Here is a 52,338-nt window from a genome sequence, read left to right as displayed (position 1 = left end):
CAAGACCTAGAGTCTCACATTCAAATACAAGGGGTAGAGGAGGCATTTCTAATCATAGCCCCAAAGATGTCGACAACCAGGAAAATGTCTACTTGCATTCTGAGTAGGGAAATAAACCCATTCATTTTATATGCTCCATAGGAGTTTTTATTGTTTATAAATAATTACAGCTCTCTTTCATGTTGCAGCATTCTGGGTGGAAGAAGAGAAGGGAATTGGGCCTGTTAACCTTCGCATGTAACCAAGGAGCCGTTTATGACTGGCCAGGTGCAAATGCCATATCTAATCTTTCCCTGTGTCTGCTGTGCAGCAGCTGCAGCAGTTGGAGGGAGTTGGGGAGTTATTAAATATCAAGGAAATGTTTGTGCCAGGACTGTCCTACTTCTGGGTGGTAAGAGAAATGTACAAACTGTTTTCCATTTAGAAAGAGTGGCAAATGTTAACAGGGAAAAAGTTATTCTTAGTGAGATCCCAACAATGGGGTTGAGGGCAAAGTGACCCATCTGAGTCCAGAGGAAAATTTGGGCCCCTTTTCCAGTCTGTTGCCCCTATAGTTGCAAAAGCTTTTAAGTATATTTTCTTTACTCCCTCTGGATCTCTGATTATGAGCAGGGCACTCAGATACTCAAAGCCAAAGTATATTCCCCTGAGAAGCAAAAAACTTTCTTTAATTCCTATTAATGCCCAAGGACATTTGAAAGGTTAATAATATAATTTGGGTAAAGTAAAATGAGATCTTGAAGAGAAGGTATCATATAAAAGGGAGGTTTGTATGAGTTATTCTAATGATATGGCGTACTACAATTAACACTGGCTGTGAGAATATGAGTGTGAGCCTCAGCTCTAGGACTTTTTTTTTTTTTTTCTGAGACAGAGTCTCCCTCTGTCACTGTCACCCAGGCTGGAGCACAGTGGCACAATCTCGCCTCACTGCAAACTCCACCTCCCAGGTTCAAGCGATTCTTCTGCCTCAGCCTCCTGAGTATCTGGGACTACAGGCGTGCGCCACCACGCCTGGCTAATTTTTGTATTTTTAGTACAGATGGCTTTTCGCCATGTTGGCCAGGCTGGCCTTGAACTCCTGACCTCAGGTGATCCACCCACCTCGGCCTCTCAAAGTGCTGGGATTATAGGCATGAGCCCATGGATATATTATGTAGTGGTGAAGACTAGGCTTTTAGTGTATCTGTCATCTGAATAGTGTGCACTGTACCTAGTAGGTAGTATTTCATCCCTCACCCCCACCCCGCCATATATTTTGATAAGACTGTAGATGGCATCTGCAACAGGTGGTAATTGCATTAGCTAAATGTGACAGAAACCTAGTGACAGAGGCTTCATCAAATAGGAGTTGTTGTTGTCACATCTCCAGGAGTTATGTGACTGGAGGTGCACAACACAGGGCTGACGCTACAGCCCCACAGTGGCATCGTGCCCTGGACTACTTGTTTTTCCCTCTCCATCATTCTTTGAATTTGGTTTTCATTCTCATGGGTCTGGCCTCTTCAATAAACTGATCTGGAAGCCTACCCAATGACTCTGCTTTCATCTCATTGGCCAGAACTGTATCACATGACCACCACTAGCCGCAAGGGATGCTGGGAGTTAAAGCACCTAAACTGGGTCCATTGCTACAATCCAACTAAGTCAGGGATGTGTAAGGAAGAAAGTGAAAATGGATATCAGATATGCGATTAGCAGTGTCTGCCACAGGGCTCTTAACAGATTCACAGATTACACAGGCTGGAGAGGACAAGTACGTGGAATGATAGAGTCAGCACTCTAAATGATCTTAGGAGAGTGAAATAATAAAATGAATTTAACATGCAGAATTCAATAGGGTTAAATTAAAGTCTTATCCCAAGTCTAAAATGGTAACTGGACACACACAGAATGGGGGAAATGTTTCTCAACAGCACCCTATAAAGATACTTATTCATTTTAATTTGCCACAAGAGTAATATCAACAAAGTAACATTTAACATTTCTTGCCTGGCGTGGTGGCTCACGCCTGTAATCCCAGCACTCTGGGAGGCCAAGGAGTGTGGATCACTTGAGGTTAGGAGTTCAAGACCAGCCTGGCCAACATAGTGAAATCCCATCTTTACTAAAAATACAAAAATTAGCTGGGCGCAGTGGCGTTCGCCTGTAGTCCCAGTTACTTGGGAGGCTGAGGTGGGAGAATTGCTTGAACCCAGGAGGCAGAGGTTGCAGTGAGCCAAGACTGTGCCACTGCACTTTAGCCTGGGCAACACAGCGAGACTGTCTCAAAAAAAATTTTCCTGAATGTTTACTGTTAGTTATTTCATGTAATTCTCCCAGCAATTCTCTGAGGTAGATATATTATTATTATCCCCATTTTTTTAGAAAACTGAAAATTATAAGTAGCTTGATCAAAGTCCTCCAGCTAGAAAGCGGTTTGAACCTAATGGCAGAGTCCTTGCTATTTACCTCTATACTATGTTGTTTCCCAAGGAAAGGTGATCTATTGTCTAAAAAAGCTAAGTAAATCTTGGACTGCACTAATAGTATTATGACATCAATGTCCAGAAAGATGGTAGTCTCTCTTTTCTAGTCAGAATATCTGTGCAACATTGCTCTTTACTCTGGAGCCCACACTCAGACAGGAACCACTGTCTTCTTCCTACATCCACACGTCCTTTGCCTTAGTCTCAGAGGATAAGAAGGACGCTCAAAGCCAACTCTCTCAACCTGCTCTTGGCCCCATCTCATGTTTCCTCAGGAACTCCATCAACTGACCCTTCAAGCTCCCATATCTTCAACTTATCACATTCTGCCTATTCTTTTTTCCTCAGCAATTAATTTTTTTTTTTTTTTTTTTTTTTTTGAGACAGACTTTGGCTCTGTCGCCCAGACTGGAGTGCAGTGGTGTGATCTCGGCTCACTGCAAGCTCCGCCTCCCAGGTTCATGCCATTCTTCTGCCTCAGCCTCCTGAGTAGCTGGGACTACAGGCGTCCGCCACTACGCCTGGCTAAGTTTTTGTATTTTTAGTAGAGACGGGGGTTTCACCGTGTTAGCCAGGATGGTCTCGATCTCCTGACCTCGTGATCCACCCGCCTCGGCCTCCCAAAGTGCTGGGATTACAGGCGTGAGCCACCGCACCCAGCCAGCAATTAAATTTATTCAGAAAGTTTCCACCCCAATAAATAACCCCCACAAAACTTCATTTGTGGAAATCTGCACTTTGTAAACTACTGCTTCTAATGAGTCCTTGTTAATCACACTTCTTAAAAGAATATTTAACCTAGGCTGTCTCCACCTCCTTACTTCCCATCCACACCTTCAGCTTCCAGGACAGGTGGCCTTGGGCTCTTTCCTGCCCCTTTACTTACGTGATGCTGTAGCATGACTCAACCATTTTGAGCTTCAATTTCCTTCCTCAACTGCAAAACAAGAAAGTTGAAAGAATCAATTGTTTTCATTTACTTTTTTTTTCAAGACACCTGAGGAACGGTTTATGTTATGTGAATTAATCAGGGAAAGCTTACGTAGTATTTTTTTTTTTTTTTTTTTGAGACAGAGACTCGCTCTGTCGCCCAGGCTGGAGTACAGTAGCGCAATCTCGCTCGCTGCAACCTCTGCCTCCCAGGTTCAAGCGATTCTCTTGCCTCAGCTTCCCGAGTAGCTGGGATATAGATGTGCGCCACCACGCCCGGCTAATTTTTGTATTTTTAGTAGAGATGGGGTTTCACTATGTTGGCCAGCTGTTCACGAACTCCTGACCTCCTGTATTTCCCAGCATCTGCAAAATACAAGCCCCTCCTCAGTGGCAGCTATCTTTAAAAGTCAAAGAAGTTTACAGATTGTATTATTGTATTTTAAGGGCTGCTCATTTATCTGACATGGATCTAGAAAGCATTCATAAATCTGTTAAGTCTAGTTTTCACAAATGTGCTCTCCTACTACTAAATCAAGATAACTTTTAATTCCCAATGACACTGCGAACCTAAACTCTGTATAGTTTTATTGGCTTTCTACTGGTTTTCTCATTACATTAGTCTTAACACAAGAAGGCTGACTGCTTCTGCTTTTTGATACTTAGGAAACAATTTTGGTGGCTATAACAGTATTTAACTTATCATGGAAACAGTGGTGTGTTGAGTGATAAAATGAATGAAAAGTGGCTGGTTCCATTTTGAATTATCAGCATATTCAAGTCCAACAGAGCTTAAAGGAAAAAAAAATTATCAGCATAGTAAGCACTACTGACAGGAAGGATCCAAGGAAAGAAATTCCACTGTCAGTCTGCATCTACCCTGGGATTGTCATTCTCCAGCACCACATCCTCTGAGAACGGGAAAAAAATCTGACTCACTTTGGCAAAACACTTTAGAAGCAAATAATTTCACAAAGGCATGGAAAGCCTTAAGCATCTATTGCAAATGTAATATAATTATATTTCTAAACTTCATCATCTAGAAGATATTAAGAACACTGGTGGTGTTGGAAAGTTCTGATACTTGGTAATTTTAACTCTTAGGCCACTTCTGTATGCAGTCATTGAAGCAAGCAATATTCTTCAAGGAAAAATCCTCAACTTTCTTAAAGGTAGAAGCGAAACAGTAATTAACTTAGTATCATGTTATGGCACAAAGGATAATTTCTTCACCAGATACTTATTTGACTTTTTGCAGCTTTTGGCTCCTGACCATTTACAGAACATGATTAGAATAAAAAATCACTAAAGAGAGGAGAGGAATGGAATGAGAGGTGGGGTCCAGGAGCCGTGGGGATGGAGAGTGAGTAGCACTATGCAACTACATCATTTTAGATCAATAGAATTACTCCAAATGTTAGAGAATTCAATTACATTTGTGGGTGTATTTTTAAATAGCACTTCAAACTTTTAAAAGCACATTCACATGCATTATGCCTTTGTGTGCAGTACTCACAAAATGTTTACATTCCCAGCTTAAAACTATAAGATAGGAAAGGTAACTGCTTTGCCCAATGTCTACTAATTCCTAGCGCAAAGATCTCTTCCCCATGCCACATACACACACTTACTTAGTTTTATCTCTGACCTACATTAGTTTCTATTCCTGAAGTGAGAAGAGAGAGAGAGTGCAAGAATGGGAGAGAGAAAAAGAAAGACATGCAATTGAACTTGCTATTAAAATTAAATGGAATAGGCCAGATGCGGTGACTCACACCTGTAATCCCAGCACTTTGGGAGGCCGAGGAGGGTGAATCACTTGAGGTCAGGAGTTCGAGACCAGCCTGGCCAACACGGCAAAACCCTGTTTCTACTAAAAATACAAAAATTAGCTGGACGTGGTGGTGCGTGCTTGTAATCCCAGCTGCTTGGGAGGCTGAGGCAGGAGAATTGCTTGAACCTGGGAGGCAGAGGTTGCAGTGAGTTAAGATCATGCCACTATACTCCAGCCTGGGCAACAGAGTGAGGCTCTGTCTCAAAAATAAAAATAAAAATAAATAAATAAAATAACATGGAATAAGAAGTTAGCAACACTTGGACTTGGAAAACACTTTGGAAGCACATCCAGATGCTAGAAAGAGCCCTATGTTAAGCAAATAAAAACCCTGCATCACTGTGTTTTTCCAAAAATAGACTGCATTTGATATCAACTTCGAAAAGCTTATAGTGTTTACATAATGTAGAAAAAAATCCAAGCTTCATACTTAGCTTTTTAATGTACACGTAGAGCCTACACTTTTTGTATTTTACCAAATATTCTTCAAAGGAGTTATAGCTTAGGATTAAACAGAATTTTTTTTTTTTTTTTTTGGAAGAACAACCTTAAAGTGTGCCATAGGTAAAAGAACCACTTTAGGGGAATATTCTATTAAACATGTTTTCATGGAGGGATCATATAGCATGCAATTATTTTGCAGTTACCTTTCAGCCCCTTGCTATGTAATTATTCATTTAGTTATGTGTGCTTTACAAATTCGCAGCCCCAAAGAGCTAAAAAAAAAAAAAATTACACAGAAAATGGTGATTATCCTTAGAGTTACATGGTTTCTCAAAGCATTTAATTTGCCATTTAATTTGTTAGGTCTGAATTCATATCACGACCTCATGGTAATCATGTGCTTACAGAGGGACTTCCATGGATGTTGGGGCCTCAAAATATTGTGGGAAAGCACTTAGGAACAGGTGCAAATCCAAAATGGTGAGTGCTATGTGTTCATACACACTCCTGGCTTATACAGGGATAGCAGTAAATATTGTTGGATGCATGCATGTGTATTCACATGCACACATAAACATACACCTGCAGGTGCCTTAGGTCTCCTAAAGACTGGTCCACTTCCCAAGGGTGAGGAAACCTTTTACCCAGTCAATCAAAGGCCGCTCCACTTACAAAGCCACCCACATGTGTTAGATTTATTTGATGGTCAAGGGAAGAGAAACATAAACATCTCAACTTCCTTTTAAAATCAAGAACAACAAACTAAAAATATTGCCATTAAATACAAGAAGTAAAAGCACCCAGTTTGGGAGGGACAGCAGGAAGCACACAGAGGACTACCTCAGATCTTTAAACACCAGAGGACTCCGCCTTTAATCTGCCTTGAATGTATAGGTATTATAAAAGGATACGGACGGCTTCTAGAGCAGGGCAGAATAATCTGCTACTTGAGTCCAAATTGTGGTGTCTTGAAGCCAGCTCCTACTGGCTTATGAGAGCTAATTGTTAAATACCCAGCAATTTTGCAAACAGGTTGTTAAGCTGTTGCAATCTTGAAATCAGCCATGATGGGAGTGTTTACACCACAGATACTGGCAAACACTACAAGTCAGGTCTCCCTCCAACCCCCACCCCAGAGAGCCAATTTACCAGCACACCAACAAATTCAAATATTATTAAGGAACACTTTAATGAAAAAGCCCAATTTTCTGATAATTCTTATGGGACAGAGTCTCTCTACTCACCAACTCTTAGACTTTAAACCTTCCCCTGAGTGATTCCAAGTCTAATTTCTATTTTTTCCTTCTTTCTGTAAGATCTTCCAATCCCCTTGGAGCCTATCACAACTAAACACTAATTTGAAAGATGCCCATATTTGAATATTAATGGTTAAGAGGGCAAGATTTGAATTTGAATCTAGATTAGACACGTCTGGGTTTGAATCCAGCAGCCTGCATTCACCAGATGTGTAATTTAAACAGCATGCACTCCACATGCTTTTTTTTTTTTTTTTTTTTTTTTTTTTCTGAAAAGGGCATCATAATACTACCTACTGGAGTTCTTGTGGGAATAATAGTAATATTTCCTTTACAGGGTTGTTGTAGGGATTAGATGAGTTATTACATGTAATGCACTTGGAACTCTGGCTACAGAAAGCTATATGAATGGTAACTATGTGATGTGATAGATATGTTAATTAGCTTGATTGTGGCAATCATTTTACAATGTATATGTATATAAAAACATCATGGACTGGGTGCGGTGGCTCATGCCTGTAATCCTAGCACTTTGGGAGGCTGAGGCCGGTGGATCACCTGAGATAAGGAGTTCAAGACCAGCCTAGCCAACATGGTGAAACCCCATCTCTACTAAAAATACAAAACTTAGCTGGGAGTGGTGGCGGGCACCCGTAATCCCAGCTACTTGGGAAGCTGAGGCAGGAGAATCGCTTGAACCCAGGAAGCGGAAGTTGCGGTGATCCAAGATCGCACCATTGCACTCCAGCCTGAACGACAAGAGTGAAACTCCATCTCAAAAAGCCAAAACAAAACAAAACATCATGTCATATACCTTAAATATACAAAAGTTTTATTTGTCAATTATATCTTATTAACTTTGGGAAAAAGGAGAAAGTCCTATCCATGTACTTATAATTGAATGTATTAATATGATTGGCAAGATTAAGATACCATGTGTACCTAGGACATTGTAGACACTCAGCAAATGGTAATTGTTTCTATTCCTCTTCTTGCAGTTCTCTGTTATACAGAATTCATATTTGGGCTCAAACACATTTTCTGCAGGAGCTGGAAGGCTGATGTCTCCTGGGCCATAGCCCAGCCATTTGTCACACCTGATGCCATTTTTGGAAGTAGACCTTTCGCTCTGAAAATGAACAAGCCCAAAGTGGCTGGGCCAGGAGACCCACACTGCAGAAGGAGACAGGGCAAGGAGAGCAGCATGCTCTTCCCTTTCTTTGAACTTACAGAACTTATTGCCTGGAACTCTGGGTCTGTAATAACTGTTTCTGACTTTACTCTGTATTCTCTTTTACAGGGGATTGTATTTGAACCTTGGGTACCACGGTGATAACGTTATTCTCTTTTTGTGCTTTTGTGGCTGGGCCGGGATGGGTGGAAGTTAGAGGGCTTCTGCACCACCTCTCCTCAGCTGCTTCACTTCCCTCTCCCTGGGGTAGTGATCTTGCTTTCCATAACACTCTGGCGGCAGAGAATCTGTGGGACCCATTCCATGGGCAAGCCAAGGCCAACAGCAAAAGCAAAGGGGAGATGTCTCCCTGGCTCGTGGCCCACTGACAGGGCCGATATGACATTCCAACTCCTTGGCCTTTGTGGACTGAGTCCTCTGGGGACTTTAGGCAAAGCCTCTTCCCCCAAAGCTTAATCTCATTAACAGAGGAGCGCTTAGCTCTGAAAAAGACAGTATGTCTCAGCAGGTGTACAGATTGACGTTAGGTTCTGCAAGTAAAAACATAGTCAAGAATAAAGCTATGTTACCTGTAAGGGTAAGAGGCTTGATTGTACATTTTGGATACAGCGACCCTTAATACAGTACATGGTTTTAATCTGGTTTCTCTAAAATCTTTAAAATCATGCTGAAACTATGCCTATCGATAATAACCCTGTTGAATTGTAATGCTATGATTACAGAATTTATACAGAAATAGCACTAGCCCTTTAAATATCCATGCACCATAAGAGGCAGGAACAACAGGATAAATCTCCATTCTCTAGAATCCCACGTTGGTTGTATATGGTGTTTTTGTGTGTTTGTTTGTTTGTTGTTAATAATCTCTTTAAAATGCCTTTTTTCAATATCAGTCCAAATAATGTCAACCTACCGTGATGAACAATTGAAAAGGAGAAAGAAGAAGGAGGAGAAACAAGAGGAAAATAACCATAGCTAAAGGCCAGGGGAGGCGTGCCTGTGTGAGGATCCATGCTATTAAGTGGTTTAAATGCGCCACTTCGTGTAGTGTACATAACTATCTAAGAAGGACACATTATCAGCCCTGTGTGACACAAGAGGAAGATGAGTCCCAGAGAAGGGGATCAACTTGTCCAAGGTCACACAGATAATTAGTGGTATAGGCAGGACTCAAACATAGGCCAACTGACCCAAGAGCTTTAGGCTTAACCATTGGGATTTTTATTTTTAAGCATTTTGGATTTGGGGATTGAAATAAATGAACACATGAAACAAACTGGCATAATTAAATATATTAGAACATATAAACCAATTTTCTTTTCTTTTTGCTTTTTGTTTTTTTGTTTTGTTTTAGAGACAAGGTCTTGCTCTGTCATCCAGGATGAAGTGCAGTAGGTGCCATCATGGCTCATTGCAGCCTGCAGCTTCTAACTGCTGGATCAAGAGATACAGCTTCAGCCTCCCAAGTAGCTGTGACTACAGACACACGCCACCATACATTGCTAATTAAAAAAAAATTTTAATATCTTTGTATATTTTTCTGTTCACTTTTTTTTTTTTTTGAGACTGAGTCTCACTCTGTTGCCCAGGCTGCAGTGCAGTGGCGGAATCTCAGCTCATTGCCACCTCGGCCCCCCGGGTTTAAGTGATTCTCCTGCCTCAGCCTCCCAGGTAGCTGGGACTACAGGCGTACACCACCATGCCTGGCTAATTTTTGTATTTTTAGTAGAGACGGGGTCTCACCATGTTGGCCAGGCTACTCTTGAACTCCTGACCTCGGGTGATCCACTTGCCTTGGCCTCCCAAAGTGCTGGGATTACAGGCGTGAACCACTGCACCCAGCCTACTTTGGATATCTTTCTATACAGTCTCACTAGGTTGCCCAGGCTGGTCTTGAATCCCTGGCCTCAAGTGATCCTCCTGCCTTGGCCACTCAAAAGTGCTAGAATTACAGGCATGAACCACTGCTCCTGGCCCAGCTGTTTTAAAAAGCAACAATCTTGAATTGTAATGTTTGCCAATTTTTGTGGTGCAAATACTCCCTCTATGGTTGATTTCAAGCTGCCAATGGTTTAGTACCCAGGTTGCAAAATTCCTGAATATTTAAAAATTGTCTCTCTCACCACCTGGCTCCAGCACACCCCTGTCTGTTAATATGTAATGGAGAGAGTCTGATGTAGGTTTAGGACACAGAGCCTTGGGCTCTTCTGCCTCTTATATGATGCTGTAGCATGACTCAACTATTTTGAGCTTCAGTTTCCTTCCTCAACTGCAAAACAAGAAAGTTGAAAGAATCAATTGCTTTTACTTAATTTTTTTTTCAAGGCACCTGAGGAAGGGTTTATTCCATGTGAATTAATCAGGGAAAGCCAACATAGTATTTTTTTTTTTTTTTTTGCTTCTTTTTGAGATGGAGACGCTCTCTGTTGCCCAGGCTGCAGTGCAGTGGCACGAACTCGGCTCACTGCAACCTCCACCTCCTGGGTTCAAGTGATTCTCCAGCCTCTGCCTCCCAAGTAGCTGGGATTATAGGCGTGAGCCACCATGCCTGGTTAATTTTCATATTTTTAGTAGTGACAGCGTTTCACCATGTTGGCCAGGCTGGTCATGAACTCCTGATCTCAAATGATCCACCCACCTTGGCCTCCCAAAGTGCTGGGATTACAGGTGTGAGCCACCATGCTGGGCCCATAGTATTTCTTTTTAAATGTGAAGTTGGGGAATCTGCTAGTAACTAAAAAGGTTACTTTTAAGAAGAAACATTCAATCTTAAGTTTAATGAAATTCATTACATACAGTTATCTATTCCCCTTCCCACCCCCTAATCTTGTCTAGGCTTTTCTTTAACTTGCTTCCTTATTGGGTAATAGTTGGAACAGAGACAATCAAAGTCACTTCGTGATTTCACTTTGGAAGTATTTTGATTTTCTAAGGCAAAGGTGAGGGTATTTAATATAATTAGTTTCCTGTGTAATCCTATTTATTGTATTGCATATGCATATAAAAGTATTATTGAAAAGTAATCCACAGACTTCTCAAGAGTGCTAGAGAGTGTATGGCGCAAAAAAAAAAAAAAAATCTTTAGGAAGAGAATGTTTTCCTTCCTCGGTGCTGAAGAGGGGAGATTTCTAGCAAAGGAATTAAGAGCCACTCTCCTCATTGGACTCTCTCAAAGTGCAAAAGGAAAAGAAAATGTATACCTTTTTCTTCTGAATAAATATCTAAAATTAACGGAAATTTATTAGGGATATAGAGTTTTGATTGACTTTCTTTCACAAAGCATGTTATCCATTTTTCCACCTCCCTCCTTTTTTTAAAAAATTATTTGCTATATAGTTTTTAGGTCAATGTTTATAGTTGAAAAATAACATTCTCTCCCTTATGGGGAAGCATGTGATTTCAAGATAATCTACAATGAAAGAAAAACTTTTATGTTCTCATGTTGGAGAGTTGGATGTCTCTAAACTTTCTTGTCTAACAGGAAGATGACTTTAGTAGAGACGGGTTTTCTCCATGTTGGTCAGGCTGGTTTCCAACTCCTGACCTCAGGTGATCTGCCTGCCTCGGCCTCCCAAAGTGCCGGGATTATAGGCATGAGCCACTGCGTCCGCAGGAAGGTGACTTTACATTGCCTCACTCCTGTAATGAATACTGTGGAGACCTGCCACTTGCCAGGTCGGCTGAAGGCACTGGGACCAGTGAGATAAATGTCATACCCCATCTTCAAAGAACTCCCAAATTCACAGAGGAGGACATGAGGTGAACAAAACATTATGACACAGGCGGGCAGTGAGTGCTGTAAGACAAGAAGAAGCTGTGGGAGAGTGTACCTACTACATGTGGCTAGACTGTCCCCACATATGGGTCAATCACAGCTATATAGGTTTTCTCTATTAAAATTATTTTCTTTTTATTGATTAGTACAGAATTTTATTTTATTTTATTTTATTTTTTTTGAGATGGAGTTTTACTCTTGTCGCCCAGGCTGAAGCGCAATGGCATGATCTTGGCTCATGGCAACATTTACCTCCCTGGATCAAGTGATTCTCCTGCCTCAGCCTCCCAAGTAGCTGGGATTACAGAAGCCCACCACCACGCCTGGCTAATTTTTGTATTTTTAGTAGAGAAGGGGTTTCGCCATGTTAACCAGGCTGGTCTTGAACTCCTGACCTCAGGTGATCCACCTGTCTCGGCCTCCCAAAGTGCTGGGATTACAGGCGTGAGCCACTGTGCCAGATCATTGATTAGTAAAGAATTTTAACAGTAAAGAATAGATAAATTTAAGGGCTCATTTTCATTTCTTCATCCTCATGCTATAACATACAAGTGTATTTGAATTTCCAAGCACAAATTCACAGGTGCAAAAAAATAACACATGACATTATTTCATCAGTGGTTCTTAATCTTGGGTATATGGTAGAATATGGCACCTGGGAGAGTTTTCAAAAAATACCAAAGCTTGAGCTACTTCTTGGTGAGCAAGGACCTTAGAAAACTCTCGAGCAAAAATGGGATGCCCTCGAGGAGGGTGAGATGCTGTCAGAGTCTCTCCTGCCCCAAGGACCCAGACTGATCACCAACGTTCATGGCACAAATTGGCTGTAGGGGCTTCCCAGCTGAATACTCCCTATGAGCATTGGGAGATGGGCACCGAGCCTGCCATATGATGAAGCAGAAGTGGCCTCCCTAGAAAAGCTCCTCACCCCTCAGAAATGATTTCCTACCTTGAGAATTGATACTTGAAATTTCACAGTTAGATGGCCACACCTTTTCCAGAAGCTTTATTTTCTTCAAAAATAGAAGTGCCTCTAAGGAGTTACAGTAAAACTTACTGGTGATTTGTATCATTTGGGCTCATCTCCTCATAGCAAGTTTTGAAAGGGGTTAGCAAGGTAAGTTTATGAGACTATTGGATTCTGCTATTGAGTGTAGGAAAAGGTGCAAGAAGAGAAGACTGTATTTGGCACTTCTGAGCATGGGTCTGCGGCTCACCCTAAAAGTGGAGTTGGTCCCTTATTTGAATATCACTTAATACTCTTTGTAATGCTGTCATTATAGGGATGATGCTCTTTCTTCTAGTTTTAACCTCTCTGCTGTCTAGAAACATTTTCATGTCAAAGTTCACATTGTTCATTCATATCAAAAGAACCAAATGAGATACAAACAGAAAAATACAATCCATAGGGCAGAAGTGGGAAAAATCACGGAAATCCCTTACAAAGTGAGTAGCACAGGTCAGGGTGGCGTTCCTCGTATGCTTTCATACAAGATGGTGTATATCATTCTCGCTTAGAAACATAAGCACCTGTCCTCAGAGAGGCTGGTCACGGATGGTTCTGTAGAGCACTTAGCACATTCTGAGTGCTCCGTAAATGTTGAGGCTATGAGGTAATCTTCTGAGGGTGTCTCCTCAGAGGAAGGTGCTATGCAAATACTGGTATTGTTATTCTTTTTAGCACAAATTTATAATTGACTTTCTGTTAAACATCGCAGCAAGTTAAATTAATTCAGTATGATTACAGTCATTAAACAAATGCCTGGTAATGACTGCCTTCTTATTTTAGCAATTCCTCAAACCACTGGGGTAATACCATATAAGGCTTTTGCTCCATTGTCAGATTAATTGGGTTGTACAACCTGCGTTTCACGATAGAGCATGCACACTGCCTTACAGCAACTGGACCATGATTTAAGGCTAGTGCTGAACTAATTTACCTTCGAGTTTTCCCTCTTGCTCTTGCCATTCTGTTAGGTACAATTGACTAGTTCATTACAGCATACAAGTAGCTTAAGGCCATTTCTACCTGTTAAAAAAGAAGTGTGTTTTTCAAACAAAATGTGGGCAGGAATTCTCCCGCAATCATTCTCACAACGCTGAAACCAGCCAAAGCGAGAGGGGCAGCGATGGCTTTAACTTATGTTCACATTGGGGTGGTCACCCTAAGAATTACCTGCCATCTTAGCAAGCAGGACAGAAATAGTTAAGTCCTAAAGGCTATGAATTAAAAACTCTGCTTGAGAGAAAAGCAATGTAAGATGTCCCTGCCAGGTGTGGATGGAGAAAAACTGCACTCCTTAAGCCTCTCTTTCCATTGAAGGTCATCTGTCTGGTGCCACCTTAGAAACTGGTCTGATTCTGCAGAGGACATTGAATGATAACACCCCGCAAGTCAGCTGACTGCTGTGTCAGAGCTGCTGCTTTCTGCATTATCGCAACTGCCAGCTCCAGCTCCTGCAGTTTCCCAGTCGCAATGCAGCAAAGCAGAAGCAGACAACTAGGCACAAAGCAACAGAGTTTTAAAGTTTTCTTCTCCTGCTACTACTTAGCATGTCTTACATGAGGAGTATTTACCTTTGTTTAGCCAGGAGCAGAGATGCATCCTGAATGTACACGATGGCTTCTAACTTGGCAGCGTGAATTTTCAGCTGAGCAGGTACTGCTCGGAGACTTGTAACCAAACCGCCTCTGATGGAGCACGGCTGGTCTCCCACCATGTGTGTGAATAGTTTGGGGGCTTCTTATGCCACGCTGCTCTACCTGCAGGAATAAAGGCTAGGACAAAGGAGAGGATGCTTGCTATGGTTTGTCTGGCTGGGGCCTGTGCGAGCGACTCACCGCACTGATGCTGTGTGACTCCCCAGCTCACATTTAAGGCTGGTCACGGGGCTGGCGCAGATCCCCACTCCTCAGTTAGCGCACGGTTTAAAGGAGAAACCAGACTCCCTGACCTAAATCACTCCCAGTCCTCTCTGGATGCGGGACAGCTGTCGACTAGCAGTGACACAACCAGCCATCAAGTGGAGAATCGTTGCGACTGCAGTCTGTGTGCAGGTGGAGCCCGGGAGAATGACAGTCTAATTTCGGTCATCCAACGGCTTTTCCTTATTTTCCTAAATAATCGTGCTCGCTAAGTATACAGTTGTCTGGATTAGCCTGCCTGCCATGCAGTCCTCATCAACTCTGGCTGGAAATCAGGGTGCCAGGCAAGCCGCCTTTAGCCCTGGCTCCTTTCTGCGTGATGCTATGCAGCTAGGATGGGTCATGCTGACAACAAAGAAGGAAGCAGAAAGCATCACTTTCTCTTCTCTTGTGATGTTAGCGGAACATAACTCTTCTTCGCAGTGATGCCCTTGTGTGTGGTGTATGTGTGTGTGTGTGTGTGTGTGTTTTAATTCATCTAATCGAAGAGCCCAACAAATATCATCATGGATGTGATTTTTAATAATTTGGAAAAAACAAAAAAAGACAGCCTGTGGAGACAGCGATTCGAAACAGCGGCACATTTAGGTTATTGCCAATTTGAAATACTTGGTTTGTGAAGCTGAGCCCTAAGGGACAAGCTCGGTAACTGAGGAAGAGATCGTAGATAAAGAAATAAAAATGACAAGCGTAATGGAGGCTCTGCGAAGGGACTGTCAGAGCATCAGTTCATGGATGGCAATTTCACCAGGCTGAGATTGAATAATTCATAGATTGAAATTACCCTGCTTTCACCTTTCCATTTAAGCCGGCATGATCTGAATCTCTCATAAATTTTCAAGATAAAGTAAAATGCCAATTTGAATCTGAAGAGCTTTTAAAACCAGATGCTGCATCCCTGAATCTTTCGGTATCTTTCACAATTATCCTATGAGAACAGCACTTCATCACGAAGCACCATTACCAGGGAAAATTACGGTGATTACAATAGCAACAATAGAATACCATCAAATGATCTCTAATTTACCTAATTTGCTAAGACTGACTGTACGGTTTTGATATCCATTGTATGTCACCATGCCCGGCACCCGTGAAGCTATCTCGCACTGGAACAAAAGTGGCATCGTGTGTGTGTGTGTGTATGTGTGTATGTGCACGCACACCCTGCTACCTTAACTGTGAATGCCTAGCAAAGAACATTCTCCTAGGTTACAATATTTCTTTCCTTTGGTTCACATTTTCGCTTTTTTCCAATGCCTCTACCCCAAATGTGTTTGGGGAAATGGAGAGCCTGTCATGGGTTGGGAGACTGTTTTTTGATACAGAAGAGCATTGACTTGTTAATTTATATACCCTCTTTATTTTAATGTATACAAGCCTGTGTTTACTAAAAGGGAGGGAGGATGCTGTTCTGGGAGAGTAATTTTAAAATGCAGCCGAGATGTAGCATATGTGTTTGTTTCTTCTTTGAAACCCCTGTCTGTCTCTTTCAGGTTAGAAATCCTTTCAGGGAAGTTTAGTCCTGGTGTGATGTGTCAAAAACCTCTCAGATTGCAAAGAAGCTCAGGAGATACAATCAGTAATAACTCTGTACAGCTTTTATTAAAAGCATGCATGTTCAATTCAGTGATTAAATGAAGCTTCGGTACAACTTCGGCTATGTTTGTGTCTGGTCACTCTGGAGTAGAAGTCTGTACTAAAGAGAACTTTTTGGGACAGGCTGCACGGTTCATCTCAGGGTAATTGTGCCATCCTGAGAAGGTGGCATGGATCATCAATCCTCCCTGGAGAACAGACTGTAATCATTAATAGGCACAATGGCTTCTGGAATTTTACTTTCAATAGTGTGAAGGTAGTATGTGGGTTTCTGCTAGTCAAGTGATTTAAGTGTGATTATCGAAGGTAGGGCTTCAGAGGTATGACCACCATCTGGGAGGAAGGTAGGTTTTGAAACACACCTTTCTAACGTTCTGGGGTTTTTGCTTGAGATTCTTAGCTCTGATATGTTCCTCAATCCTTTATCACAGCTTTACCCCTTCCCTTATCCTGTGACCCAACAAATACCTTTGTCAGAGCAGGTAAGTTGTGTTTCTCATCATTTGTATAATTGAATATGTTTTTCATTGTGTGCTTTCAGCAAGAATGTGCTTTTTTATGTTATCTTTTCTTTCTGCTTATTGTTACTTTCTGCTTATTGTTATTCTCACTACCCTTGAGATAACTCCCAAATTTTTTCCTTTGTGTTTTTCTAAGTACAAATGAAAACGTGGTATTTTTAAAAGTGATTTAAATATAGTTTTTGTTCCCTTTATCTAACTAAATACACTCAAGGTTTTAATGCTTTTCAAAAAGAAGGGGAAAACAGTTTTACTTAGTGAATAATTTGTTTAAAAATAGTAAGCAATTCAGTATATATCAATTATGTTACTATATTGTTTTCTTTAGATAGCTCAGCTTTCTAATACTGAACCCATTATTTTTATCTTTCAGGAAAGAGGCTTGACTTAGTGACAAAGGACTTTTCAAAAGCCCACACTGCCTATGTGCTAGCATGTTATTATTATTATTATTATTATTATTATTATTATTATTATGAAAACATAGTCTGGATATTCTGCAAAGGGTTTTTAATTTCTAGCATTTTAAAGCTGTTTAGTAGTTCAGGTTTGAACAGAGTAATCATTGTTTGAGCAGATCGGTTTACATGTCTGATGTTTAAGTAATACAGGAATCCTAAGATCATCTAAGAATACTTTCAAATCAGACTTTTGTCACTTTCTTGGGTCTCATTAGAAACTAATTATATTCACTTGATAAAAATGGATAATTTGAAGCTTATCGTTTGATCATTCAGGTATTTATACTTTACAGTCTTGGAAAATGTCTTGTTTCTTTAGGATGCAAGTGCCAGACTATTAGTCTTTTATATAAAATATGAGCAACAGTTTACTATTGCATGTTATACTTTATATTGAAATTCACTTGTTTTGCCATAAAAAAGATGAGATCCATTATATAGAGCTGCTAACTTTAAAAATCCTAACTCCTTTGTTTCTTTGCAATCAGTTTTTCTTTTCAACTTTATTTAAGTAATTGAACATAAATAAACATAACACTTTAAAATACATTCATCAGATAAGTTTTAATCCATTACTGGCAATGTTTTTGCTATTTATAGATATATCTTACTTATAATGCTCTGGATAAGCATGACATAGGTGAAAAAGACATAGAGTCACTTTACATTTGTAGGTAATTGAAAATAAAGAATCAACTATGAAAGTATGAGTTAATTTACATGAAATCTTAGACAATCATGGGTTAACAGTATTTTATTTTATTTTATTTTTTGGTGGGAATGAGAAAAATAGGTTAAAAATTATCTCCTCCTCTTTACTTCTGAAAACTCTCAATCACTCCAGAACATCAGCTGCAGTTACAAAGAGTGATTTAAAATTTAAACACACAGGAACATATGCATAGGGTCCACCCAAATGTGTTATGCTTTAAGACAGAATGAGTAACAGTGCCACCTAACAAGTGCAGTCACTTCTGGATATTAGTGTATTTTCTATTTTACCTCATTGCTAGCAGGGAACGAAAATCTAAACTAAACTAAAATTCTTCATAGACAATATATTAATATTTCTTGGCTATTTATTAACTAGTTAACAAATGCTGTAGTGAAAAAATGCATTTTTACATATAACCAAACAGGATATTCCTAGTTGACAATCACAGTTGGATTTCTCTAGTTAACATATTCCACAAGAACAACAGCATAGTATATTTTCCCCCAAGTTTTAAGCGTAGTAATAAAACACGCCTTTACCGAGTACCAATATTTGTGTTATACTAGTCTGCCAAGAGAAAAAGGCAGGCAAGACAAAAGAAATAGGTAAAGATAAAAGAAAGCACTCTGTATTCAGTGAGGCTTTTTATTTTTAATGGCATAATCAAAAAAGGTCGGTTATGTTGTGTCTGGGTGCCGTCTTTTTAAATAACCTCTTATCTCTAGTAAGATTTTTTCCCAACATTTTATTATACATTTTTGTGAACATACAAAAAAGCTAAAAAATTGTGAGCACCCATACACAAACCACCTCGACTCTATGAATAACAGTGTACTGTGCTTGTTTTGTCACGTATCTATCCAACTATCCACCCCTCTATTCACCCATCACTCCATCTTATTGTTTTGATGCACTTATAAGTAAGTTGCAGGCATCAGCACACTTCACTCCTAAAGATGTGCCTGCTGAAGTGTTTCACTAGAATTCAACATTTGTTTACAGTGCTTATCTTTACGTAAGATTTGTATGTGTATGATGATGACCTGATTTTGGAAAAATGCACGGTTGTATTTTATATGACATAAACTATCTCTTTAACATGATGAATAGCTGGATGCAAACTCTCATGATTCTATATTTTAACTTGAAATCCTCATTTGTGACAAAGGGAAACCGCTATGATAGGGATAAATGGGCCTTCCCCATCTTCAGTTGCTATGTGTCCCCCACCTCAGCCTTCACCCACCATGCCCAGGGACCACTGGTAAGTCACCATCAGTTTTGGGATGGAGGAGGTGTCCAGGCATACAAAAGTAATTCCCAGCGTCTATTTTTGTTCTTGGACCACGTTTTCTTTCTCTCTCCTGCAGGTGCATGAGAAGTAACCCATTGGCCTCTTGACCAATCACCAGCTTTCCTTCTACTTGGATTGTTCTCTGCCTCTTGTCTTTCCTCCCCAACTCTTCCCGTTTAGCTTTCTCTTTTCCACTTTCTCCCTACTCCTACCTTTTCTTTTCAGAAACAAAGGAACAAATCTCTTTATTTTTCAAGTCATTCTCCTGCACTCAATTTCATGGATGCAAAGATGAGGGATTTAAATAATCACAAGAACTCTTAAAGGGATTAGTTTCTCTTGGTCTTAATTAAAACATAAATGAGTTGAGAATTGTCCTCTCAAGACCGCTTCAGTAATTCATCTCTTGGATCCAGTCATGTGAATGAGATTTACTCATTCATCTTTTTTTTTTTTTTTTTTTTTTTGAGACTGAGTCGCGCTCTGTCACCAGGCTGGAGTGCAATGGCATGATCTCGGCCCACTGCAGCCTCTGCCTCCTGGGTTCAGGCGATCCTCCTGCCTCAGCCTCCTGAGTACCTGAGAGTACAGGCGTGCGCTACCACGCCCAGCTAATTTTTGTATTTTTAGTAGAACTAGGGTTTCACCATGTTGGCCAGGATTGTCTCAATCTCTTAACCTTGTGATCTGCCTGCCTCGGCCGCTCAAAGTGTTGGGATTACAGGGGTAAGCCACCGCGCCTGGCCGTACTCATTCATCTTTTAACTGAACCCTACACCAAACTTCTCTAAGATTTGAGTTTGTTTAGCTCCGAAGAATGGGGGCATTTGCTATGCTTCCAAAATCTACTAAGTTTCATAGACTGCAGCTTCCTGTCATTAGCCATGTTCCGTGGTGCTTCCATTCAGGAGCATCACAAGGCCTTATGCCCTTGGTCCTCGGCCCCCAGGGTGCAGAAATTTCCAAAGCCTTCTTCGCTAGGTTTTGGTCCACTTACACAAGGCAGTCGCCTTCCAGGTGGCTCCTCTCTCAGGCCATTTTTCTTTATTCGGTTCACCACGCCTAAAGTTTTCACTGGATAGGTAACAGTGAGTCTAACCTTAGCTGGAATTCTACCAGTTTGCCTATTTTTATAAAGTCGTAATTGGATATGACAGACTGGTTAAGAGTTTAAGCTCTGTAGTAAGACAAACCTGAATTGTAGTCTCAGTTTTGCAACTTAACTAGTAGCGTTACTCCAGGCAAGTCACGGAATCAAATTTTAAGCTTCACTTCTTCAGAAGGTTGTTATGAGTATTAGATGACACACACACACACACACACACACACACACACACACATATATGAATATATGACCAAGTTTTGGAAAAATGCACTATTCTGTGTGTTTGTATGTGTGTGTGTGTATATATATGTATATATACAGTATACTAATACATAACAAGTATATATATATATATATATATATATATCACAGTGTCTAGCACATATATATATATCACAGTATCTAGCACCTGATTGGTACTTGTTATGTATTAGTGTCATTAAAAATAATAATAATCATCATCATCTCAACAGAAGGTGCCATCATCCCAGAGCTCAGTTGGCTCTCCATCAATTAGGGTCATCTCATAGATCCTGGCAGACTACGTTCTCTTTCTATGTCCAAATTTGCTTATCCTAACGGACCTCCCATTAAAGTTCACATTTTTCAAGGTCTGAAAATATCCCCAGCTTTCAGCTAATTGTGGGGTCCAGTGAGTGACTACATTTGATAGTTTTCTCAATTAGATTTCCAAATGAAAATTCAGGAGACAAAAAGATAAAGAGATTTTGGAAGTACAGGGAAGTAGTATGGCTGAGACTGTCCAGGTGTTTTACACACAATAAATTATTGACATGTAAATGTCATTTAGTCCAGCATAACATAATACGGAGGTCAATATAATGGAATCTGAAGCCAGACAGTCGGTATTCTAATCCTGATTTTGTTACTTACTATCTGTGTGACCTTGGATGAATTTTTGACCCTTCTTTGTTTCTCAGTTTTCTTATACATATACAGTAAGGATAATGAATGATACCTTTCCCATAGGATAGTACTGAGGATTACCTTAGTTAATATCTGCAAAACACCTAGAAGAGTGTCTGGCACATAGTGGTGCGATGGAAGCATTTGTTAAATAACAAAGTAAAAATGAAAGATGGACAAAGTAATCTTTGAGTAAAGATTACTTGAGTAAAGTCATCCAGAGAGGTTATCAACTTGTTCTTAATCACACAGCAAATTAGTAAAAGATCCACCATTCAGGCCGGGCATGGTGGCTCATGCCTGCAATCCCAGAAGTTTGGTAGGCCAAGGTGGGCGAATCACCTGAGGTCAGGAGTTCAAGACCAGCCTGGCCAACATGGTGAAACTCCGTCTCTACGAAAAAATATAAAAAAATTAGCCAGGCGTGGTGGCAGGCGCCTGTAATCCCAGCTACTCAGGAGGCTGAGCAGGGAGGATTGCTTGAACCCGGGAGGTGGAAGTTGCAGTGAGCCGAGATCACACCACTGCACTCCAGGCTGGGCGACACAGCGAGACTCTGTCTCGGAAAAAAAAAAGATCCACTATTCAACACAGATATCCAAACATTAGGCCTATTACTGAATATTACACATTGCTCAAAAGCTAATTTTGGCCAAAACAAAATATATATTTGTATCATTGATTATATCACTAAAGGAGAAACAAAAAGTATTTTAAAAATACTACAGTACTGTTATCCTGATAAATATTTAAGTTTTTGTCTTATACCTTCTGTATGTTGTATTTTTCTTTCCACGTTGTTATTTTATTCTCTTTTCAAGTTAATTTCTTATTCCCAACCAAAGTCTGTTGGGACAGGTCGGTACTTCATTTACATGAGGTAAGCACTCCAAGAAAAGGACCAATGCCACACACACACACACACGCGCACACGCACACACAAGCATCATTGTACTTACTGTGCCAGGGAGTATTATTACAAAAGTAATTCAAGTATACGAAGAAATCGGGAAAGTTGGAAAAGTGCACAGAGGCATAATAAGGAAAATAAACCTCAATCATAATCCCTCTACTCTTGAGACAAGCACTGATTGTCTGTGACAGAGTATTGTGTGTGTGTGTGTAAATAAATTCTGAGATTGGTCTTAAATTGCATACCCTGCTTTGCAACCTACTTTTAAAACATGGGAATATCAAGATCCGGTTTTCAAATCACTAAAATGGTTTTTTTTTTAAAAAAATTTGACCCCTTTAGTCGCTGCATATTATTCCAGTGTATAATCTCCTCAATAGGACATTTAAGGTTTTTCTAGATTTATCATGAATGTAATCAAAAGATTTATTAAAAATTGAATGCAGCAGAATACATTGAGAATAAACTGTGCCTGCTTTCTAGGCTGTAGCTGCATTATAAAAACAAGAGAAGTCTTTCTTTCCTTCCCTAGAGCCCAGTGGTGGGGCTTTGGGTTATAGCAATCTGGGTTTCTCTTAGTCCTAGGGGCAAGTTAACAGTTCCTTGTTTTCAAAATTGTGCTCAAGAAGGTGAGTCCACTGGAAGTCCAATATACTGGGGAGTCCTACCTAGACAGGAAAGGCCTGGGGGCTGTGAAATTCTAGAAGTAAAGGGCACAGTATTTCAAGACTGGGAAAGAAGCCTGGATTCCTAAGAGGCTGGTGGTGGCATCCTGAAGCTGGCAGAACCCTGGAAGAGCAACTGTGGAGATGGTGGGAACTACCCTGTGTCTCTGTGGCTGATTTATTTTCTTTCTTTCTTCTTTCTTTCTCTCTTTCTTTCTCTTTCTTTCCCTCTTTCTTTCTCTTTCTTTCCTTCCTTCCTTCTTTCTTCTTTCTCCCTCTTTCCTTCCTTCCTTCTTTCCTTCCTCTCTCTCTCTGTTTCTTTCTTTCTTTCTCTCTCTCTCTCTTTTTTTTTTTTTAATAGACAGGGTCTCTCTCTCACCCAGGCTGGAGTGCGGTGGTGCCATCATAGCCCCCTACAGTCTCGAACTCCTGGGCACAAGTCAGCCTCTTCCCTCAGCTTCTTGAGTAGCTGGAACTACAGGCATGCACCACCACACCTGGCTAATTTTTAAAACTTTTTTTGCCCAGGCTGGTCTCAAACGTCTGGCCTCAAGCTATCCTCCTACCTCAGTCTCCCAAATTTCTGGGATTATAGGCATGAGCTGTAGCACCCAGCTTTTGTGGTTGACTTCTACCTAAGGGTCGTGACGTCATCAGCAGCGGTGCTGGCCATCACCATATGCATGGAAGCCTCATTAGGGAAACTAGGAACCACCTTTCCTAAATTCCAGTACTGTACATGTTCAAGGATTCTCCACAATTCCAAAGGATGGATAAAAGAGGAAAACTACAACTAAAAAAAAAAGAAAAAAGAAAAAAAAAAGATTGAGCTTCCCACCAATGCTGGCTGATGGTCACAAACCAGAATTGATTTGTTTAGAAAGGTTATATGGTATCCAAGCATCAGGAGGAATTCATGCCTGTTACCTAAATAACACTCTTCTTGAATGTGTAACTTAGTGTACCTGATTATGTACTTAAGATGAGTTTATTTTAATTCCTGGAACTAAAGTGAACTAAAAAAGAGTCTGAATAGTTTAAGGCTTTTTGGTATATATTGCTATATATTGTGTCTTATTTATAAGCTTTTGTATTTTTCAAGTCCACTGATTGTTCTATTTATCTCTGACAAAAGGTTATTACAGAAAAGAGGAAAGCAAAATCCATTAAGTATAAATTTCCGTTTATAATCTACCCCATTCCAGAAGACTTCAATTACTGGATTGCTTCATTGATAAGCCCAAGAGATAATCATTAAGTATTTAAACAAACAATACAAATTTCCACATGAGAAAGTGACATATACTTTATTAGTTACGCAGGCTGCCAAGAAATTATCTAAAAGCCTAGAAACAGAGAGGCACCAGAATAAGAAAAAGTCAATCTGATCAGGCTTCTCTAAACCTGCTTAACATCTCTTAGTTGCTTCTCAACAGTTTTAGGGCAAAACCCAACTCCTTGGCAAACTTCCCAGCTGTGTGACCTTGGGTAAGTTACTGGACTTCTCTGCGCTTCCATTTCCTCTTCTGTAAGCAGCAATAATAGGACATACTTCATGGGGTTGCTGGGAGAATTAAGGGAGTTAATTCATGGAATGTACTAGAACAACACCTGGTACCCCTTGCAGTATATACAAATCACAAGCACGCAGCATGGCACCCAACATGTGCCTCCTGCCTGACTCTCCAGAGTCACACCTCCCTGGCCTCCTTACCTTAGGCCCCATTAGAATGAAATAAATACTTGCCATACTTTAAACTTCCCATACCCTCATTTTTTCCTGCCTTTGTACATGCTGCTTTTCTTTTTTTTATTTTTCTTTCCTTTTTTTTGAGACAGAGTCTCTCTGTGTCACCTAGGCTGGAGTGAAGTGGTGAAATCTAGGCTCACTGCAACCTCCATCTCCTGGGTTCAAGTGATTCTTGTGCCTCAGTCTCCCAAGTAGCTGGGATTACAGGTGGCTGCCACCATGCCTGGCTAATTTTTTTTTTTTTTCCAATGGAGACGAGGTTTCACCATGTTGGCCAGGCTGGTCTCGAACTCCTGACTTCAGGTGATCCGCCTGCCTCGGCTTCCCAAAGTGCTGGGATTACAAGCGCGAGCCACCATGCCCGACCAGTACATGCTGCTTTTCTGATTGGAATGACCTTTACCACCTTCTCTTCTTGGCGAATTCTCCTATTCTCTGACTAGAGAATGCTGTGTTGTTAGCCCTCTCCCTGCAAAACCCTTCAGTCCAAGCTGGGCACCCCTCCTGGGTTCACTTATGAGATTGAGCTGAGTTTATTTTCATTGCTCATTACACTGCTGTCCCCCCACCCCCAGGTGAGCTCCCTGAGGTCAGGGAACATGCCATATTTACTGCTGTATCTCCAGGGCCCAGCCCAGTGTGGCCCATCAGAGGCACTCAATAATCATTTACTGAATGACAGTATTTGTCATAGGATAAGTGAGGGGAAAACAGGACCTTTTAGATTTGTAGAGTGTTTCCAAGCATTTCTATCCACATCTCACTTGATTTATATGGAACGAACAAGCAGGGATTGTTACCAGTTTTCCAGATGTGGAAACTGTGGCTCAGGGAGGTGAAAGGCTTTGCCCAAGATGCTGTAACATGCAAAAGGCAGAGGTAAGACTGAAACCTTGACATCCCTCCTGGCAGGGAGTGCTTTTTTTTTTTTTTTTTTTTTTTTTTTTGCATTACCCAGCTCCGTCTTTGTAAACCAGTCTTTGGAAGACACTATGCATGCTTTTGACAAAGGGCTCATCACTCCCAGTAGGAGTTACAAAGTTAGAGATGGCAGTGTAAAACCTGGAAACAAAGGAGCTGGTTGGAAACGGGCAGTAGGCTGGTGAGGGAAAGGAGGAAAGGAGACCAGGGCTTTGGAGAAGTTATTTGAGGAGGTAGAAAATGGGCTTCAGGTGATGCGCCTTCCCCCTGGGGTTCAGTACATGGGAAACGCACCACCCTTTTTTACAGAGGGCTTTAGACCAGCACAAGTGTTCCTCGTTTTCTTTCCTTTGTACCTGTGTCTTTATTTATTTATTTATTTATTTATTTATTTATTTATTTTTGAGACAAGATCTTGCTCCCAGGCTGGAGTGCAGTGGTGTGATCTCAGCTCACTGCAGCCTTGACCTCTCGAGCTCAAGAAATCCTCCTGCCTCAGCCTCCAAAGTAGCTGGGACTATGGGTACATGCCCCCACACCTGGCTAATTGTACATTTTTGTGTGTAGAGGTGGGGCTTCACCACGTTGGCCAGGCTGGTCTTGAACTCCTGAGCTCAAGTGATCTGCCTGCCTTGGCCTCCCAAAGTGCTGGGACTATGGGCTTGAGCTACTGTGCCCAGCCGTGCCTGCCTCTTTAGACACATCAAAATCCGCCTCTGTGATTTTTGCTTATGGCCATATAGAGGCAATTTGAGGTTCACCAACCACAAGGGAAGTAGCTCCCTGCCTTCATGAGGCTCTGATACACTATAAACCTTCCATTCAGAACCTGTGATGGAGTCGAGTGTGTAGCCCTAGCTACTTGGGAGGTCAAGGGAAGAGGATCACTTGAGCCCAGGAGTTTGAGACCAGCTTGAGCAATGCGGTAAGACCCCATCTCTAAAAAAGAAGAAGCTGTGATGGATATTCCACTAGATATCTTTCTTTGCTAAATCATCATATTTGGCTTTTAGAAGATTGATGGAACAGAGAGGGCCCACTTTTGACCACAGTCGTGTTTATGCTCAAGAAGAATGAACGCTCTTTAGAATTTCATGCCCCAGATACCAGTGAGAAAGGGGCTGTGACAGAAGATGCTTCATTTCATTATCCTTCCTTGGAGTCTCATAATTGAAAAATCTTTTATTAAAAGTTTTGCAAGGCCAGGTGTGGTGGCTCATGCCTGTAATGCCAGCACTTTGGGAGGCCGAGGCAGGAGGATCACCTGAGGTCAGGAGTTTGAGACCAGCCTGGTCAACATGGTGAAACCCCATTTCTACTAAAAATACAAAAATTAGCCTGGGGTGCTGGTGAGCTCCTGTAATCCCAGCTACTCGGGAGGCTGAGACAGGAGAATTGCTCAAACTTGGGAGGCAGAGGTTGTAGTGAGCTGAGATTGCACCAATGTACTCCAGCCTGGGTGACAGAGCAAGACGCTGTCTCAAAAAAAAAAAAAAAAAAGTTTTGTAAAGTTGAGCTGAAGGGTTCTCCAACTCCACCTTTAACGTTCAGTCCCTTCTGTATTGCAAACTAGGATCATCATCTTTTTAAAATATATTACCTTCCAATTGTCAAGCTGCTGTTACATGTGTTATCTCATTTGTTTCTCACAACCCTGAACTTGGACCATACAGAGCTAAACCACTAAGAGCTGTCCTGATGGTGAGCAAGTAGATCAGACACGCAGGGCCTCCTGACTGCAGATGGGTGTTTTTCCTCACCTCTCTGAGGATATTCCTGCCAGGATGTGTTGAATTCCCAATCTGAGGCTAGTCCGCCAAGGTGATTAACAGAAGCATGGATTAGCTATCCCTAGAACTAAAGTCTTCTGAAATCATATTTTGAAGATGAGCTGGTGAGGAAGGAGAGGGACTGAGTGAAGGAAATTTTATACCAGCCTCACTGAAAGGCAAGGTCCTGCTTTGAATTTTTGTACCAGGAGTGTCACCTGTTTTGGCAGAGTAACCTTAAATGTTCATGAATTGGGCCCGGTGCAGTGGCTTTTGCCTATAATCCCAGCACTTTGGGAGGCCGAGGTGGGCGGATCACCTGAGATCAGGAGTTTGAGACCAGCCTGGCCAACATGGTGAAACCCCATCTCTACTAAAAATACAAAAAAAAAAAAAAAATTAGCCAGGCATGGTGGTGCATGCCTGTAATCCCAGCTACTTGGGAGGCTGAGACAAGAGAATCGCTTGAACCTGGGAGGCAGAGGTTGCAGTAAGCCGAGATTGAGGCACTGCACTCCAGCCTGGACGATAGAGTGACTGTGTCTCAAAAAAAAAAAAAATTCATGAATTGTAGTCTCAAAATGCTAGGCCTTTGTGATAAAGTTGGTTGACAGGAAGAAGGCAGCAGTGAGACACTGTGTAAGGCACATGGAATATGGAGTGGAACAGAGCCGACAGTCAGTTCCTAGCTTTGCCACAGACTTGCTGTGTGACCTGGAGAGTTGTTTATTCTCCCTGGGGCTTAGTTTTTTACATTTTTAAAATGTAGCTAATCACAACTCCCTTGTAATGTTGTGAGGGTTAGCAATAGCATGTATTTCCAACACAGAACACCAGCTCATAAGTAGATGCTCAATAAAAATCTGTTGAATGGAGCTGGGTGTGGTGTCTCACACCTGTCATCCCAATACTTTGGGAGGCCAAGGAGGAAGACTCGCTTGAGGCCAGGTGTTTGAGACCAGCCTAGGGAACACAGTAAGAGCCCATCTCTAAAAAATTTAAAAGAAAAATAGCCGGGTGTGGTGGCAGGTACCTGTAGTTTCAGCTACTCAGGAGGCTGAGATGGGAGGATCGCTTCAACCCATGAGTTTACAGTTACAGTGAGCTGTGAATTCACCACTACACTCCAGCCTGGGTGACACAGGGAGACCCTGCCTCAAAAAAAAAAAAAAAAATCTGTTGAATGGATAAATGAATTAGGGATAACTTATGGTGCACTTCACATAGAGCCTGGTGCAAGGTGAAAACAAGAGCTTTTGCTTATCAAAACTCTGCAGAGGCAATAGACGCTAATAGGATCCCTAAGCGATTGTGGGAATGTAATAAAAATAAGTATGTGTGAGGGCCAGGTGCGGCAGCTCGCACCTATAATCTCAGCACTTTGGGAGGCCAAGGCGGGCGGATCATGAGGTCAGGAGTTCGAGACCAGCCTGGCCAACATGGTGAAACCCCGAGACTCCGTCTCAAAAAAAAAAAAAAAAAAGTATGTGTGAAAGAGATCATTTGTTTGGCTATTGTGAAACCAATCCCAGTTCTCATTCTAGTTGTTAAAAAGTCTAGGAGGTAAGAAAGTCTCTTTTAGATCTTCTTTAAACGTGGTGAAGAAAAGGGATTTTTACCAGTCTTTCTCATGCTTTCTGGCTAACAAGTCCAGGCTGGCTGGACTCTTTGGTGGGTTTGTAAAGTTCAGGCCACTAGTACACCAAAATTGCACCACATTTGCAAACCTCGTGTGAGTTCACAATGCGGCATTGTCTTTCCTCCCCTGGGGCATGAAGGATTGTCTGGAAAAGGTTAGCTGTTGCCATTAGGGAACCTGGTATAGCCAAAACCGAGGTGAAGCAGAAAGAAACCATGGGCTCTCAACAGGTTTGCCAAGTGATTTGCAAGTGTATTTACTTAAAAATAAGCAGAACACACAACCTTTTATAAAATTATGGCTAGAGAAGTTTTGTGACTCTCCTGTAAAATGCTCCCATCATATTCAAGTAATTGATCAACGTTTGGCTTTATCCAAATGCATTTCAATAAACTAAACAAATCTTGATTTCCTGATGTTTTACTTGAACTTCATTTTTCGAGTACTTTATTTTTTCATGACATACTTGAAACCAATTTTGAATAGGAGAAACAGCATTAGGCTTAGAACCACTAAACCAAAATGCCTTTGGAAGTTTTCCAATGAAGCGGATAGAGGGGGAGAAGGGCTGAAGGATGGAGGCGCGGCCATCTTGTATTTTTTGGTATTTCACAGTGCTTTGAGAGGTCGGGAACATATTGCTTTGAAGTAGTGAATCAAATGATTATAGATCTAATGAAATCATCTGGTCAGTCTTCAGGATTCAGGAAACCGAATGTCTAAATCTTCTAAAACCCATTCTTTCACAACTGGAAGCTCTTCAAAGATAGAGGCATCACTGTCTACACTGTCTGCCACAGTAGGCTGACCTCAGGGTAAATACTTTTTTTCTTGTGTCCAACTGAAACTTCTCTTGTCTTCCAAATGAGATATGAAAAATAAATGATCCGTCTTCTTGTGGCAGACAAATAGACTGATGGACCCAAAATCCATTCCTAATTGCTTTTTTCTTTCATGCCTCTACTATAGAAACTGGGAAAGTTAAGTCCTCACTTTCCCAGGCTTCACTGTAGCAGGAAGTGATGATGTGAGACCTTAGACTGACGTTCAGTGGATGACTACCTACTGGGAGGGGTAGTGAGGAAGGGCCTGAATAAGCCTTTTGTTTTCCTGATGAAACAGGACCAATATGTCTGGCAATGCTGCTCTTCCTTTCCTCCTGTCTCAAATGCAGACATGGTACCTGAAGCTACAGCAACATCTTGGAATCATGAGAGAAAGGCCAAGGGAATCAGAGATATTGGCCTTCATCTTTCAGCTACTGAACCACTGCCAGCAACCAGTAACCTCCAACCTTCTAAGACAAATCTACCCTTATTCCTTTAGGCCACTATCTTCTGATTTTCTATTATTTGCAGTTGACCTCAATCACATCTGAAGTACATCACCTAAAGATTTCACGTGACTGGAGAGACATAAATCCACTCAACTTCCCAAGGCAGGCTGTGTTCTCTCACTGTACGTTTATAAATTCCTCTTAGCCCCAATCAAATCAGGCTCATGAAGGGATTGGTTGCTTTGTTGCTTTTCTCCATTTATCCCTGGTCAGCTTCCCCTCAGCCTCCCATTCCTAAGTCTGCTCCATTCTTTTTTTTTGAGACAGAGTCTCTGACTCCAGAAGCTCCTTTATAACCACATCTTCATTTATACAGAAGTTTTATGGGTTGTGTGTGTGTGTGTGTGTGTTTGAGACAGGGTCTCACTCTGTCACCCAGGCTGGAGTGCAATGGCATGATCGCAGCTCACTGCAGCCTCGACCTGGTCAAAATGCCCAGCTAATTTCTTAAATTTTTTGTAGAGATGGGGTCCCACTGTGTTGCCCAGGCTGGTCTCAAACTCCTGGACTCAAGCAATCTTCCCACCTCAGCCTCCCAAGGTGTTGGGATTACAGGCGTGAGCCACTGTGCCTGGCCAACAAATTTTTTTTAAAAATAAGACTCAATTTATCTTAATCAGAATAAGCAAAATTATCCCTAGAAATTAAGTAGTTCCTAAATAAAATGATTGAATTAAATTATCCTTAAGGTACCTTCTAGCTTCAAATTTATTACAATGAATGTTTCAGACTTCTGCTTGATGAAAGCACATCTTTCCAAATAATCAAGTGGGCTGCGTGTGGTGGCTTACACCTGTAATCCTAGCACTTTGGGAAGCTGAGGCGGGCAGATTGCTTGAGTCCAGGAGTTTGAGACCAGCCTGAGCAACATGGCGAAACCCTATCTCTTCAAAAAATTTAAAAATTAGCCTAGTGTGCTGGTGCACATATGTAGTCCCAGTTACGTGGGAGACTTAGGTGGGAGGACCACTTGAGCCCAAGAGTTCAAGGCTGCAGTGAGCTATGATGGCACCACTGCACCCCAGCCTGGGTGACAGGGCAAGACTCTGTTTCTAAAAAAAAAAAAAAAAAAAGAAAAAAAGAAAAAAGAAAGAAGAAAAGAAAGGGAAAAAACAGTACATTGGCAGTGGGGAAGCCTAGCACACATTATCTTAAGCAGTTGAACTGAACACCACCTGTAACGGGGCACATTGGAGGGGCATTCTATCAAGTCAGCCTCTGGTACACTTGAAAAGTGGGTCAGCTCATGGAAGCCAAGAAAAGGTTGAGGAACAGTTTCTAACAAAAGAAAAGTGAAGAGCTGTGATCGCTAAATGCAATGTGTAATTCTGGACTGCATCCTTTTGCTATAGGGCATGTTATAACCACAACTGGAGAAACTTGAATAGGCTCTGAGGATTCGAGGGTAACGCAATCAGTGTTAATGTTCTGACTTGGATGGTTGTATTGTGGTCTAGTAGGAGAATGTTCCTTCATAGGAGGAAAAATCTACACTAAAGTATTCTGGGTGATGGGATATCTGGTCGCCAGCATATCCTCAAACAGTTCAGAAAAGTGCTTTGTACTGTAGCTCATTACTTTGAAAGTTAAAGATGAAGCATTGTTTATAATGAGACTGAAACCAAACCCAATAAATCCTAAGAGCAAAACCAACTTTTTCCCATTATCAAAAAGCTGACTGCAAAATATTGGTTGTAGAGTTTCTACATGTATAATCTCAGCTTTGTTACTGGATACAAGTATATACATAGCCTACTTGACAGACACTTACTAGACATCTAGTTAGTGCAAGACAAGCTACGAAAAGGATTTTTAAAAAATGAGTCATGGCCAGGTACAGTGGCTCATGCCTATAATCCCAGCACTTTGGGAGGCTGAGGCAGTAAGATCGCTTGAGGCCAAGAGTCCGAGGTTGTAGTAAGCTATGATCGTGCCACTGCACACCAGCCTGGGTGACTGCAAAGAGCTCGCAACCTGGTTACCTATGCATGACCTTGACCATAATCCCTCCATGTGATTCTAGTGGACAAAGCATTTGTTTAAACTTTTCCCTAAAACAACCAACTACAGGAAGGAAAGGAAATTCACTCAGGGTCCAGAGTTGGCTTAATAGTTCAAAGGAGAGCAGACACATTCATACCAAATTGTAGATTCCTAGAACTTGATTTTCGTGGCATACATCTGTATATGCATGATATATCTTACATCTTTATAATATCTACCATATTGGGGTGTGTGTGTGTGTGTGTGTGTGTGTGTGTGTGTGTGTGTGTGGAGAGAGAGAGAGAGACTTGATAAAATCCCTCTGGTGACTCTTATCTCTTACCTTCACTGTGGAATGATGATACATACATTGGAATTAGACTTTGCTAAATCAGGAACTGTTTATTTTATTTTATTCTATTTTTTTGAGACAGGGTCTCACTCTGTTGCCCCCGCTGGAGTACAGTGGCGTGATCTTGGCTCACTGAAACCTTCACCTCCCGGGTTCAAGCAATTCTTGTGCCTCAACCTCCCAGGTAGCTGAAACCACAGGTGTGCGCCATCATGCCCAGCTAATTTTTGTATTTTTAGTAGAGAGGAAATTTCACCATGTTGACCAGGCTGGTCTCAGACTCCTGGTCTCAAGTGATCCACCTACCTTGGCCTCTAGTACACCAAATAACAGGCGTGAGCCACTGTGCCCAGCCAGAACTGTTTATCTTTAATAGCAATGGTCACTTCAAAAATTCCAGCTGTCCAACGGTGCCATTGAGCCAGGTGAATTACACTTCAAAGAAGAATATGGGCTTCCTCAAATAGCGTCTTGCTACTTAGCAACTCGGCAAGGCACGTCCATTGCTCATTCAACTGAGCTTTTGTTTACACTTGTGAAAGCCAAGTCCAGATGCTAGCAGATCCCTCATCAAAAATGTCCAAAAGCCCCATGTACATTTCTTCCCTCACCAAAGTCATATATTAGGCATAGCAATATACTTCTTATTAATATTAAATTAGTGTGCATAAAACAGAAACCCCTAAGGAGGTTTTCAGCTTAAATATGCAGGAAGAAATCATTTTTCATTTTTGAGTTTAGACTTTAATAAGACCTGTATGTAACTTAGTTATGGTTGCATAACCCAGATCTTGAGGGACAATCATTCATGTGATTGGCTAAAGCAAGTCTTCCTTTCATTTTGGTAAAACCACATTCTTATTTGTGTGTTTATTTTGTACTCTATGTCAGTGGTCATGAGTTCTTTAACTTTATTTATTTGTTTAACAAATGTCTCTAAGGGCTTACTGCCTGGCGTTAAATGAGGCACTGAGATCCATCAGTTGATACGATTGCCAGGGTCCCTACCCTGAAAGAGCATCCCTCTGTCCTGCATATAATAACCTTGATGTTGGACTGCAAGACCATATGCAAATATGGGGAAACTTGGGAGTTTCCCCAAAACAAATTATGGTATGAAATAGTGAAAATTTTATTGAAGATCATTGAAGTTAAGACTGATAAACACTTGCCCTGGGTGGGTTACAACCATCTTTTCTTTTCTTTTCTTTTCTTTTGATGAAGTCTTGCTCTGTTGCCAGGCTGGAATGCAGTGGCGTGATCTCGGCTCACTGCAACCTCCGCCTCGCAGGTTCAAGTGATTCTCTTGCCTCAGCCTCCTGAGTAGCTGGGATTACAGGCACGTGCCACCACACCCAGCTAATTTTTTGTATTTTAGCAGAGACGGGGTTTCACCATGTTGGCCAGGCTGGTCTCGATCTCCTGAGCTCATAATCTGCCCGACTCGGCCTCCCAAAGCGTTGGGATTACAGGCGTGAGCCAACGCGCCTGGCCCATCTTTTCTAGAAAAACAGAGTGGATAGCCTTTTGAGAGCTTTTGAAATTCTGTTTTGTTGTTGTTGTTAAATGTACATGCGACATAAAAATTTTGCCTGTGCTTCACGCATAACGGTCACCCTTGTTGACCAATTATCTGGTTTGTTTTCTCCAGAAGTTGGGGTGGATTTTCCCCATTCCATCCACATTCTTCCATTTGGTTTCCTTGACACTGAAGGGAAATGTCTATCAGACACTTGATTCAGACAGAATTCAAGTGAGACTGAGGTTAGAGTGCATAGTAAGAAAGGGAAATGAATTACCTGGTCCATGTGGTGGGGTTTGGCTTCATGTGAATATGTACAAACTAATAGAACCAGGAGGGAACCATCTATATCAGTTCTGGGAGGCAGCAAATTTAAGGGAGAGAACCTAGGATTTGCCATCACACTGGCCAATTACACGTGGTCTTGGGCAAGTTAGTGGAACTCTGTGAATCTTACCTGTGAAATGTGGGTAGTGCTACCTATCATATAGTGTTGATATGAGAATTAAAATGAGAGGCCGGGTGTGGTGGCTCATACCTGTAATCTCAGCACTTTGGGAGGCCAAGGCAGGTGGATCACTTGGGGTCAGGGGTTTGAGACCAGCCTGGTCAACATGGTGAAACCCTGTCTCTACTAAAAATACAAAAATTAGCTGGGTGTGATGGTAGGTGCCTGTAATCCCAGCTACTTGAAAGGCTGAGGCAGGAGAATCGCTTGAACCCAGGAGGCGGAGGTTGCAGTGAGCCAAGATCGTGCTACTGTACTCCAGCCTAGGAGATAGAGTGAGACTCCATCTCAAAAAAAAAAAAAGAGGTAACTTGAATTAGTGCTGCAGGTTTGTGTATAAAGGGCCTTACCACGCACAGAACAATTTGAGATGACTTCCATGTGTCAGTCTACCTAAGGTGGGTGTGTTCTGAATTACTCCATTTTCTTACATGTTAACATAGTTAATAATGGTTATTCAGTTGTTGCATTAGTAAGGACAACCTAGGTTATACTGCAGTAACAAGTAGCCCCTAAATTTCAGTGGCTTTCCAAGAAACAAACAAAAAAATTACAGTTATTATTATTTTTTTAGTTAAGCAAAGTCCATAGCAGCCCCACATGACTCTTCAAGGAAGCTCTCCTCCTTAGGATGGTTCAGCAAGCCCTTCTTTATCAAAAAAGGCTTCCATGATGCTGAGGCAGAAGAGAGGGTTGTGTAACTGAGCACTGCAATTAGGTGCTTTGACTCAGATATGAAATGCCATTTCCACTCACATTTCACTGGTAAAAGCAAAACATATGGCCGGGCCTAAACTCAGGGAGCTGACGAAACTTTATCCCTTGTGTTTCCAAAAACAGAACTGGAAATATCGACAAACAGCACTGAAGGCTCCTGGTCTACCACAGGAGGTGATCTCTAGTGAAGAAGGTGAGGCAAGGACTAAAAGTTATTAGAATTCTAAAATTTTCAAGCTGCATAAATACTTTAGTGATCACTCCAGTTATTTCTGAAACTGATACTCTGTTTTAAAATTACAAAGTTGCTCCTTATATATTACAACTAGTATCCTTTCTATCCCATTTTTCATCTTTTCTGCACTTTTGTGACTCAGAAAAGTGGCAATGAATTGCACCAAGCACATAGTAAGTGCTTACAACTCATTTGCTGGTTGATTAACACCATCACAAAGAGCCCACATTTGTAAAGGTAACTGACTGATACATTGTGTTTCATGTCCAAAGTCACAAGGCAGTAAGAGAGCCAGAAAGAGACTTTCATGCTTACTGCCATTAGCCACAAGAGTACTTTTATTACTTCCTTGAGAAAAGTTGGCCCCAGAAGAGTTATTCATGTTTGTTGGCAGTTTCCAAAGGTGATTACCGCTTTTAGCCTTGGACTATACTCATGCACAGAATATGAGAGGCAGTAATGGTGCAAAACACTGTCAGACACCATTAAAGAAAATATCCCAACTGCAGGACACTTCACAGTGTCTGCCCAAAGAGAGAAAGCACAAAGCTGCCACTCATCTTTCAAAACTCAGCTCACATGTTATCTTCTCTGCAAAGTTATTGCTAATCCCCAATGACAATTAATGGTTTCTATAGCTTTATGTTCTTGTGCTTAATAGTCAAATTTATATTAATAACATGTCTATCTTCTTTACTGGATTTTGATCTCCCTGAAGATGCAGATCTGGTATTATGCAGACTTTTTACCCCTAACACCTAACTGAGAGACTTCTTAGGGAAAAGGACAAAATAAATCTTTGCTGAATTGAATAGAAGCCCTGCATTCACTTTAAAAACTCAAACTATAGTATTTGTCTCACCTCTTTGCTGTGTTTTAAAATTACAAACCAATATCTGTATGCAAAGAAGGAAGATGGACAGGCTGTGTTTGTAGTCTCAGTCCAATGCACGTATCCTGCCAAAAGAGAAAATTTGATTCCATTTTGGAGCTGAGGCCTCAGGTCCAATTTAATTTGATCCCCATATGACCAGGCTGATTAATTGTCAGGTCTAGCCTTTCTTCACAGTAAACCTCAATCCCTCGTAATTTGCCATGAAACTGGTGGGAGTTGGCTGTTTCAGGCATGAATAGCGTAGGTCTTGTTCAAACCTCCCCAGGCCTTATTTAGGCAAGGTGGGAACCGGCTGGCTGCCCTGCAGAGGAGCAGGTGTAATGAGGATTAGGTCACATGGTGGGAAGGGGGCTCAGTGGGCAGGCAGCTGGTGAAATCCCAGGTGTGTGTGAGTTGGCAGGGGCACAAAGAGAGGAGAGCTGCAAACAGCTCAAAGTCCCTGGGCTGTGCAGCTGCTTGTTTGGCACTTGCCTAGGACCCACCTGTAGTGTTGATGGGCACAACCCACTCCTAGGAGCAAGGAAACATGAAAGATCTTCTGTAAGCTGCAGGGGCCCCACCCCTTCCAGGGAAGGCTGGAGGGCCCAAGCATGCCCACGGGCTACTGGGCAACCAGCTCCCTGCACTTTGCAATGCTTAAGACAGGGCAGGGCTGGTTATTCTTTTTCACAAGACAGTCCTTGGAGGACTAAGACAAAAATACGTATTATCTTTCTATTCAGAGGTCTATTCCCAAGTATACCTAGAAAATAAGTGAAAAACAAAAACAAAACCCTGAGCTGGAGAGTATGTCAACAGGCAGAGATACTCAGGGAAAAAACAAAAAACAGGCTCAAGGCCAAGAGGCAAAAATAAATGATGATCCCTTCTCCTGGGCGGTGGGTGGGGAGCTCGTGTAAACAAACTCAGCATAGCAAGCCCTTCTTAATCTGTTTCTGTCCCTCTGCTAATCACTTCTGTGGTTTTTGCAAGACAGAATCTAGTCTCAGTGCTGGGGCTAGTGTTACAGATTTAGTGGCTGTGAATTATGGAACTTCTCTTGATCTCCAAGGACAAAAGGAAACTGCTGGCCACAAATCCAAACAACTGTTGTTCATGCAGGTGAAACAGCAATCTCCTTCAAGTGTACAGGCTGGAAAAGAGTCTAGATCTCTTATCTTCACACTAAGGCCAGCCTCCAGAAAAATTACGAAGCAGGTTAAAGCCATTCCTGACTATTTACTGCTCTAATGTGGCTTCTCCCATCTCTGCTTTTAAGTACAAATAGAACCTGCTGATTTGCTTACACGTGGCATCAATCCCCCTGTTCTTCCCACTAACAGAGTCCCAGTCTGGGGGCAAGAGAACAATGACAATGTGCACAGTTAACACATCCTCACCTATCCAGACTCTGTGCATCTGGGCATGGCTATGTGACTTTTACTCTCAGGGAGACATAAGCAGAGGATTCTGGGAAAGATTTCTTGATATAGGCACCACCCTGGATTTTCCCTTTTTTTTCTAGCTGGAATGCAGATGAGGTATCTAAAATACATCTTCCAGCCGACCATGGTGACTCACGCCTGTACTCCCAGCACTTTGGGAGGCCGAGGTGGGCGGATCACCTGAGGTCAGGAGTTTGAGACCAGCCTGGCCAACATGGTGAAACCCTGTCTCTACTAAAAATACAAAAATTAGCCGGGCGTGGTGGCATGCTCCTGCAATCCCAGCTACTCGGGAGGCTAAGGCAGGAGAATCGCTTGAACCCGGGAGACAGAGGTTGCAGTGAGCTGAGATCAGGCCACTGCATGCCAGCCTGGGTGGCACAGCAAGACTCCTTCTTAAAAAACAAACAAATAAAATAAAATAAAATACATCTTGCTTCCAGAGATGAAAGCCGTATGCTCAAGATGGCAAAGCAGGGGAGCATAAAGAGCCTGGATGCTCATTGGCATTGCTGGTACTATGGTGCCAGCCCTGACTGCCTAACCCTGGATCTTTTGCTATGGAGGATAACCCTGTAGCTCTCAAACCCGAGTAGGCACATGAGTCACCTGGGGGTCTCATAAAAACACAGATTCATGGGCCCTTCCTGAGAGTGTCTGATTCCGAAGGTCTGGGGTGGGGTCCTGAGCCTTGTATTCCTAACAAATTTCCAGAGGACGCTGCTGCCACTGGTTGGAGACCACGCTTTGGGAACCACTTGCATAACTGAATAGCCACTTGTTGAAGCCGCTGTTACTTGGGTTTTCATACACTCACAGTGGAATTCTGTTCCAAAGGATACACTGCCCTCTAAACCCTCAAGAGCTATACACCCCCAGAAAGGGGCTGAAAACTCATTTAACCACAAGGCATAAATACGCAATGAGGCTTACAATCTATTTGGATTCTGATCAGAAAGGAATCATTAAGTCAAAGAAAAGAATTTCTGCTTTTAACTTGGAGGCATCGTTGGAGCCGAATGGAGAAGACACGCAGAGCAGGGAAGCTTAGCCGGAACTTTTTTTTTTTTTTTTTTTTTTGAGACGGAGTCTTGCTCTGTCGCCCAGGCTGGAGTGCAGTGGCGTGATCTTGGCTCACTGCAAGTTCCGCCTCCCGGGTTCACGCCATTCTCCTGCCTCAGCCTCCCGAGTAGCTGGGACCACAGGCGCCCGTCACCACGGCTGGCTAATTTTTTGTATTTTTAGTAGAGACAGGGTTTCGCCGTGTTAGCCAGGATAGGATGGTTTCGATCTCCTAACCTCGTGATCCGCCCGCCTCGGCCTCCCAAAGTGCTGGGATTACAGGCGTGAGCCACCGCACCCGGCCACTTTAGCCGGAACTTCTGATCTCATACCAGAGACGCATCACCTCTTCAACAACTAACGAGGGGATTTCTCCTGGCTCTTTCCCTCTTCCTAACAATGGAACCTGGGGCAAATTCTTTAACCCCTCTGAACCTCAGTTTTCTCATTTGTAAAATTGGAATGATAAGACTTATCACACGGGCTTGCTGTAAGGCATAAGGGATGTCAGGGAGTGAGGCAACTTGAGCATCCATCACTGGGAGAGTAAAATGCGTGGGTGAATGTCACAGAGTGTTACTTAGTGATCAGCTGCAAAAGTGTAGATGCACAAATAGCAACACGGATGGAAGCTAAAAACACAGTGCTTATTGAAAAAAGATGTAGAATCGATCATTTTATGAAATAATTAAAAAATGGATGCATACCAAAAAAAGTACAGTACGCACAATATTCACAAAGATATATTAAAATACATTCGAATGGTTATCTATGAGGCAAAGAGAATGAAAGCAGGGTATGGATATATATCTTTTTTTGAAAAAAAATGAATGAGTGTCCATCAGATTGACAAAAATCAAAGTGTCTGACAACATCAAATTTAAATGAAAACATGGAGGAGAAGGAGCTGCCGTATTCTGTTGATAGGAGAGTAATTTGGTACAAGCCTGTGTTACAGACCACCAATGTTCCCACTACCCAATTCCCTTCTTCTAGAAAGTGAAGCCCTGATTCTTTAACTGGCCACATGGCTGCTTGATGCGAGCACCATTCTGGATTGGAATAACTCCAATTCCCAGCCTCCTCTGAAGCTAGGTGTGGGCATGTGAATATGCCACTTGTGAATATGCCAACTTGTGGCCAATGGTCTATGATCAGAAGTGTCATTTGAAATTTCCAGGGAGTATCCTTAAATGGAGGGATCTCAGTAAATGGCTGGGAGCAAAGGTGGATGTCAGAGAGAAATGGAAATGATCCACAATGTCTAAAATCTCCCTTTTAGCTGACCCATCCCAAAATAGGGCAGCAAGTGACCCAAAACGTTTACACTTTCCTTAAAGAAAGAAAAATGACAGCCCTGGAATACATAAAATGATCACACAGTATATAACTTGGCATTAGAATCAATATACCCTAAGAGGAGAAAACTGTCCAAAGGGGACAGCCATAAACAAATTTAAAGTGGAGAGATCTGAAGCTTAAGCATGGTGGTAAAAGAGGTTGTTATAATTACTTCCTAAACCTCAGCTTTAGCCTGGAGATATGTTATAGCCTGGAGTGGGTGATCACTTAAAGAAAAAGATGATGGGCCATGCATGGTGGCTTATGCTTGTAATCCCAGCACTTTGGAAGGCCGAGGCAGGTGGATCACCTGAGGTCAGGAGTTCGAGACCAGCCTGGCCAACGTGGTGAAACTGTCTCTACTAAAAACACAGAAATTTGCCAGGCATGGTGGCAGGTGCCTGTAATCCCAGCTACTCAGGAGGCTGAGGCAGGGGAATCACTTGAACCCGGGAGGCGGAGGTTGTGGTGAGCCGAGATTGCGCCATTGCCCTCCAACCTGGGCAACAAGAGCAAAACTCCCTCTCAAACAAACAAACAAACAAACAAAAAAAAAGAAAAAGATTATGAATTCAATTTGTTAATATTTTTCTTTCCTAAAAAAGAAGACATTATGGTTTTTAGTCAGCTGACTTGTTTCAATAACAGTTTATCTACCACTAAAAACCAGAGCCCCACATCTGTTCCTAATAAAAACCTATAATCAGCAATGCCCATTGCCTTTCAAAACTTATTTTCTTCATCCCTAAACTATGCACAGACCTGGCCAAAGCTTGTTTCTGTTGTCACCAAGATATAATGGCATTGCATTTATTCCAGGATAAATAAATCAGCAGCGATTCCAAGTAGAATCTGTGTCAGCCACTGAAGCTATTGAAAATTTGAGCCTTAACTACAGATTGACATTTTCATGTGTTAAAATGCTGAAGTATGCCCGTTTTCTGTTTTTCAGTTTATAACATTCAAACCTTTGTGATACTTTGTTTCAGGTCACAAGGCTTTAAAGACATTTGATAATAAAAACAGTTCACATTTTCAGTAAAAACAGATTCTGGAAGCGGCAACCTTAAGACAGCAACCCTTTCCACAAGAAACATTTATTTCTAAAAGTTATGGACTTTGAATTGAGCCTGGAAGCAGCAGACCAGGCCACTACCTAGTAAAGGGCTTTAACTGGAACTGGCCTGCAGCCTGCAGGTTCCTGGAGAAGGGGTTTAGAAGTGGTCTGCCGTCTCAATGACAGGCTGTCTTGTTGCTGTGTGAGAACCAGCCGGAGCTGTTTAGGAACAGCCTTTATGAAAGCACAGTATATAATTCTGGGTGAAAGTTTAGGAACACTTTTCCTGGCAGTGACAAACCCTGCATATTTTTCTTTTTCTTCCTCTGAGAACAGTTGATCCTTAATGTTTTTTCAGCTTTGAGCCATTTTCAAAGAGAAGTACACGTTGGAAGCTTCAGCAAACTTGTTTGTCCTAAAGCTACGGCAAAGCAGGATAAGTGTGCAAAGCAATGTGCAAAGGACCAGGAGACTCAGTATGCACGGTGCACGGTGAGGCAGGTTGTCGGGAGGAGCGGCCTCAAGACCTCTTACCCTTAGAAACAGCTATGTGTAGCTCACTGCTCAGGAATTAGAACAGGAACTACTCTCTTTCATGATTCTAAGGTGGGCACCAAACATTGGTCACTTCCCACAACATTATCTCCTACTTCTATTGCTTACATCTAATAGGCATCTTCAGGCTACAACCAAATCATTAAAGGATGCTGAACACAACACATTCCCTTTTGAAGGCGGGACATTATTTTGTTAACATTCATATTTTTCCAATCAGAGAGTGTCACAAATGGAAGGTTTATGAGGGTGTGGGGACCCTCATAAATGGGGGACTAAAATGGATGGAAGGAATATGGAAAGGTCATAATTTGAGATCTTAAGAGTAAAACAGGGTGGGGCATGGTGGCTCATGCCTGTAATCCCAGCACTTTGGGAGGCCAAGGTGAGCAGATTACCTAAGGTCAGGAGTTGGAGACCAGCCTGGCCAACATATAGTGAAACCCTGTCTCTGCTAAAAAGATACAAAAATTAGCTGGGTGTGGTGGTGCACGCCTGTAGTCCTAGCTACTTGGGAAGCTGAGGCAGGAGAATTGCTTGAACCCAGGAGGCAGAGGTTGTAGTGAGCCAAGATCGCTCCACTGCACTCCAGCCTGGGCAACAGAGTGAGACTTCATCTCAAAAAAAAAAAAAAGAAAAGAAAAGTAAAGCAGGATGACTTTAGGCTTTAGGATAATTTTTTTCTCTATGAGGAAACTCTTAATTTGTGATATAAAAGAAAAATATTGATTTTCCAAGAAGGAAGTGACCTTAACTCCAGTAGGGGTGGGCTGGTTTATGCTCCATCAGTGAGCTTATGAGTAAAGAAAGAAAGAAGTGGGTTTATGTACAGAAGTCTATAGCAGATTTTCCTAGAAAGCCTTGAGAGAATTGGTGTTATGTTTCTAGAAGGCAATTCTTACTCTCCCAAGGAGTAAGTAAGGGGTGAATAAGAATTGCCCCCTGATAAACAATGAGTGAACTTAGGAGCCAGAAACCAAGAATGGACTAGCATATGAAGGGATCGTCTAAACACAATGAGAATGAATTGCAAGGTGTCCTATAAGGTCACAGACTAGGAACTTCTGGCACATGGACGACAACTCCAGAAACATCTGTGTCGGGTGCAGGAGTCAAAGGGTATTATTTTGCACGAACGCCTAGAAGGAGAAGGGGAAGAGGGGAGCAAGAAGAGAATGCAAGTTCTCTACTCTCCCACCAGCTGGAGGGTTTGCCTATAAGCTGTGTAATTGGAAAGTGCAGGCCCAGGCCCAAAAGTAGTTATGGTCACCTAAAGACTTTGTGAGTCCAAGTGAAATGAGAAAAGTTCCCTCGTCCCCATCTCCTGGCGTGTGATGGGGCTGCGGCTCAGGTGCTCCGCTGCTCAAAACCCCTAGGGGAGCAGGCAGACAGGCAGGTCGTGGGGAGCATGGGCTCTGACCCCATGGCAGCGTCTAGGGGTGAATGTTTACAGCTCTTGAAGCCCCAGTGGGCGTGTGTTGCAGGGTGCTCTTTTAGATTTGCCATCTGTAGGCGGCTTGTGTTAATCAGCTTAATTACACCCTCTGCCTTACAGCAAGGAAAGAGGGTTTGCTGTATCCCGGGGTTCTTGCCTTGGTGTACCAGAAAAATCGGATCACACGTGAGCTTGGAGAACGAGTGCAAGGTTTTTGTTTGTTTGTTTGTTTGTTTTTGAGACGGAGTGTCTCGCTTTGTGGCCAGGCTGGAGTGCAGTGGTGCGATCTCGACTCACTGCAAGCTCCGCCTCCCGTGTTCAAGCGATTCTCCTGCCTCAGCCTCCTGAGTAGCTGGGTCTACAGGCACGCGCCACCACGCCCAGCTAATTTGTGTATTTTTAGGAGAGACGGGGTTTCACTATGTTGGCCAGGAAGGTCTCGATTTCTTGACCTCGTTATCCGCCCGCCTCGGCCTCCCAAAGTGCTGGGATTATAGGCATGAGTCACCGCGCCCGGCTGAGAGCAAGGTTTTGTTGAGTGGTGGAAGTAGCTCTCTGCAGATGGATGGGGAGCCAGAAGGGGTGTGGAGTGAGAAGGTGGTTTTCCCTTGGAGTCGGGCGGCACAGCTCTCCCCTGACTGCCCTCGGCTGAACTTTGCGTCGTCCCGCGGTAGATGACCTGCGGGCGTCTGCTGGTGTCTGTCAGTGTGTTCTTCTGCCGGTGTCTTCTGCTGGTGTGTTCCTCTCAACGTCCAGCTGCTTGTGTTTGTCCCCTCTAGTGTTTCAGGGTTTTTACAGGCACAGGATAGGGGGTATGGCGGGCCAGGGTGGTGTTGGAAAATGCAACATTTAGGCGGGAAAACAGAAATGCCTGTTCTCACATAGGTCCGTGAGTATAGGCCCGAGGGTGGAGACCTAGCCAGGGACCCCGCCTTTCTCTACCCAGCATTTCCCTGCCCCGCTCCGGTATCACTAGCAGAAACAGCTTGCTGCTTTCCTCCCCTCGCGCCTCTAGAGCCCATGAAGGAGCTCTGGTGCTGGGCAGAGACTCCCAGTGGTTCAGGGGCTAGGCATAGTGGGGACCTTTCTCAGGGGCACTGACAAGTGCCTTAGCGAGTTTGGCATGGAAGAACATGAACAGAAAGCTGGGGCGGGGGGGATGCGTAGAGTTCCTGCAATTATGCGGGGTGGAGGGGGGCTGAGAGTTATTATGATTTATATTTCATTAAATATGATTTCATCTGTATCCAAAGGAAGGTGAGGCTTCAAACATTCAGTTTATGCATACAAAAAGCCAAGGAACACAGTTTGCATCTCCAGCCAGGTCAATGGCCAATGATAAGAGGATGCAGAAGACTCAGTTTCTCAGGAGCACAACCAGAGTCTGGGCAGCACCTCTGATCTTCTGCGGGGTGCTGCGAGAACCATGTGGCCCTCGGGAAAGCATGAGCTGGGTGCCCTTGGCTGAGGATAGTCAAGAATGGCCATAGGCTAGGCGTGATGGCTCATGCCTAGAATCCCAGCACTTTGGGAGGCCAAGGTGGGAGGATCACTCGAGGTCAAAAGTTTGAGACCAGACGGGGCAACATGGTGAAAACCTGTCTGTACTAAAAATACAAAGTTAGCTGGGCGTGGTGGTGGCACCTGTAGTCCCAGCTACTCGGGAGGCTTAAGTGGAAGAATTACTTGAACCTGGGAGGCAGAGGTTGCAGTGAGCTGAGATTGTGCCACTGCACTCCAGTGTGGGTGACAGAGCGAGACTCCATCTCAAAAAAAAATAAAAAAATAAAGCCACAAATGGTCCTCACTTTATTCTTTGTTCAGGCATTCATTGTTCACCCCACGTTCATTGAACACCTGCTATGTGCCGGTCACACACCATTCTAAGTGCTGCAGATACAGGAATGAACAAATAGGATGTCAATCCCTTCCCTTGTGGTGCTTTCATTTTTAAAGGCCAACAGGTAGGCTGGGTGTGATGGCTTATACCTGTAATCCAAGCACTTTGGGAGGCCGAGGCGGGTGGATCACTTGAGGTCAGGAGTTCGAGACCAGCCTGGCCAACATGGTGAAACCTTGTCTCTACTAAAAATACAAAAATTAGCTGGGCGTGGTGGCAGGCACCTGTAATCTCAGCTACTCGGGAGGCTGAGGCAGGAGAATTGCTTGATCCCTGGAGGCAGAGGTTGTAGTGAGCCAATATCGCGCCACTGCACTCCAGCTGGGCAACAGAGTGAGACTCCATCTCAAAAAAAAAAAAAACCCAACAGATAATGATATACACTTTCAAACTACATAGTGTTAAAAAAAACTTTTAGATAGAGTTTGTCTCTCAAATAAATTTAAGAGTTTATTTGAGCAAAGAAGGATTCCTAAGTTAGGCAGCCCTCAGAGCCAGAAGTTCAGACAGCTCAGCCCAGCAGCAGGAGCTGAACTCAGAAGCAGAGCAGAGCAATCACCTGGTTGGCTACAGCTAGGTGTTTGCCTTATTTGGACATGGTGTGATGAGTTGGCTGCTTGTGATTGGCTGAAACTTGGCTATTTGTTACTATATATATATATATAAATATAAAATATATACTATTCACTTATGTTTCAGCTGGTTTACATACTAAGTTGGTTGAGGGGGCGGTTGTTACATAGGAACACAAAGTACGAAGATAGGCTCCGGTAAATGGCCTCCTGTTTATCTTGCTTGAACAATAGTACATAAGACAGTTATGGGTGCTAAGAATAAATGTAAAGCACAGAAGAGGATGGAAAGAGTGTTAGGGGAGGATGGGAGTTATATGTGTAATTTTAGATGGGATGGTCAGGGAAGGTGTCACTTGGGAGGGTGGCAGTTGAATGAAGACTGGAAGATGCCATGGAAAGAGCTCTGCAGAGATGTGCAGAACAGCATTTCAGGCAGGGGGCACAGCATGTGCAAAGACCAGAGGCAGGGGCGTGCTGGCCATGCTGGAGGGACCGTGAGGAGGCCACTGAGGCTGGAATGGGGTCAGAAAGAAGGAGGAGGCATGAGGCCTGAGAGGTGCCAAAAGACCCTATCATGCAGAGACAGCACCATTTTAATCACTGGTTTTTACTAAGATGTGAAAGGATGAGAAGGTGTCTAGCAGAGAAGTAAAATGATCTGATTTGAGCTTCCTTCTTGGAAGGGAGAGATTTTGCCTTTCAATCAGAACTACTCTTTCCCCTGCAAAGAGAGGCTCATTAGGAAAAAGTCATGATGTGGCAAGATCCTTTGCTTTTGGGGAACTTGAATTTTTAGAGCATCTGAACACTTCTCCTACCTTCTCCCTCAGTAGAAAACCACCTGCAATGAAAGTTCCCTGAAGACAGAACAGGTTTTGAATGGTGCTCTATATGGAGTCTTGAATGCTGGGAGGAACGATGTTGACCAAGTCAACCAAAACACGAGGAGAAGCCAGTGGAAACAAAGTCAACAAGCTGCTCTGGGGTTTTGCCTCAATATCACCCTTCCAACTTCAGACCCAAGCAGCACAGAGGGTACCACTAAGAGGATACAGACAATCACTCTTGCTAAGTATTGGACCAAATAGCTGGAGGCCCACACCTGGCATCTGAGGAGACCATGATGAGAAGGAACAAGAGGGCACTTGAATAAGTGCAGTCCAGCCTGAGACTCAAGCTACAAGACTCAAGTTGCGTTTTTTCTTTAAATGTGAATGACATCTCTGGGCCCCCTCTAAATCACCCTATGAGGTCAGGGAAAGCCTCTTGTAAATCAGTGGATTTATTCTTTAGGCCTCTAATCAGGGTTTTCTGTAGAATTTTGCAGGACCCACAGTTTGACCTAGGATTGTCGGCTCCACTGGGCAGGAAAGAGGGGCCGGTGGGGATACCCTGAGTCCTCCCACCCTATTCTTCCTCCATAGTGACTGGCTGCGGTCCAGCAAACTGCAGGAGACCCTCTGTAAAGACCTTTGGACTCTTGCCTTCAAATAGAAGCCCATGACAGTAGGGAATATTTGCATTTTAAAAATTTCTTTTTTAAGGCTGGGCATGGTGGCTCATGCCTGTAATACCAGCACTTTGGAAAGCAGGGGAATCACTTGAGGCCAGGAGTTCATGACCAGCCTGAGCAACATAGAAAAGAGAGAGAGAGAGAGAAAAAAAAAACCCAGCCAAGAAAAAAAATTCATTTTTATTAGAAAAGCAAACCATTTGGGGATGTTGTATGGCTGATACAAAAACAAACAACAAAAAAATTAGACTGTTAGAATTTAACTAATGTCTGTTACCAGAAAGGTTGAAAATTGTCTTTATTGAAGGGGGAGTTGAAGTTTAAAAGGTAACTTTCACCTACAGGTTGAGATTTGCATGCAGAATTTCCAGAATGCTGAATATCAGCACGGATCACTGCAAAGAAGTTGGAACTCATCTCACATGAACTTCTCAGGTGAAAAGGGACTTGACAACTGAGACTTTTCTAATAAGTGACAAAAATTATGTGGGTAATAATTTGACCTTTTTTTGTGTTAAAGTCTCTATTGAAATAGAATGCACAAATTAATGCTCTTAGGAGACCTGCTTAGAGGAAAAACAGAATGGGGATCATGAACCCTATTAACTCACATGCCTCAAGCCTCTAATGAAAAATTCCTGAGCGAAGGGGGATGAGTAGGATTCTCCGACTGTAGGGAAACTTTGTGAAGCTCTCAAGCATGTGGTTTATAAAGTTGCATAACACAGTCCTCAAATGATTTTTTTTTTTTTTTGAGATGGAGTCTCACTCTGTCGCCCAGGCTAGAGTGCAATGGTGCAATCTTGGCTCACTGCAAGCTCCGCCTCCTGGGTTCAAGTGATTCTCCTGCCTCAGCCTCCTGAGTAGCTGGGACTACAGGCACCCGCCACCATGCCCAGCTAAGTTTTGTATTTTTAGTAGAGACGGGGGTTTCACCATGTTGGACAGGATGGTCTCGATCTCTTGACCTAGTGATCCGCCTGCCTTGGCCTCCCAAAGTGCTGGGATTACAGATGTGAGCCACCGTGCCCGGCCTCAACTGATTTTATAACTGAGATTTATGTCTCTAACAAAATAAGATACATAGCAAAAGAATGACTCTGCCAGCCCTTTCTGGAGAGGGAATTATAAGTCCTCGAAAGATATTGTTTATTTTGCCGAGTTATCTATTTTTTTCTGTAAATTCTGCACTCCGCCCCAGATTGGAACTCCAAATCTATTGTTCCATCAAATCAGTTACCCCACAGAATGAAGAATGCGGTACCCACTGTACTTAAAATTCATTGTTATCTGTTAAGAACCCAATTCAATGAGAATCACGGAGATTAAGAGGGTCTAGGTAGTTAAGGTGGAAACAGTGTGTAGAAAAGAGATCCACACACTGATTATTTTCTAATAAAACTGTTCATTCTATCAGAAAGTGGAGGGAATTAAATATAAACAGACACATTTGTTTAAACCCAGCTTCATTACTATTCTATAGGTTGCTTGAAACCTATTCTGACATCAGTTATTAAATAAATTGTGATATTTTCACAGACAGGAAACAGCTGAGCTGAAAGTATCCATATCTGCAGGATTATTCTGTATTTAATTTTAATGTTCAAAGCTTGAGGAAATTATATGGCTATAGAACATAGTCACAGGTTTCATGAGCTAGAAAGGCTAGCCAACAAAATGACTATCTGTCTGAAGTGTAACAGAGTTTTAAAAAATTAAAATAGAAAATAACAATGATGACCACAATTTATTGTGTACCTACTACGTGACTTTGTATGTAGCATACCTGTGCATCTTTACATATCTTTATACATACGGACTTTATGTGGAGTTTATTTCTAATACTTCCAATGATCCTGCAAAGGGGTGTTACTATTCCCATGTTACAGATGAGGAAATGGAAACTTAGGGAAGTTATCCAAGGTTAAATCAAGATTTATCCAAGGTTTAAAAAAGTGTAGAGTCAAGATTCAAACCTGAATCTTTCTGGGCCTGGTGGCTCACTTTGGAGGTCCGAGGCAGACAGATCACTTGAGGTCAGGAGTTTGAGACCAGCCTGGCCAACATAGTGAAACCTCATCTCTACTAAAAATACAAAAATTAGCCATGTGTGGTGGTGCACTCTTGTAATCCCAGCTACTTGGGAGACTGAGGTAGGAGAATCGCTTGAACTCGGGAGATGGAGGTTGCAGTGAGCCGAGATCGTGCCACTGCTTACTAACCTGGGAAACAGAGCGAGACTCTGTCTCAAAAAAAAAAAAAAAGATTCAAACCTAAATCTAGCTCCTAACCCTGGGTACTTTCCACCAATGGACTCTCTCAATAATACAAAAATTAGGTAGATATCAAGTGGAAATTCAAAGACCCTAGTTTTCATAAATAAAATCTCAAATCCACAATTAACAGACATAAATTCATTTCAAATGTATTTGTGTGCATGCATCTTCTAATCAACTTCTAATCAACTTTCTTGATTGAATTCAAATTTAATTGACTTTAAAATAAAAATGGAATCGGTTTTATTTCCTTTGCATTCATGGAGCACCTGCTATGGTTCGGGCACTGCTTCAGACACCAGGCACGTGAAGGCCACGCTGGTTTCAGTGTCTGTCATTAACTCTTTAACAGCTGCAATTGTGGGCACTATAGCAGATTTTCAAATATATTAATTTAAAAGGACTGATAATACAGCTATAAAGTCTTATTAGTTGGTTCAGCTTACCTCTTCTAAATGCACATGACAATTAACCAATAATGCACAAAAGCATTTTATATTGCATCTTTGTTTTTATACTTCTGTTATAAATTAAAAGTGGAAAAAATGTTGGATTTGAGGCCAGCTCTGCAGTATACCTGCATTGTGACTTTGAGCTTCTCTGAGCCTCAGTTTTTTCATGTGTAGACATGGGGATGCTAGGCAGGCATGGTGGCATTCACCTCTAGTCCCAGCTACTCGGGAGGCTGAGGCAGGAGGATGCCTTGAGCCCAGGAGTTTGAGGCTACAGGAAGCCATGATTGCACCACTGCACTCCCGCCTAGGCAAGAGAGTGCAACCCCATCTAAAAAAAAATTTTTTTTTTTTTTTAATGAGGATGATGCTAACCATCTTACAGAGCTACTATTTGGACTCTTCAGCACAATGTTCAAGAACCCCCATAATCTCCTTTCCAGTCCCATCTATGGCTCTTTCTGTTACTCTAAATAGCCTGGGATCCCACCTGTTTGAACAATTTGCTTTTTCCAACAGACTAAATACTTCCCACACCTCCATAGCTCTATTTGGTTCCTTATCCAGGGCTGCCAGCTCTCCGGATTGCCCACGGAAATCTCCTGTTTCGAAACCTCCCTGACAGTTCCAGTGTGAACTAAGTGCTCCCTCCTCAGCACTTCCCCAGCACCCAGCCCATATTTCCAGTACAGAGTTTCACTTTTCCTTCAATTATTGATTATCACCGGAACCATGTCTTAGTCATCTCTGTTTCCCTCACAGTACTCAATGGTGCTCATGGAGAATGGCCTTGATCAATGCTGAACTAGTGAAGGAATCTGTTCTCACTTGGCCTGGAGAAAGGGCGGGGGCCACAGGCCCCCTTCCTCTACCGACTCCATTCAATAATTAGTTCAGTTGTCAAAAAGACACATATAAAAAGCAATTTCAGAGCATCTTCCAGTGAGGATGTGATTCTCCGCCATGTAATAAAATCCCTTGCAAGACTCCAATAAAGAAATGATTTTGAGGGAAGATAAGCGGCGATCTGTTTGGATGGTGCACTCCTCTCCTGAAAAGGCTTTTGAGTATACACATCCCCAAATATACACGAATATGAGTTCAGTTAGCTCCCCATATACATATACCTGTTAGTTTATAAAATATGTATAATGCCCTACTATATTAACATATATTGTAAAGTATATAGAACTATACATATATAGAAGCTATAATTTTTTTAATGAAGAGTTTTAATATTTTCTTTCTGCACCCCAGGAAACGGCCTTGCACAAAGAAAACCTAATCTTGGCTGATCAGCTATACTTTCTGGTAGAAGAAAGGAAATCATATTTTACTTTCCCTAGATTATTCCCTAATGTTGACTATTTCCTCCCTCTCTTCAGGTTCTCTTACAAGACCACCAACATTCTTCAAACATCAGTGAAATAAAACAGGAGGAGGGTTTCGAGCTCTGGATCCTCAGCCTGGAAATGTCACAATTTAATCCCAAAGGTTTGCTGTGAAGTTGTAAGCATGACAGTGTGAAACTCGACAGATTATTCTTGAATTCTTTGTTTGTTTTCGTTGTGACCCGACTCTCATAAAATTTATGTTTTCTTCCAAACCCCCAGGGTGTGTGGTCATATGACTTAAATAGAGAAAAACATTGTCAAAACAGTATTGAGGAGTTATCACTTTTACATTGTTTTAATTAAAGAAAAAGCCTTTCTATCCAGGTCTAATACCATCATTTTTATGGGCATGTTAAAGTATCTAATCTAATACTGTAGTTAGTAGTAGTATTTAGTATTTTTAGTATTATTATAGTTTTATCTGTATCTTAAAGAAAAAGTCAATAAATATGAAAACAGAGTTTGTTTTGGGAATGTATGCAAGTGCCCTCCATGTTAAAATCATTTCAATTTTGTGTGCATGCACACGTGCACACACACACACACACACACACACACGGAGAAGATCAGTGAATATCCTATTCACAAATGTTACAAGGATTATCTCAGGGTGGTGGGATGAAGATTATTTTTGTTTTCTTCTTTGTGTATGTTTGTAATTTCTCGAGCATTCTATAATGGCCAGATTTTTGTTGTTGTTGTTTAA

The 52,338-nt window shown here is 42.2% G+C and overlaps 2 long non-coding RNA genes across 2 annotated transcripts in view, besides 1 other annotated feature; both read left to right on the top strand.

Annotated features, from left to right (window-relative positions):
- Positions 1 to 789, top strand: part of LOC107986579 (uncharacterized) — a 3,722-nt gene extending 2,933 nt beyond the window's left edge. The window contains exon 3 of the long non-coding RNA XR_001744022.2: positions 189 to 789. This is a non-coding gene — a long non-coding RNA (uncharacterized LOC107986579). The remainder of the gene's footprint in view (positions 1 to 188) is intronic.
- A 25,471-nt stretch (positions 790 to 26,260) lies between these two features.
- On the top strand, positions 26,261 to 52,092 carry LINC00581 (long intergenic non-protein coding RNA 581). Its single transcript, NR_103790.1, has 4 exons — positions 26,261 to 26,617; positions 35,642 to 35,711; positions 47,855 to 47,945; positions 51,624 to 52,092. It is a non-coding gene; the product is annotated as a long intergenic non-protein coding RNA 581 (long non-coding RNA).
- Positions 28,129 to 28,329: a silencer, noted in NCBI's record as "peak5728 fragment used in MPRA reporter construct". NCBI's record gives its function as "represses an SCP1 promoter by STARR-seq MPRAs in K562 erythroleukemia cells {active_cell/tissue: K562}" and the evidence as "EXISTENCE:reporter gene assay evidence [ECO:0000049][PMID:32103011]".
- Positions 52,093 to 52,338: the final 246 nt, after the last annotated feature.

The sequence above is a fragment of the Homo sapiens genome, chromosome 6 (genome assembly GCF_000001405.40).
Source record: "Homo sapiens chromosome 6, GRCh38.p14 Primary Assembly".
In the NCBI taxonomy this organism is placed as follows: domain Eukaryota; kingdom Metazoa; phylum Chordata; class Mammalia; order Primates; family Hominidae; genus Homo; species Homo sapiens.
The sequence above is the reverse complement of the archived record's forward strand: the minus strand, read 5'-3'. Positions and strand labels throughout refer to the sequence as shown.